We start from the raw sequence: 72,089 nt of genomic DNA, 5'->3' as shown, positions 1-72,089 counted from the left end.
TTGATCCTCCTGTGTCATTTTGATTGTCCCCTCTGATCCTCCTGTGTCATTTTGATTGTCCCCTCTGATCCTCCTGTGTCATTTTGATTGCCCCCTCTGATCCTCCTGTGTCATTTTAAGTGACCCCCCTCCCCCCACCCCTGTGCCACTGAACACCTTCACCAGACATCCCCCCTACCCCTTTATCAGACATTTACCCCCTGGGGCCTGCCTGGGGACTGTCACTGGGCTTGCTGGGGCCTGGATCTGGGCTGGAGCAGGGTCTGCCACTGACTGAGAACCTTCAGTCATCATGAAGGCGGCCGTGAGCATCAGGTAGTGTCACCAGAGACAGACCAGCACTCACCACCTTCACCGCGTCCCGTCCGCTCTAGTCCTCCTGTTCTTCTACATGCATCTGCGAAAGTCTCCTCCTCTCTCCCGCCCCATGCTCACGCTCACTCCGACCTCCTCTCCGCCTCCACACAGCAGTGATGTCAGGACTCCGCGTAACGTCACTGGTTGCTAGACGCCAGTCAGGGTAGCCCTAGCGACCAGTTTACGGTAAATTAATTTTCATTCTGAGACAGAGCCTGGGGGCCTTATTTTCGGGGGATGCCTTATATTTCACTCAGAAGGAAACCTGTAAGTAGGTCTTATTTTCAGAGGATGTTTTATTTTCGGGGAAACATGGTATGTGTCTACAGGTCTTTACACCAGTAGAGCTACCCAAGTCAAAGTATTTGACTAATTAGAATTGCAAGAAATAGGTATATTTTAAATAGCCCAAAAGTATATCACAGCACGTGTACATTTTTCTTCTTCCCTGATTCCACATTTCTGTTTGTTATTTGAAACTTCCAGAGGTCTCATCAAGAAGATTTTAGAATTCTCTCATAATTGTTTTACAGCATAGCTCCAATCCATAATAACCAACCTTAGTAATATTTTCCATTCCCAAATCCAGTCAGAACACTGCTTCTTTATTATCTTTAAGAAATTAATCATAAAAGATGCTTTATGTCTGGATGGTTCTTTGTTCTCTCATCTTTCCCTTCAAAGGAAGTTTTTTCTCTTTCTCTCTTAATTTATTCCATTTACCTGTACTATAGAAATTATTTCTCCCCACTTTCTGTGCTAATTTAATCCCACAGGCCTCCTCCTAGTTTCTTCAATTAACCTCTTCATATTGGCTCTTACGCTTTTGTTTTCAAAAAATATCAGGTAATTCTAGTTTTAAATAAATTTCTAGCAATTATGTTTTGTTAATTTAGCAATAACACTCTTTAGTAATTCAAAATTACATTTTCTGACAGATCTTAGCCTATTCTTTTCTGTAGATTCTTTTCTGCATTGATTTCAGTGATGATAAACAAACAAGTTTTTTTCCTATTGTTCTCTTTTTGATTGAATTTTTATCTCTTATATGCCTCAGTTTGTTTCTTAGGACTCTGCCCTCAGTTCTTTGTTCTTCTTCTGAGTTTTTCAGGGATTTAAATTACTATTTTCAACCAGCCTTTCTATATGAATAATTCCTGTGTTATTCACGGAAAGCCAACCCCTAAATTTTTGTCTTGTTCATGCAATGATCCCACCAGGTATTTCTAGTCAGCTGCCTCTCTGAGCCAGCTCTCCTACAATTGGCTCATTCCATCCATGAAGACCTCAGAATCCTTCACTAGATCCTTCATGTTCTGGCTAATAAATAAGGGGGTGGGAAGAGAGACAGTATAAAGCATTAAACAGCAATTTTGCATTTCTGTTTGGTTGTTTGGTTATTGTTTCTGTAGTTTTAGACCTGGATTGGAATTTGCACCTATCATTTTTTCTTCATTACATTGGCCCAAACTCAGGTGTTATTGTTGCCCCCAACTGGAAGGAAGGCTGAGTGTGGAGTCAAGATCTATCATGGAGAAAAGGGAAAAGCATTCTAATAAATACATGACCATCTCTGCCATGACTATCAACAATGTCTCCAGCTCTACTTTTTACCTGATCAAGCTCTCTATTCACTGATGCTGCAGGATAGCCAAGCATAGTTTTTCATCTTCAGCCCTCTAAGTTCAAAATTGACTTAATCATATATTTATAAGCTTCATCCAACCCAAGTTTCATTGTTTTTATGATCTTTAATAAATATTTCTTCAGTGCCTAAAACCATGCTTTGCTCATAGGAATTCCTGAGTGCTTATAAAAAAGGTAAGTACTAAAGGAAACAATAAAGCATGAAAGGAGAGATGTATATCAGGCCACCAGAGAATACCTCACTGGGAAGATGACATATGGATAGAGTTGAAGGAAGTCAAGATGCAAATTATTTTGATATCTAGGGAAGAACATGCAAGGCAGAGAAAACCTCAGGTACAAAAGTGTTGAAACAGGAGTTTGCCTAGTGTGCTGAAGGAACTAAGGAAGTCATTGTGGCTAGGTAAAAGCACATGAGAAGTGAGAGTCATATTAGTCAAAACTAAAGGGGGAATAAGAGAGATAAATAAAGTGATATTTGAGGCTTTGGGGACAGTAATAAGTTTTTTATTGTCATTTACACAGATTTGTCTGGCTGTGATACTGAAAATAGTTTGAAATGAATGAGGCAAGAAACCATTTATGCAGCCAATGCAACATATCAGAAAGAAGATACTTGTAGCTTTGGCCAGAAAAGGAGTAGGGGGATGGTAAAAAGTGGTCAGATTTGAGGTTCATTGAAATTAGAGTCAATAGATTTTGCTGTCAGATTAGATGTGGGTTGTGAGGGGAAAAAATGAGTCAAGGATTACTCAAAAACTTTAGCCTAAGGAACTAAAAAATAGAATTACAATGAAATGATATGGGAACTATTAAAAGAAGAGTATGTTGATGAGGAAGATCAGAAATGTAGTTTTGGATATATTAAATGTGAAGGGCCAGTTTTCCCTCCAAGCTGATATATAAAGTACACAGTTGAGTCTAGAGTTAAAAGGGACAGCCAAAATTATATACTTAGGAGTTATCAGTGATAGATAGCAATTGGAGCCACAGCAGTAGATAAGATTTTCAAGGAAGTGAGCTTAGTTTAATCAAAGAGAGAGAGAACATATGCAAGGACTCATCCCTGGCCTGCTCAAAGATTTACAATAGATGCCAGAAACAAATATAGGAGACTGAAAGGAGCAATCAGTGAAGTTGAAGGAAGACCAATGGAATGTGATGTCTTGGAAGTCAAGTGGGAAATGCATTTCAAGAAGGAGGAAGTATTCAATATCTTCAAGTGATCAACTGCTTCAAATGGTCAACTTTGTCAAATAGGTTAATTAAAAAGAGATCCAAGAATTATGAGTTACTCTTAAAGGGCTTTGGTGAACCTGAAAAAATGAGTTTCAATAAAGGCAAGGAGCAAAATCTTGGGATCAGAAAGACAATGTAAAAAGAATTAGTGAATATAATTTTTCAAAGAGTTTTGCTATATAAATAAAGATATGGGGTGATAGATAGAGTTAAGTAAATAAAGAAAAGTTAGATTTTTATAAGAAAACGTATTTTTATGCTAATGGGAAAAGTCCAATAGAGGAAAAAATAATAAAGCTAGAAAGCAGTAACACTTATTTTCAGTTGAATCCTAGAGCCCATTCTTTACCTTTGAATTACACTTCCTATTGTTCCTGTCCATCTATTAATTTACTTAGTCTAATCATGAAAAATCCAAATCATATCTTTCTCTGGCTTTTCTGCCACTGATTTTACTAATACCCTCAGTTGTTTGTCAAGAAATTGGAATTTTTTAAATCTTTTCCTAGAACATTACTTCTACTCACCCTACATGAAGACTGGATTTCCCCTGATGATGCCACTTCTCCAGAACCTTAGGAAAGTGGAGAAGGCTCACTTTAATCAATGTGATCCCTTGGAGAATCACTTTGACTACATCGTTGTCATTATAAGCTTAAATTCTTTTTTCTCTTGTTGTTCTGCCACACTTACCTCCAGCACAACACCTTCTAATTGGCCATATAATGAAGGTTACAATCTCAGGTGAACTTCAGCTTTAGTAAGAAATCATTTAATGTATTCCTGTTTAACAATGTATTGTTGATAGTCTGAGGTGGATGCTCAAATCTCTCAGCTTCCTATTTTCCTGTCTCCCTCCCATCCTAAGATTATTTGGTTCACTCATTATACATTTTCTGAGGACCTGCTGCATGATTAATTTTCTGCTTGGTCCTAGTTATACAAAAGTCCTGAACTTCAAATATTTCTTAATCTCTCAAAAGGAAAAGAATAGCATTAAAAGAATAAATGAAAGAGAAATGATGAAACAGAGGATATAAACAGAGTCAAACAAAAACATCCTCTAATACAATTTGATACATATCTTAACAGAGGTATTAAACAAATTAAGTAAACACAGAAGAATAACTGCAAGAGAGTATCAGAAAAAGTCTGACAGAAGAGGTGGTATTTGAGATGAGAATTAAAGAATAACCAGAAACTTTTCAAGAAGATATTGGACAAAAGTTAATTCTATGGAGAGAGACTTTCTAGAGCAAGATAATGAGGCATAAGATCATGGCTTTCTCATGAAATAACCATTGAATTCACTGTTCCTGGAGTGTAAGGACAAGCTGAAGAGTTTAGACAACTTTTGAATTTGAGAACCATGAAAAGGTTTTACAAAGAATGAGCGGAAACATGGATATATCTGTTTAAGAAATATGACTGGGAGTTACGGGGAACACAGACTAAAAAAAGGAAGAGACATAATAGAATTAAATGGAAACTATGACAATAATCTAAAAAATAAATGATAAAGGTCTCTAGAGCCATATTGTCAATAATAAAACAAAAGGAGTGGGCTTGGTAAATTTTTATGAAAATATAATTGAAAAGATTTACTGATGGAATGGATTTAGAGAGCTTAAAGGGAGGGGCATTAAGCTTGATCCCATACTGTTAGCTGGGCAACTCATTGTTCATTGGTGCTTCAATTAAGATAATGAACACAGAAAGCTTTGAAATAGGAAAAAAAAAAAAAAAAAAAAAAAAAAAAAACCAAAAAAAACAGCAACACAAAGAAACAGGAAAGCAACAAACTGGTTGAGTTTGAGATGCCTATACAAATCAATCTGGGTACATATGTCCAGTGAACATTTGGAAATTCAGTTTTGAAGCTTTGAGAGATAACGGGGCTAGAGATATTTATGTCCTGGAGTGTAAGGACAAGCTGAAGAGTTTAGACAACTTTTGAATTTGAGAACCATGAAAAGGTTTTACAAAGAATGAGCGGAAACATGGATATATCTGTTTAAGAAATATGACTGGGCGTTACGGGGAACACAGACTAAAAAAAGGAAGAGACATAATAGAATTAAATGAAAATGCCATCAGGATGTAGGTGCAAGTTCAAGTTGCAGCAGTGGACTAAATCCTCTGAGAGAGAGTCAAGCAAGCAAAAGAGGACACCATAAAAAAGACATACACTGTGAAGGTTGCTAGGGTTGTATCCAGAATATAGTCTCTTTACCATCTATACTTGCCTTCTATTTCCTCAATCTTATTAACCAATAAAATCTGACAAGGCTTAGCTCCTAAACTTAAATCTTAAAAAGTACTAAACCCCTGCTTTTTTCTCCCAGTTTTCTTTTCCTTCTTTCTTTTTAAAAATTTATATTTTCAAAGAATGGCTGATGATTTCTTCAAGTTTCTCTTCTATCATAGCTGGCAGAAATGTCCAAGTTGTGACATATTAGAGAATTTCTTTTAACACTGTTTAATTCGAAGATTCCGTGATTTGAGTTCATTATCACCCATCTTGTTTTTTCTAATGGATACAAGTACTTTATTCTCAGAAGTTAGCTGTGCCATATGGTGGGTATTGCAGGGCTTACATTTATCAAGTGATTCTTCCATATTCCAGCACACTTAACTTTCATATTGCCTCATGTCTTAAATGTCCAGTACATTGTGTAGGTTTTATACTATAAGTTTTAGGATAAATCCACCTATCTTACAAGATACATCATCACAAAAACAACTCTTTTTAAAAAAAGAAGACATACAAAGGTTACACCCTTGAATAAAGTATACAATGATTACACCAAGATACAGTATAGCTTGAGTTCAATAATAAATTGTGAGTTGAAGCAAAGAGAAAGTACTGCAATCTTGAAGTTGGATATTTTTAGACTTTTATTTGAACATATCCAGGTGAGGAACTATTTTTTATTAATGGATTAGAAAGTATCTGTAATATGTCTGAGAGTGGCCAGAGAAAATGGAAAATAAGAGTACACATTTTGTGCCCCACTCATATATTTAAGCTTCTCTCTATATACTTTTACCTTACACCATCAGCATTTAATAAATAGATAACTCATTTTAAAATTGTAAGGTTATTGGGTTATAATTTTTATAATTTCTCCTCGCGAATGCTTGATATATTACATTTAAAGTGTGTAGTAAAACACATTCCAAGGATTTCTGCACCTAGGAAAATATATAGAAATTTCTTGGCCAGTGACTAAAATTCTGGCCTATTTGATATTGAATATAATACAACTGTGGAGTGAGGTAAGCAATAAAATTATTCTTATGTATATGCACTCTCAAGGATTTTAAAACTCTTTACATATTTTGAGAATTTCCAAAATATTTTTGTATATGGAATTGGGTTCTGAGTTGCTACTAATCCTCAATCGAAATAATTTTGTATCACTAGCAGATTTTACAATTCATCCTTCTCTCTCTCCCTCCATCCTTCTTCCCTCCTCCACCCAGGTCATAAATATACTGAACCACTCTACTCATGGTATGGTTTTCAGGGTATCCATTTACTTTTCCTCTATGAGGCCCATAGATTCTTATTCTTTGTTTTTCCTTCCGTAAGTGGTTTTTAATTCCAACAATATCTTTACTCCCTCATCTCTTATGATTTAATCTTTTAAAGGCTCTAAGAAAACTCTGTTAAAGTTTTCCATCATATCCTATAACTTTTTTTGCAATTAAAATTTTCAAAACCACCTTGCAAGTTAGTGAAACAAAATTATTTTAGAGATCTGTTCTCCCTTACTTGTAAGTGGTTAGGCACAGCCACATTTAATAACCAAATTCTGCTTGTGGCACTGTGATTTTGCCAGCATATCCATGAGGGTTGGGGGTGAATCAATATTGGGTTAACTATTGCAGAACACACTCTGTGAAGACACAAGGCTACTTCTGTACTATTTTCAGGATCAGTAATTTCAGTATTATGTGATCTGAAATTCCTTCCTGCCAGAATCCTGCCTTCCCTTCCAGAAGATAATGTTTCTCTGCCCACACTAAACGACAACATTCTCTTCCTTCACCAACAGCTGTACATCTTTCAATTCTTGTGTTGGATGTCATAGGCCTCTACCTCGTGCCTCCCACTCTTCCTGCCTTTGCCTGGTGAATATGGAGGAGAATGCAATTCTCTTAGTCATTCATAAGGGCTCAAGTGACAAATGAATTTTTCTACCCCTGCTGCTCTCTAAACTTTGGGAAGTATCAAGTGAACCATTAGCCATTTCATGATATTCAACTTGGGTGACCATGCTGGGAACAGTTGCAACTTAATGCCTTTTTAAATGTATGGTTATGGGCTATATCGTATCTAGTTCTATTACAGTTTTCTACCATATTTTCATTTTATTGTGCCGTTAATAATTTATTTTTATTATCACATTATAATAATTGTTATATTTCCATTATTATGTTATTTCTTTTTATAATGGTTGTAAAATTAGTAAAATCTTTGACATCACCTAGGGAGGTCAGCAGGATCCCCTAAGTGCCCTCTGAAAACTAGTCATTATGCATACCTCGTTCAGGTCCTATGTGGGCATCTCCTGCACAAGTAACAGTGGACAATGGGCTACTCAATCAATTCACTATTTTTTTAATCTGAAAATCATACATAATATATACACCTAGTGATCGGATGATGGTGTTTAGAGAATGAAGCCATTCTTTCTTGCAACAAAAAAAGTACATCATTCCTAGGAAACAAAGATATATGTGGAAATGAAATACCTCAAAGATATTATTAAATGACATCTAAATAAGCTTAAAACATATTGTAGTAGGCAGAGAGAAGTTTCACTTTTATAAACAGGAGAAAACCATGTCAATGAAAAATAGAAATGAAATAAAAATACCCTAAAACCTGGTTTTACACTTATTTGAGATTAGTCCTTCTAAACTTAAGAGGCAGTACCCTATTTTGAAAAGGCCTTGATTAACAATAGTTCTTTTATTTTTTTCTATTTCTGTCTTTAAATAGTCCTAATTATTTTGTTATGTAGAAAATTGCTCATATCTACAGCAAATGCTCAATCATTTGTGATGTTCATGAGGACAAAGACCATGTTGAACTCACTAGTGAGTGATATCCAGTACTCAGAATATCAGAGATTCTCCAAAAATATTTTCTGAATAAATAAGATATATATGTGTATGTATGTAATGTCAAGTATGCGCTATGTTAAAATATATCACTGATTAACACAAATATCAGATTACATATGCGGTACTATACTTCGAAAAAATTAGTATTTGGACAACTTTTGTGGAATTTTACCTCAGTTTATTATATTGATGTTATTTGGCATCATACAAGCAAAGATATACAGTTCTTTGTACACTAGATGTCAAATTCTGTTTTAACTTGAATATCAGGCCCACAAATGGTCCAGGTTACAAACCCATTTAGTAACACATTGTTATTCACAACATTATTTTAAAATGTAGTCTTTTTTTTTTTATTTTTAGTTATGTTTTTATTGATTTCAGAGAAGGGAGAGGGAGAGAGAGATAGAACCATCAATGATGAGAGAGAATCATTAATTAGCTTCCTCCTTCATGCCCTGCAATGGGGATCGAGCCCGCACCTGGGCATGTGCCCTTGACCAGAATAGAACCCGGGACCCTTCAGTCTGCAGGTAGACACTCTATCCACTGAGCCAAACTGGCTAGGACTGTGGTCTTGTTTCTTTTACTAAGAACATCTAGAACAATAAGTGCCAACTATTTGTCCCCACAAAAATCTGTTTTAACATTTATATTTCCTAGAGAATACATACAAATCAAAGAAAAACTTTTATAAAACTCTCTATAAAAATGGGAAATATAATAAGTTTAGTTTTTGCTTTTTAACAGTACATGTCAGTCTGTGTCAGATATCTTTCTGATTCACGCCTAATGCCCTATTGGCTACAAATTGATGAACTACCCACACTAATTAGCAAATAAAATACACATCTAATAGGACTCCTGAAAGATATGCTATAGTATAATACAGCACTTTGAATTTTAGCAAAGATAAAAGAAAATAGTATGTCAGTCTCATAATTGATCATTATGTCACCTACCTTTCCTTATACAAAAACCATGCTTGTAAAGTGTTTGCTAAAGGCCATTTCATTTTCCTCAGATGTGAACACCAGATCTAATTAGAGAGAAAGTTTAATTTCTAATAAACTTCCTTTCTTTTTATGTTTTATGTTCTTTAATGCCTTTCTACTTAGGTATTGAATTCAGATCTTTGGAATTTTAAGTAATAAAAAAGTAAAGCAATAGTAACTTTCATTTAGAACTTACTAAAATAACCTATCCTTTATCTAATGTGTGGTTTAGTGATATACATGTCTAGTTAAATAAATACATACTGTGCATGAAACTTTACTATAATTCTATCCTGGAGATGCATGCCTGAGAGCATCTTATTTATAATGTCTATTGACAATCAGTTACTACTTTCTAAACAAGAGATCTGGAAAGAAAATAACTTTTTGTCAAATTCCAAAATAGATATTATATTGTTAGCCATGTTCCAGTTTATATATTAAGACATAAAAATAAGTGCATTTACAGATTGGAATCCCACCCACTCAGGCACCTAATAATTAGACCAGTGAAACTTGGAAACCAGAGTGTTCTCTACTGAGATATGTATTATTTAAATGTGCTTTGATTTTGTTATAAATTGGAAACTTTCTAGATGAAAGATAGGATCTCATATTAATATAGAGAAATAAGATCAAGAGCATAGAATCCAAGTGAAGAGGCAGTGTATCCCTCCACGCACCCTACCTAGAGACAGCATGTTCAAATCGGTAATTAGAGAAGAGTTTAAAAGGGAGATATTTATAAAGATCTTGGGCTAGTAACAGTGGGCAGCGACTCCTAGGTCTGATGGGAAGTGGGAAGGAGGCATTCAGCTGAATGAGGTGACAGAACTATGTGGAGAGGACCACCTTACCTGATGCAGCCAGCTCTTGGTGACCATATAAATGCTGTAAATTCTTCATACTCACTGTTTTCCCTTTCTCCATTGCTCAAACACATCCAGAAGCCAGTAAGCACGGACCATGGATGCAGTCCATTATTAAAGAAGAGAAAAGTAGAGAAGGGGGAAATGAATCTAGAGGTGCCAAGAGAAGATAGTGAGCACAGCAGGGAACTGAAGAGAGAATCTAGCATAGCTGGTTTGGCTCAAAGGCTGAGAGTCAATGCATGAACCAGGAGGTCACAGTTTGACTCCTGATCAGGGTACATGCTCCGGTTGTGGGCTTGATCCCCAGTAGGGGGCATGCAGGAGGCAGGCAACCAATGATTCTCTTTCATCATTGGTGTTTTTAGCTCTCTCTCCCTCTCCCTTTCTCTCTCTGAAATCAATGAAAAAATATTAAAAAAACTTAAATAAAAGAAAAAAGAATCTATTAGAGGACCAAGAAAAAAGACAAAGGAAATATTCCATGTTCAAGAAAAAGCAGTATCTTATCAACTAAGTAGACAAGAAAAATAAATAAATTATCATGCTGTCAATTGGATGTCACATCCAAAGGAATAGAGGAAGAAACAGGTGAATAGAGGGAATTAATGATTACAGCACAACTACTATGTACTAAACACTGTTTTAGGTAGTGTTTTTGTGTGTGATATATTTTAATTCTTATAACCTGCCAGTGAGGAAGTTATGATTTTAGCAATTTTGAAGATGTAGAAACTGTGACTCATAAGGAAACATGCTCACCTAGTACCATTACAAGTGCATCGGTATATTAGCACTCCATCTCTGCCAAACAGTTCAACCATCAAAGCAAAAGGATCCAACACTCACTTTAGGGTAATCTAGTCTTGTAATGAATCATGGCCTCATGATTTTTCTGGCCAGGAAAAATCAATAGAAACATGTGCCCCTTTCCAACAACTTCCACAGCTCCTTTTCTCACCAGGATCTCTGGAGTCAATGCATATAACACTGTGCTGCTCTGTCTGCCAAGTCACCTTCTACTAAGTCTCTCATTCTCCCCTTCCAAAGAGAGCCAGAGAAAGTAAGTCAGGCATATGGTCTTACATTGCATATGAAATTCATTAGGCAATCATATTTGAACCTAAAAAGTAATAACTCGACTTTTCTTCTAACTTAAAGTCAGTTGTTACAATCTCATATTCACTCAAAGCTATTTCCAGCAAATTTACACTGTAGCCATGGTAGCATATATTTGTCTTATCAAATCCCTTTTATTGACAAAATTAATTTTATATTCTTTTGCTCTGGCTTTACAGTTTTCATTAGAGCCCCCCCCCCGCCCCCCAATGTGACCACAACACACTCTTCAGATTACATAGCAGCTTACATTTAGAGAGGGGCGTGCCTGGACTAAGCATCAGGACATGGTCTATCTCATGGAATCGTTCCAACGGATCTTGGAGGTAGGTACTATTATTAGTCCCATTTCAGAGCTAAGCAACTGAGACGGAGATTAAGCAGTTTGCCATCGTCCCACAGCAGGAAGTGCTCAAGATAAACTTTAAGCTCAGGAATTCTGCTTCCATGACCTGCATGCTGCTTCTCTGTTTCCAATAAAGCTCTGTTTCTCACTCCCTTCCCTGTCTCCCAAACAGCTGACGGAGACATGTTCTAGTTGCCTTCTGCGCCCTTTCTCAGATAGTCACATTTTCTTATTCTTCCTAATTTATTTATTTATTACTTTCCCTTGTCATCTTTTCTGGTTAGACACAGCACTTATTCCCCCTATGCTTTGGACAATATAAAGCATCTTCCAACACAACCAAATTGTCTACAACTTTCCCAACCAGGCCAATTAGGCAATGGATGTTATCAGTCCATCAATTTGTGTTTAGATTTGTCAGTGTAGCAACACCACATTCAGCAAAATTGCACATGCAGACAAATAGCTGATGACTACTTCATGAAGTATTTCATCATTTCTGGTCAGGTAATCACCACTCAGGGAAATAATGAATAGCAAAATGTACCAACTCTAATGACTACGCTAGTGACATAAAATTAAAACCAAAAATATTTGAGGTCTAGAAGTACTAAAGAGACTTGTTTTAATATGAAAAAAAAATGCAAAACTTCCTTACTAATAATTAAAGAATCCTGTGTGAAATATAATAGCTAACAGCAAAACCATTTTATTTGAATTTTCTGTATAGTAATGTTTTCAATATACTAATGTTCGAAATAGTGACTGACCAAACTCAGATGTGAGGAAAGATAGCATCAGAAATACCAGACTAGCCCTGGCCACATAGCTAAGTCGGTTGGAGCATCCTCCCTGTACCAGGGTTACGAGTTAGATCCCTGGTCAAGGTGTATACAGGACCTTTTCAAGCAGTAAATGTGTGGGTTGGTGGAACAGGTGATCTCTCTCTCTCTCTCTTTCTCTCTCTCTCTCTCTCTCTCTCTCTCTCTCTATATATATATATATATATATAGAGAGAGAGAGAGAGAGAGAGAGAGGGAGGAAGGAGGAATATATATATATTCCTCCTTCCTCTCTATCTGGACTCAATCAATAAAAGTCTTTTTAAATGCCAAACAAAAGAAAAGGAAAGTTTTTTCAGCATTCTCTAGGTAAGACATTAAAATGTTAATAGTTTCACTTTGGTATATATAATACATAAAGCTTCTATATGTTGTATTTTCTTTACATCTATGATAATATACCAAAGCTTTTTCTCTCTATGACACTGATTAGAATTATTGTTTTGGGTTCTGTAGTTTTGATTCTGCATTGTCATCTCTTTTCTCTAACATAGCATAAAATCATTGTTTTTGCTCATTTCCTATGTTTTAGCATATGTAATTGGATAGGTACTCACAGAACTGTAGGACAGCTGGAGTTACTATGAAGTTGGCGACAAAAATTTTGCAGCCAGCCTGACATTGATTTAAAACGCATTTCACACTGATGAAAGCTGGTGGATTGGCAGTCCCTGAGACTGAAGTTCTCTGGTTCTCCACTGAACAAAGAGCACCTGGGACCTGCAGTGCCCCATAAACTTGCTTCAGCTGTGAGGTGACATTCACCATAAAGAGGCATGTTGGAGAGGTGCAGCTGAAAGAAGTGGATTATTGGAAAGCCACACTTGACTTAGATGCGAAAAGAGTAATTGGATTGTTCCTGTTGTTATGATATAATAGGCAGTTAGACAGACCTGAGCAGACCAGAAACAATAAGCTAGGTATGGAAAGACACCAAGGTGGAAAGTCACAGGTGCCTAGCAATAGACAATCAATTGTAAGGTGGGACCTGCCCCCGGCCCCAGGTGACCTTTCCTTCTGTAGCATATCCCTAGTTATTCAGTTTGGACCCCTCAATCTTTCATATTACTGATAATACAGTTTGGACCCTCCCCTGACCTGTCTTCCCCTGGCATGTTGCTAATCATGCAGTAGACCCTCTTAGAGGAGAAACAAAGCGGCCAGAGAACAGCCTCATGTGACTCCCTTGTACAAAACTTCCTTAAGCATTAAGGGCTAGAGATATCATCTAGGCCTCAGTTGTACTTCAGCTCCAGGCCCAGAAAAGCAACAAGGCCAGGCAGGGAGATGCCAAGACTGACATCAGGACCAAATCAGGACCAACTGCAATGACTAACGACCCCCTGCTCAGGCACCAAACAATCTTTGGAGACCATGACCCTGAAAGGACACACCTGGAAAGCTGATGAATATTCTTTTGAGATCCTTCCCTGAGACCTGCAGATAAAAAGGATTTGCTCGCTCTCTCTCTCTCTCTCTCTCTCTCTCTCTTCTATGCCTTTCCTCCCCTTTTCTTTCCTTCAAGGTGCACACCTTTGTTTTCTTTCTCCTAAGCAGAGACACATTTCAAAATATGATGTTTGTTTGAGCCCATTTACATAGTGAATGTGCATTCTAGCCATTTCCTGACTCTTTCCTACACAACTTCAATTAAAAAAAAAGAGCAAGAAGAAGACAACTAGCCCTTGTTTTCTTGGAAAAATACATGTTTTAATACTAAACTATAAAGAATCAATTCAGGCAAAAGGCTTTTGAAATATGCTATAACAAATCTGATTATCATTCAGAAATATTCTCACGCTGTGGTCATGCTATTGGCCTACAAACAGATTTTTCCAGTTACATAGACCTCATATGAAAATAAAACTGGAGATAAAAAATATAGCTCCCTAAAGTTGTCATATTACCCAACAGATTTAAACCAGATCTAATGGAATGGATGGTGAATGATAAGCATAGGGAAAAAAAAAGAGAGAGACATAAAGTGTGTGCTCCTTTGGATTCTGACCAAAATCAAGACTTTGGAGCATTTGGATTTGTGTGCCATTTTATCTTTCTTTTCTTCTTTCTCCCACTCTTAATTCCCTCTGATTCTAACTTAACTAATTCACAAACATACATGCATAAAAGACTCAAATACACACATTTAATGCAGTCTACCTGCTTATTCCCTACATCCTTATGTTATTAGAACCAGTCATGAACCATCAGCATGTTATGTGATCCAAGACAGCATACTCAGATTGCAAGGAACTTCAGCCATTATCTTGTGTCACTTAAAGATAATGCTAGCTCTTTTTAAGCATATAAATACTACAGAAGAAAAGCTCTGTAATAAAGCCACCTACAATCCCTTTAATTTAATCCAACACTAAGTATATATGTATATATGTTTCCTTCAATGAATGCTGGTTAATTTCTATATCAAGGAACAAAAGTTCAAATGATGTATTTTAGTAATATTGCATCTAAATACCTACTGATGGCTAATTTTAATAGTGAGATGGAGAAAAATCATTTCTACTTTCACTCTCAAGGCTTATCATTTGACATTTTTAGAGACACTAGGATGAACAAAAAGAGGAAATAATGCATTTATCTATTAGAGAAGTCAGGCTCAACTGCTGATCTTTCAATAAAAATTTGTTCAATGATGAAAAAAAGAAACAGGAAAAATAATGGGCAAGGAGAGGTAATTATCTTGTCCTAAAAACCAGTGAGAAGGAAACCAAGTTCTTCCTATGTTAGAGAATATATATTACTAGAGACTCAGCACACAGTTAAATCGTGTGTGTGTAGGGTCCCTTAGGCCTAGCCTGACATCAGGGCCATGTCTGCTGCCCTGAGATGCCTGGCATACTCGGTGGCGTGGATGCTGCCAGTGCCCCGCGAAGCTCCCAAGCTTGCACCCTTCCCCGTGCGCCACCTCCTCCCACTGCATGCACCCCCGATCCTTCCCCTGCAGCGGGAGCACCTCTGCTCACCACCTGGGGACCCGCACTGCGCTCCCCACCCACCCCGCACCCATTCTCCATGCCCTCTCTGCCATGCAGCCCCACCCGTGGGCCACCTGCCTTGCTGCACCCTCTTTGCTGCGCATTCCCCCCACCAGCCCTGCAGTAGCCCTGCCTCAAGAGTCGTGAGTTCCTGCCCGCGAGAGGTGCTCCATGCAACCTCCTGGTGACCAGTTGTTTGATCGTGATGCCGTTATGGTGTCACGACCACAGGCCTTTTATGATATAGACAGCCAACATTATATTCATGGTGACTTAATACCATGATTACGCTTTTCAGACAACTGTCTGAGCCAAGAAGGACCAGGAACCAAGTAGAACAGACCTTATGTCTACTGAACAAGGAGCACATATAGGGATTGTGCTTCTCTGTTTCCTCCAGCATTCTTAGCAGTATGCTGTACACATGACAGGTGACTGCATATCTTTAAATCAAGAAGATACTCTAAATGATGTCTCCTTCATGTCTAGATGGGCAACTGCATGACTGAGAAGTAGCACTGAGTGGTGGAAGTCATCAAGAACAATCCAGCAAATACAAGAAAGCCTCCAACTAATTCTAAGTCTCATTTTCTTAATAATAATAATAATAATAATAATAATAATAATAATAATAATAATGCTTTCCTTGTCTATTTCACATGTTTGCTATGAGCTTCACATAAAATAAGTACTATGATGGCAATAATAGAATCTTCATTTATTGAGCACTTAGATAATAAGCATGTACAAATTTTCGCAAGTATTATTGCATTTGGCCTTTAAACAAACCAGTGAATTGAGTAATATTGATCTAAGTTTGCAGTTGCAAATAGCTAGACTCAGAGAGTTAAAATTTTACAGAGTATAAATGGACAAGCAGAGAGATTTCGATCCCAAGGATTTTAGGTGACATCTTGTGAAAGTGACACCAATGAGACTTTATTCATTAACTACCAACAAGAAGAGGGTCTGTTCTCCTGGCCTTTTTGATTTCAAATGATAATGATGTTTAGTGATAATAATTGCACTTCTGTTGATAAAAAGATATTTCCACAGTCAGGTTCTAAATTAATAGGATACTAAATTGGCAACATTACAATTAAATAGAAAACATGAAAATTTACAGAAAAGAAGTTTCTCCTTTCATAGGCAATGCTCTTCTCTCCCCTGCCTCCCCTCCTTCTCTCCCCTCCCCAACACACACTTCTTTTACCTTTAATTAAAAAGCTGGGGGGAATATCTTGATACTTTTCTTTTTCTTATTGCCCTCAAATGTTGCTAATAATTGCATTCTGCTCATTTACATAAAAAATGGAACATTGTAAAATTAAAATCTGCAGTGAAAAGGGTGATATTAGACCATCTAAGGTCCCCTCTGACTTCAAAATCCAGTTAAGGGCATTTAGTCTCTCATTCAGGAAAACTTGCAAATAACCCCTTTGACCTAAGTGCTATCTAATTAGACCAAGAGCATGAAAAAGTCACTTGCTCTCCAGTTATTCAATCCAGCTCTGAAAGATACAAAGGTCTGTCTGTTTTGGATGGTTTCTCCCTTAGGTAAATAATTGAAATGATTCTAGTTTGGCGGCTCCAGCACTAAAGTGTCATAGTGATGAAGTGTCATAGATAAATACAGGAATAGCTTCTTTCAGTTTTTTTTTTTCTATCTGGTGTTGCATATGGATGCCTAGAATAGGTATTGTAAATGGTCTCTTCTAATTTACATTTGAACAGGGGCTTAAAAAGTATCAGGGAGCACCACTCTGACTTGAAAAGCTACAGCCTCACAAGGATTGTCATCTGTATTAAAATTATTACCAAGTTCCAAAAAAATAGACCCTTGTTAGGAATGGATCTGCCTCTGCAGGGGATATCCAAGCCTGTGGAGCTTGGATAAAATATGAATCAAGAACCAATGCCAAAAATCCAAATTATATTTTTAGAAAAGGATGTTACAGTAAAATGGTGATAATCTGGGTAATTATAGAGAATTTATATATCTTACCATAATTAATGACATGAAACACTGAAGTTTGAAATTTAAACTCCATCTAGTTTAAATGTTTCTGAATTTACAAATATTATTAGAATGAAAATAAGCTTAGAGTGTTTAGATTAATAAGTATAAACTAAACATGGATTAGATTTTTGTTCATTGTGAATATTACTAAAGGAAGCAAGAATTGCTTCTCATATTAAGTAGATTCTAGTTAACTGTAGGGTATTTACTAAAACTAATATTAATATTATCTTAGTTAACTTTTCATATATAACAAGTGCTGGGTAAATAAACCCTGTATGAAATGTGGCATGTAATTTATAATGAATTTGTGCTAATGATATTTAATGTGCTTAGTTAAAATGGAAACTATATTGAGAATAAATGTTGCTCATTTACTTCAAAGTGAGTTACCAAACATGTGTAATTTGATAGTAATTTAAGAAATAAAACAATGTTAGCTAATATAAGTATAATTTACAAATTTCCTTATGAAAATGCAGTACATGAGTTATTTTTTTTTTCTGAATTGTTTACCAGTAAAAAAAGTTCTCAGACTCTGGGATCTCCCAAAATTCAAATATGTAACTATTTGAGAATATATGTTTGCTGTAGGCAGAATAATGGCTCCTCAAAATTGTCTATACTTTAACCCCTGGAGCCTATAAAAATGCAACATTGTTACATGGCAAAAGGGACTTTGCAGGTGAAATTAAGGTTACAGACTTAAAATAGGAAGATTATTAGTATACTAGTGGCCCGGTGCACAGATTCATGCACATTGAAAGGAAATTAATTAGAAGGTGGCCGGTGGGGAAGAACTGGGTGAGATGGGCCGGACACTCCCTAGAGCCAACCTCTGATGGTCCCTCCTCAGCCCGCTGCACCTGGGGCAGCACTGCGGCTTGAAGGGTGTCTGTAGTCACTGCAGCTCAGCAGCAAACCAGATTCGGGGCCAACAGTGCCTCAGCAACAATATAACCCACTGCTGAAAGTGAAATCACACAGCCCCGTGAGGAATCGGGCTTTCTCCTCTCTGGTTCCGGGATGCATCACCCGTGAACCGCAGCTGCCAAGTCACTGCAACTTGGGAGCTCCTGCGTTGAGCATCTGCCCCCTAGTGGTCAGTGCATGTCATACCTACCAGATGGTTGACCGGTCAGCCGGTTGCTTAACCTTTTATATATATAGACTAGAAGCCCAGTGCACAAAATTCATGCACGGGAGGGGGTCCCTCAGCCTGGCCTGCACCCTCTCCAATCTGGGACCCCTCAGGGGATGTCCAACTGCCTCTCGCAATTGGAACTGCTGGCTCCTAACCTCTTGCCTGCCTGCCTGCCTGATCACCCCTAACCCCTCTGCCTGCCTGACTGATCGCTCCAAACTGCCTCTGCCTCGCCCCCTAACTGCCTCTGCCTCGCCCCACACCCGGGACCCAGGATTCCCTCTAGCCAGTCGCAGGCACCCAGGACCCGGGCCAGCTTCACTTGGGCTGGCCACAGCTGCAGCTGCAGCTACAGGGGCCTTGGGGGGGGCAGCTTTGCCTGGGCTACAGCCGCAAGCTCCCAGGACTGCATGGCGGGCAGCTTATCCCTCTCCCAGGTCACAGCTGCAGGTGCTGGCACCTGGGACTGCGGGGTGGGCAGCTTGTCCCTATTCAGGCTGCAGGCACAGGTGCTGGTACCCGAGACCACAGGCCGGGAGGCTTATCCCTCTCCCGGGCCACAGCCCCAGCTGCTGGTGTCCGGGACCGCAGACCGTGCAGCTTATCCCTCTCCCGGGCCAGGCCGCAGGCGCAGGCACAGCTGTTGGCACCTGGGACTGCGGGGCAAGTGGCTTGTCCCTCTCCCGGGCCGCAGCCTGGCTGGTCCCCAGTCCTCTCTCACAAGCTCATTTGTGCCTGGCTGGTCTCCATTCCTCTCTCCCCAGTGTTGAGTGTCTGAACCATTACAGTGTGTTGTCATGAGGGTGTGATGACCATTTGCATATTAGCTCTTTATTATATAGGATTATTATTCAGAGGTTTTCAATCACAAGAGCCTTTAAAAGCAAAGAATGTTCTCCAGATGAAGTCAAAGAACTGAAGAAGAAGAAGCTGAAGGAGTAAGGCTGAGGGAGAGGTCAATGAGAAGTATTCAAAGGACTTGAGCCCAGGTTCCATAACTGGGTTGGTTGGAGTATTGTCCCATACACTAAAAGGTTGTGAGTTTGATCCTGGTTGGGGCAGGTATAGGAGACAATCAATCAATATTTCTTTCACATAGATGTTTCTCTCTCTCTCTCTCTCTCTCTCTCTCTCTCTCTCTCTCTCTCTCTCTCTTTGTCAAAATCAATGCAAACATATCTCTGCTGGCTTTGAAGGAGAAGGTAATTGGGAGGCCTCCAGAACCTGAGAAGGGCTCCTGGACAAAAGCCAGCAGGGAAATGGCAACTGCAGTCCTACAACTGCATGGAACCGAAATCATCCCTTACAACTTTCTTGCTACTCCTGATACTTTTTTCGGATTTACATTCATTTCCAATTTATCTCTAAGTCCTATAGATTTCACTTTCCAAGCACTCTAAAATCTGTCCCCTCCACTGTCACCACACCCACATCAAGGCTTCTATCTCCTAGTACTTGCCTCCCTACATATTCTTGTTTCTGTGAATTTCTTTTCTATTGTAAAGATTTGGAAATCTTTCCAACATGGAAATCAGATCAACTGTCATGCTCTCGGTTACCTCTCAGCCTCTTCTTGCATCACTCTTACCAACTAAGATGATAAATATACCTTGAAATCTTAGTGGGTACTAAACGCATTATGCTAAGTACTTTACATGTATTATTTCACCTAGTCCTCACTGACCACTCTGAGGTTGCTACATAATTTGTGTCATCCCCTTAAGCATTTGATAAAGTTGTTGCAGAATACAGTTAAATAATTTGCCCAAAGAGCCACCATTCCATCATTTAGCTTTCTTTTAGTTTCTTAAATGCTGCCAGTTCCTCTACATTCTTGACACATCTTTTCTTTTCCCCACCTGAGCCACCTTCTTCTTTATCTTTGCCTGGATCGCCACTTCTGATCTAGATCAGCTCAAGTGTGACTTACTTACAAAAGCCGTTTCTGGCTCTAATCAGTGCTGTCATTGGGCCTTTATCCCTTCCTCCTCAGCGTGTAGTGTGCAGTCACTCGTGGTTGTGTTTGTCCCATCAAGGGCATGTCTGTAGCACTAGACATTTCATTAGCTGATGCGCTCCAAGAAGTGGGAGCCTTGTCTGCTTCTACTCACCATTGTGTCCTTTGTGCTCATCACTATCTAGCAAGTAGGTGCTCAACAAACATAGGGTAAAAACCTAGAATGTTTCTTGCTGCTTTTAACCATAGTCTCTCTAATTAACAACCTGACCCCTTCATGTGGTACTGTACAAGCTGACAGTAGTTTTTGAGTTGACATCTTTTAGCTCCACCCTCAGAGATAGATTCAATAAAGTCCTTTCTCCTGTTTTGGTTTGAAAACTTCTAGGGAGGGATTGAATTAGGTCCTGTCCCTAGTCCAATTTACTCTCAACAAAGAGGCCATATCATGATGCACTTCTGAATATGTGGACCATTCTCGTAAAGGGGGGTTCTATACTGTGCTAAGAAGACACTCTAATTGGTGTCCACCACAACATGCAAGTGGATATAAATGACTAGGTCTCAAAAACTAGTCCAACTAAACTTAATTAAAATAATAGTGATATAATCTCCAATTATTATAGGTAAAACGTGTTGCTAAACATTTTACCTATGCTATTTCATTTCATATTTATGATAATCCTATGAGTATCCTACACATATTATTATTTCATTTCACACATGAGAAGTTGAGGCTTAGAGAGCTTAAATGATTTACTCAGAATCGCATAACTAGAAAATGGAAGAATGAACTCAAATTGTCTAACTCCAAAGTTGGTGCTCAGAACTGCTATAAATCCTGCCTTCTTAATAGCAAAGCTATTTGAGTATATAGAATAACCCAAAATTTACTACATAATTAGCCTTATACAGATGCAAAGGAAATTATCTACTTAGTAATTATGCACAGAGCCTATAATACATAGGTGGCACATCGGGAGAAGGAACAAAAAGATGTATACAAAATACAGCAGGGGTTGTCTCTGTCTAATGATAGAGAAGTAGTAAATGTAAATAAGTTCGATTATGTGAAGTTGTGTTAAACACAGGCATGCACACACAAACATACACAAACAAACACATAACCAATCAGCAAGGAATTCAGGCCATTCCCATGCTGTGTTTGTTGTGCAGACCTATCCTGGGGGGTGAATGAAGTCCCTCTCCCAAGAGGGCAAAATAGGATAAATGCATAAATTGATGAGAAAAACCATGATTAATGGCACACATTTTAATTTTCAAAGTTGAAAATTGTATTATATCCCCAAAAGTATTATATGCAAAATCTTTAAAAGAGAAAATACAAATTGAATACCATGTCCTGATATCCTTTATTTTAAAGATTCAGAAAAGTAAAAAAAAAAACTACTTTTCTGTAAATCCTGGTACATTAAATTATTTAACAATTTAACACAATTTAACATTTAAAATATTTCTTTAAATGATTATGAAGCATTTAATGTAATTGAATAAAACTATGTAAAATGCATTACTATATGAAGTCAATCTGATCAATTTCACGATACTACATATTATGATGTAGAATACTATTTAAAATGTATTCATATAGTTCCCTTTAAACCATTTTTTCCTCTGATATTGGACACACGACCGAATGCTTCCATTTATTCTCTAAACATTATCTTGACATTATTGATTTCTTAAATTGTTTTTTGGATTATTTAACTATAAAACATTTCAAGATTACAGTTTTATAAACTATGTATGCACAATTAATTGTACTGCCTGACTCTGTTAGATATTTTAGAATGTTCCTGTAATTAAATGAGAAAAGTACGTATGAATTGGATTCTGTTCTAATTGTCATTTATTCTAATTCTTATCTGTTTAAAAAGTGAGCTGAAAGTAGATTTAAAAATCTGAGAACCTTAAAGGATATGGTGTGTTTTTAACCAATACATCTATAATGGAACATTCAGAGCCATTTCTTTTAAAATACAATAATAATAAAGTCATAGATGTTTTAACATAACAGGTCTGATAATGACATCTTTGTACTTTTAATTGTTCAATCAATTATCATATATACATATTTCTATGTATCAGAAATATTTTATATATAATAAAAGTTGGAGGAATATTCAGTTTTGTTTTTGTTCAATTGATATGGCCCCAATAAATTATATGGATTTTTAAAAATAATCATAATAAGCATTGAGGAAATGAAGTACAGAGCAGCTGTCAGATCAGTGCACCCACTCAGTACCACTGTGCCCTCAGTCCAAAATTTGGGCACAGTTCATGAGCCCCAGCAGTGCACAAACTTCTATGTTTGTGTCTTCCATGTTAAAGATCCCTTTGCCTCCCTATTCCTGAATATCTCTCCTGTCCCCTTCTTTAATTATTCAGTCCCCTGTGAACATCTTACAACCAACAAACATCACAATGAGGTTCATTCAACATTCAATTCGTGTTGTATGTGCCTGTGATGTAAACTCATATCACCAAGCCTCAAATTTTCCTTTAATTTCCAGAACTTATGTACTTAAATTCTGGCTGAATGACAGTCCACTTGGATATTCTATAGGTACTTTTTACTTAACATCTTAAAAATAAATTATGCCATCTCTACTCTCTAATCCACAGCTATGTCTCCACCTGTATCCCCTGATTCAGTGGCGCCAATACCTACCCTTTGTGCAAGGCAAGAAATCAGGAGCTATTCTAGGTGGTTTCCTTATGTCATGTAACATTCCTCATTGCCCAGCATGTAGTTGATCATTACGTATTGACTAGCTTCATTTTAGATTCATGGTCACTAAATTTGCCAGTCAGTTCACTCTTTCTCCTAATTAGTATTTCATAATTTTTCCTTCTCAAACTACCAATACCTATATTTGGTCTTCATTCTCAGCTAATGATTTTGCCTTTTATTTCACAGCTAAACAGACACAATCCAGATAACCTTCTATACCTCTTTCCTCCACATATCACTCCTCTGCATTAGGACCCACCTACATGGAGTCTCCTGGAGTCAGTCATTCTACACTCATCCAGTCTCCATTCCTTTCTCAAGAGGAAGGCTCAGTCACCTAAATACCTCATCAGTTTCTCTCTCTCTCTCTCTCTCTCTCTCTCTCTCTCATTATTCCAATATACATATATGTATAACATAATAAATGTAAAACATTTGCTATTTAAAAAAAATCACTTCTCTCTACATACCTTTCCAGTTACTGCTATTTCTCTGTTCCCTTTTTAAAAGTGCTCTCCAAAACGACTGTCTACCTTACTGTCTGTAATGCCTCTCCTTTATTCTCTTCCTCTCTGCTTTTTCTATTTATTTCTCATCACAGTTGTACATGATAAGTAAAACATTGTAAAGAAAACAACAGTTTGCCCTATTTTTCTTCTCAGTGGAAAGACATTTTATATTATTTAGATAGGTTGTTTGATATTTATTGTGGGCTGAATTGTGTGGTTCCCACCCCCCTGCCCCCAATTCATACGTTAAAGTCCTAACCCCCACTACCTCAGACTGTGACTATATTAGGGGATAGGGCCTTTAAAGAGGTAACTAGGTTAAAATGAGGTTACTAGCATGAGCCCTAATCCAATATGACTACTGTCCTTATTAGAAGAGGAAATTTGAATATAGACAGACATAGAGGGAAGACCACGTGAACTGATGGGGGAAGACAGCCACATACAAACCAAGGAGAGAGGCCTCAGGAGAAACCAACCCTGCCAAGGCCTTCATCTTGGACTTCTAGCCTCCAGAATTATGAGAAAAAAAGAAAAGAAATTTCTATTGTTTAAGCCACCCAGTCTGTGGTACTTTATTATGGCAAACCTAAAAAACTAATAAAGTAAACTTATCTCCAAATAACACACTATTTGCATTGTTGTTTTCTGGTTTTTCAGATCTAGGCAATACATATTGATTTCCTCTTAAAGAAGACGAGAATTTACATCATTTTCACCACTCCCCAATCCATACACACATACATGGTCAGCCATGCTACCCAATCTCCAAATACAGTTACAGTATTTTATAGATCTAAGGAGCCATTGATTTTAAGATGCACTATCATTTTATGTACCACTATGAAAGGAAAATACTTCCAGTTAAACCATGACACAGAAATTCTTATCATTTAGATATTTTACTAAAAGAAATCTTTTAGAATTAACCAGATATAGGTTTTATTATGTTTCATTTTACTTGAAAGTACAAGTAAAATAAATTATTTAAGGTATACCTAAATTTTTCCAAATTCAGAATCTGTTGCAAATCACTTATTTGACTCAGAGTCTTGCTATCCATTTTTTTCCACACTGTCATTCTTCATACTATTAATGATGTTGATGGTATCATTTTCATAAAAGGATCCTTAAAACACTAAAAGACTTTGATGTTGGCCTCTTAATCTAGTTTTGCATTATGTGCAGCTAGCCAGATTTATTATTCCCTTTTGGGGAATATTACTAACTATATCTACTTCACCACCTATTTTCATTCCCACAGCATTGGTTGGGGAATATTACTAACTATATCTACTTCACCACCTTTTTTCATTCCCACAGCATTGGCTCTTTACATATGTACTATCTACTCATGTAGCCACTGCCAAACCTATTACAGAACACCTCCAGTGCACCTTGAAGCTGGCCCTGGTTTGATGCACATGCTTGCATGGGTAATGACAACCTTATTCTAAATTGTTGCCTGGCCAACAGCATTTGTAAGACATCACTTAATATAAGACAATTCTAGTTTCTGGGTATATTAAAAAGTTCAGGATAAAATGAATACAATTCAAAATGCCATCATTTTGGTTAGAACAATAGTCAGTGATTATTTATTGGGATCATATAGATGTTAACCATTGCAGAGGTGGATTTACTGTTAAATTAATGAAGGGCTTCTCACTGGGATAGGCATCTTTAAAGTCCTTGGGAGGCACCTAGCAATGTGTTCGCACGATCATAATTTTTGTAAAAATTATAAAAATAAGATATTTTAATTCAAACCAGTCAAGTTCACCAGCCCTTTCCATTCTGACTTTGTATACATGGTCTGTCACAGTGCCCCTCATGAATGATTAGCCATAATCATAGTTGCAGGGGACGCTGATAGGAGGATACACTGAGTTGGGTTTAGAGGGCTTCCTTTATGTAGTGTGCAGTCACTTCCATGTACTCCTAGGCCGCTGTTAGCCATCCTTTTAAGTTATTATTGTTACTACTCACTGTGCTAGCTCACCAGGTATCATGAAAACTTACTACAGTAACAGCAGGTGTAGGGTTGCTGAGCACCGGGAACATGGAAGAAAAAGGAAGATTGAAATGTATGAAGCCTGAAGCTAATCTGTGTAAAAAAATGCATGTAGGATTCAGTTCTCATCAAAATATATCCCATAAGGCAGTGCAATACTGACATCAACAAAAGTAATATAACATATGGAATATGCTACTACAATGAGGACGTCGTCAGCAAATTGCTGGTGAGTTGTTGATTCAAGAAGTATTAAAGATCAGTCTCTGCCTCATAAAATTTGAAATGTCCTTAAGTCTTACTGCTAATATTTGAAAACATTATGACAGAGATTTTTCCTAAATCTGACAAAAATCTAAACTTTCATTTGACATCAGCATTAACAAACTGAAAGAAAATTTTCTCAGTTATTGATAATAAAGCACAAATTTTCCTCAACCATGCTAAAGACTAAATTATCTTTCCTCTCTCTATAGAAACGGACATCACGATATTATTTTCATAAGAAGAGAAGATCAGAATATGCACAGCTCAAAATGTAGGGAAAATATATTACAGAGGGGTGTGTCAGGTAGTCAGTTAATAAAAGTAATGCTGTATTTCTCTGGATTTTGCAATATTTGCAGTACTTTGTATATTTTAAATGTTGTGATTTTCTGTAAATTGTTTTATCATTCTAAATTGATTTTTACTCAGACCAAAGTTTTACAACTTGATGTTTGTTTGTTTTTTGAAAGCGAGTCCCCATAATCACGTTTGCTTCAGTCCCAGGAAACCTGGAGTTTTCGCTGACTGTGATTCCTGTTCCTCTCCTGCACACTGGCCTCCTGAAAGCTTTGGAGCACTTCATGCTCCTGGTTCTGGCCTTTGCCCTTGCTGTTCCCTCGTCAGCATGGTGTTTCCAGACATAGCAACCTGGCTTTCTCTGCACTTTCTTCTGGGCAATACTCAAAGATCATGTATTAGGGGGGCTTCGCTCACCATCATCGCTAAATAACACCTCCAACCACAATAGGATTGCTAGATCAAATACAGGACACCTGGTTATGGTTGGAATTTCAGATAAACAGGAGTAATATTTTTGTGAAAGTATATTCCCCAAAATGCATATGATATATTAATAGTAAAAAAAAAATTACACATTGTTCAGCTGAAATTCAAATGTAACCTGGTGTCCTGTTTGTTTATTTTTGGGGGGAGATGGGGGGCGGGCTAAATCTGGTGATCCTACCGCCACACTTTTTATTTCCCTACTCCAAGCCATAGCACTGCTATTAGTACACGACGCATTTACTTTTTTGTTATTGCCCATCTTTCCCACTAAACATCAGCTTCATGGTGGCAGAGATGTTTGTGTTGTTTACTGATGTATGAAAGCACCTACCAGCCGTGGGCAAACTACGGCCCGCGGGCCAGATCTGGCTGTTCTATCCGGTTCTCTTGCTCTCCCCTCTGCTCCTTTACTTTGAATTTATATTAGTTCACACAAACACTCCATCCATGCTTTTGTTCCAGCCCTCTGGTCCAGTTTAAGAACCCATTGTGGCCCTCGAGTCAAAAAGTTTGCCCACCCCTGACTAGACTGATGCCTGGCACAAAGCAGGCACTCAGTGAATATTAATTTTAAGGGATTAATGAATACACTTACACAACTTTACCTCTTAGCATTTCTCAAATCCTCTCTTTTTCTATTCTAATAACTCCTGCTTGAATCAAGGCCCCAGACTACTACTACTGTGTTCTAACTGGTCTCCTTGCCTCCAGCACTGCTGATCTGAAATCCATTCACTAAAAATAGCCATCCTGATTGATCTAAAACACAAATCTAAGGAAACCACTGCCCTGCAGGAACTCCTTAACAGGAAACCATCAACTAGAGGGGAAAAATCCAAGCACTTTGGCATAGTACTTGCGGCCTTCTTCATGGTACCCCCACCTACCCTTCCATCTCACCTACCATGGCTTTCCATACATCCTCATCCATAGCCTACCCTTCACACCACCATGCTAATGTTGATCAGATTACTCCTGCCTATAACACACTCCCACTTCTATCCTTAAGGACTCATTTCAAGTATCATTCTTCTCCATAAATCTCCTCCAGCCCTTACATGCATGAGCTGAACTAAACCTGTTTTTATCTGTGTTTCCATAGCACCCTGTGCATAATTCTGTCACAGAATACTGTATATTGTATTAAAACCACCTATATGTTTATCCAAGTAGAAATTAAATACTCAGATACAATGACAGTGCGGTATTTATCTTGGATTCGTGACATATAGTATAATGTATTACACAAATAGCCTTCCATAGGTATTTGTTGAACTAAATAAATTCAACTAAGATATTCAAACTTAAGACACTCAACTATATCAGATGGAGCCCTCTAACCTGGGGTTATTGAAAGATCTGTATATAATGCCAGAGGGCCCTAATAAAGAAGAAGACACATAGTGTTTTTTGCAAAATCAAGGGAAACAGTTTGTGAACAGGCTATGTCTTTGACAGTAGAAGGTTCCATATTGGTGCAATGATGAAGTCCAGAATCATGGGAACCAAAGAGAAGACAGTAGAGTCTCTGAAGGAGCCAATCATGAGGACAGTGTCCAGTCCACCAGCAATGGTAAATTGCTGAGATCAACAGTAGAAGATAGTATGAGGAAGAAAGGGGTGAGGCAAGTGCTAACATCATCAAGCTCAATGCCAGTGGATCCATGAAAGCAGTAGACATTCACACTTAGGACTTGGAAGGTCCAGATTTGCTGGGCTTCAAGTGAAGAGAGGCAGTGACAGGAGCTGGCTAGTGATATACAATCAGTCAACTGCATAAAAGGGACAGACTCACCCTACCCTACCCAGGCTCAAGAAGAAGGATATGGGCAGACTAGACTGTTGTGGGATAAATTCATTAAGGAAACATAGTAATCATCTCACAAAAATACATTTTGATTTTTAAAAATAAGTACAATAATACATTTTCTGCCCAAATTTCACTGCAAATATAGCTAAGATTTAGTTAGGGAAGAAATGAATGAGAAGAGGAAGAGAGCCCAGCCAGTGTAGCTCAGTGGTTAAGCATCAACCCCCCAGGAACCAGGAGGTCATGGTTCAATTACTGGTCAGGGCACATGCCCAGGTTGCCACTCGATGGCATGCGGGAGGCAGTAATCAATGATTCTCTCTCATCATTGATGTTTCTAGCTCTCTCTCCCTCTCCTTTCTTTCTCTCTCTGAAATCAGTAAAAACATATATATTTTTTAAATAGGTAGAGAAATCAACAAAGAAACAGCAATAGGAATGAGTGGTAACCTATCTTTGTCAGAGCCTGGAGGAGCGCTCATCTGCAAGGTGGCCTGTTTCTTTGCTTGCAGAGGTTTGCTGAGTGAGGAAAAGAGAAGCTTCCCTAATGACTGATGACAGTTCAGTCCTCTACTTGGTAATTCCAAAACCCACTTTGCATCTGAATTTGCAGAAAAGCTTTTAAAAATTGCATGGATTTTTATGCCTCCCCACCTACTTTCCTATTGAGTCTGAATTCTTGCATGAAAATCTCAGGGCTTTGTAGAAATCTCTGAGATCACTGTGTTACTAGGTGTTGCCTTTGGGAACTACCACTCTACTTTATGTCAGAGCTAGACAACTAACTGTAAGTTCTGATGACATGCTCATTCTAAATCCTGAACCCTCTTCCCCTGATGGGACTCCCTAAGAGTGAAAGAGAGAAAGAAGTTATCTTGCAGGCATTCCAGGAAACTGTAGTTTCTTGAAGAACTTTTTTAGTTCGCAACTCTGCAAGAACTTGTTAAAGAAAAAATGGAAATGTACCACTATAACACACAGTCTTCCTCTTATCTACTTTCCTCTTTTCTTCCATTAGAATCAATCCATTAATAAGAATTGATTAAATAAATTCACACACACAGAAAAAAGATTCACACAGTATTGTACCCATCAGAATCTTTGTGGGGTTTTTTTTTCCCTTTAAAATGAGGCTCAGTGCATAATCATCTCTACACAACTTTTTTCATCCTGTTAGACAGTCTTGAAAGTGAAAAACCTATTTCCATTCAAGGGGGGAAAAAGCTCCTGAGTTAAAATAACTTCATGGAAAAATATAACCCAAAAGAGGTGTATCAAATGAAGGATGTTGAGCAGAAAAAGAAAACTATAGTGTCTCTAAGGAGTCTGAGAATAAGGTCTGAGCACTACAAGATGGAACCTTCCATCGGGTTGCTGTTCAACCTAATTATGGCTTAAGATGTGCACATGTGAAATTAATATTCAGGAACTTGGTGATTCAAAAAGCAGCAATCCACCACCATTTGAATTCATAGTCTTATAATCCATCTTTTCCCATGAAACAGCTAGTACAATATGATATCAGTGCTCAAATTTCTGAAGAGAGAAAGCAGTGACCCTATATTTTTTTTTAAAAAAAGAATAATGCATATGTAACTTGAATGCAAAAGGGGGAAATTATGCTATTACTAAGGGGGGAAACTGCAAAGTTTCCATCTTTTTACTCGCAAACCCAGTAGAAATCCCCACTTAGCTGTTTAGGTCTACTAGGAATGTGATTGCACACAGACCAATGTCATACTCTTAAAACATTCTCTGAGCCTTGGGCTATGCTCATGTCTATCATAGCTTTTCTGGGTAAGAAGTGGAAAGAGTAAATTAAGGATGAGGCTTAGACTAGTCTGATGGGAAGTAGACTGATAATAACCCTTTTCTACCTGCCACTCCTTCCCATGGTTGCTAATAAACACTGTCCAGAGACATATGCACTAGGAAAATAAGACAAATGATTGTTCTCTCCAAGCCTCCACTCTGGTACAAAGAAGCTCTGACTCCTGCTTTCCACGTCTCAGTATCTGCTTTCCACAAATGCCTAATACAGGTCATGCCTCCCCAGCTTCCAACAAATTTTTGTTAGGCAGTCACCACATCCTTCTAGAACTTCCTGGCTGCTCTCTATTGGACACTTTTATGTGGGATCACTCAATTTCATCCTCCACATCCTGACTTGTCACTGTCAGAAGGGACTAGCTGGACATAGCAGAAACACTTCAAGCTTTAGAGTAAGGTCTAGGCTCCATGACGCATGCATGGCCATGTGACCTTGGGTCGGTTACTTAACTACTCTGAACACTTTCTGTTTGTCTATTTACCTAGGGAAATAGAGATGCATTTTAATAATAGGACTGTAAATATCAAATGAGAAAACAAATATGTAAAATACCTATTACTGGGACTATCATATATTTACTGAACAGGTAAATATATTTACCTATTCAGTAAATTTTAGTTCCTGTCACTGCCATGGAATGCACTTCACCAAGAACAAAGTTAACACTATTGAATTTTTGTTGTGCTGATGAACTCCACCAGGTCAGTTGACAGAATGGCAAGTCAAACTTCCCCTGTGAACATGGCAAGATCTGGCTGCTTTGCCCTCTTGATGTATAGAGCCCAGGCTCACTACCATGCTCAAGCCACACTGGCTTTCCCTAAATTGGAACATTCTGGGCTCTTGTTTTCACCAGATTCTTGCTGATACTTTCTTCCTGGCTCTTCCTAGGACTTCTCTTTCTCCTTAGATCTCACTTGAAGTTATTTCCTCAGAGAAGTTTTTCTGACTATCTCTAGCTAAAAAAAAACTTTCTATGTATTTTATATTCCAGCATCTACTCTGTTTCTGAAGATACACCACAATCTGTAATGACTTTGCTTATTTGGTTGTGTCATCCTATATAATAAAAGGCTAATATGCAAATAGACTGAACAGCAGAACAACCAAACAACTGAACAACCGGTCGCTATGACGTGTGCTGACCACCAGGGGGCGTGTGTGGAACATGGTGGGTGTGGGCAGCAGGCGGCAGAGTACGGAATATGGCAGAGTGAGTGGGGGACATCAGACCAAGGCGGGGCGCCGGTCACTATCATTGGGGCAAGCCTCTGGTGGTTACTAAAAATTCTTTGCTCCCACATACTGTAGTCCTGCCCAGTGCTCGCCCCTGCTGTGGGCACTGGCCCCGCTTGCACCCACTGTTGGTGCCTGGTGCCGGCCCCGATTGCTTGGCGCCATCAGTGAGTGCAAGTGGCAGCTGCCGGCCCCAATTGCCCCTCAGGACTTCTCCACCTCCTCCTGCTCCTGAAGGGCGATAGGGGCTGGCAGCTGCCTCTGGCACCCAATGCTGGCAACAGCCCCACTCACATCCTCAGCCAGCACCAGAGTCACTGCTCACACCTAGCACTGTTGCTGATCACTCGGTGCCATCAGTGGGTGCGAGGGGCAGCTGCTGCCCCAATTGCCCCCATTGATGGTGCCGGCCCTGCTCGCACCCACTGCTGGTGCCAGCCCCAATTGCTCTGTGCAGTCAGTGGATGTGAGCAACGGCAGTGGGAGTGGGGCTGCTGGCAGACAGGGGACCAGGGGCCCGCAGCAGGAGGGGCCAGGTGGGGCGCAGAGGATGGGCCGAAACTTACCCTTGTTCCCACTGCAGCCTTGTGGCCCACAGTTCTTTTCAAGGTGCACAAATTCATGCACTGGACCCCTAGTATAATATAATCTCCCTTAGGACCTTTGTATTCTTTGTATCCCTCATGTCCAGAAAAGTGCTTGGTGCATAGCAGATGCACAATACAGTATTGAGAAATGAATGAACAAATTATTGTCACTTCACTATTGCCTAAGTTGTTTTGTTTTTTTTAAAAAAAAGCTCTTTTGGCTGCATTTTGATTTACTAGTGGATAAAGCACTGAGGGGTATTGAATCTTTTCTTAGCTTTGAAAAAAAGACATTGTGAACAAGTAAAGGAAATGTTGGAGCTATGATAGCCTCTTAATAAATGCTAAATATCTAATAATTATTTGTGGTGATAGTTTGTTAATTAAAGAACAGTAGCCTCAATGTTATGAGAGAGCATAGTCTTTTAATTTCCCTTTGCCTTGGTTACCTCAACTATAAAATGAGGAAGCTAATCAAATATACATCATGTGTGCTATGAAAATTAAGTTAGTTTATAAACGTAAAGTGCTTGAACTGGTACCTGGAACACACTCAGTGACAAAAATGGCATTGCTAGAGTCTATGGCAAAGACAATTTTAACTTAACTGATTAATTCATCTCACTGAGGCCACAGATATGGGAAAAGGCAGAGTCCATACAGTGTTGGTCAACAGAGCCCTGGTGTCATACACAGGGTTAAAGAAAAATACATAGTTCTGGCTGGTGCACTCAATGGTTAGAGCATTGGCCTGGGCATGGAAGGAAGGGTCAAGCCTTTGATTCCTGGTGAAGGGGCACACACTAGATTGAGGGTTCTCTCCCGAGCTCCCTCATGTCAGGGAGCATGTAGGAGGCAACCAATCAATGTGTCTCTCTCATATCGATGTTTCTCTGTCACTCTCTTTTCCCCTCTGTCCCTTCCTTCCACTCTCTCTCTGAAAAGCAATGAGGAAAAAAATATCCTCAGGTGAGGATTAAGAAACAAAAAAAGTATATAATACCTATTCATTGAGCATTAGTATACATTAACACTGATATCACATGACAAGATGAAAATGTTCCACTAAAATCCCTGGAGATTATATCCTCAAAAAATTTTGGAGGAAACTGTATTTTCACTAGCAACTTATAACTATGAAAAATTTATTTTAAATCCATGCCAACCAAACTGATCAGAGATGACAAAATATTTAAGAATCTTCTGGTCAAATGCACACAAAGCTTTTTGGATAGAATCCATGCTAGTCAGATGTATAGTAATACATAAATCAGCTAGTCCCTGGATTTATCTGTTACACTTTCTGCTGTGTATTATCATGACCCTTGCATAAAGATTCATTTCAGTACAATAGCTAGTAAGATTTTTTTGTATGATCCCAACACAAATACAGAGTTTTGAACTTACAATAAACTCAATGTGTCTGTTTATAAAGATAAAAAGTGTTTTTTTTAATCCACATTAGTAGAAAACTAAAAATAGCAAATGGCCCCATATTTATATCTCAGTAGTCAGAATACAAATAAACATCCTTGGTGAAAACACATCAGTGCTTCCAATTAAGGCAATATAATTGCATGCTTTGAAGTGGAACAATGGAAAAACCTGACAATTCATTGTATTAATATGAGACACAGACTTTGGAGACATATAAAAAATAACATTTAATCTTTGTAAAGCATCTGCTTCTATATACATTTTGCATAACATTTATGTATTGTGCATAAACATACACATTATATAGATAAAGAGATAGCTGGGTAGATAAACATATGTTAAAGAGCTAGATGAAATCTGGTACAGGCCACTAATTCACTTTAGTAAGCCATTACATTGCTACCGCTGCAAGTTCTATTGTATTCTACAGTTTCATTGTTTTCAAGAGGAGGTAGAGCTTTACACATTTAAACTCAGTCAATTAATTTACTGACCTGGCACAGATCTTTAACAACCTATGTGAAGGTTAAGGACAAAATCTCAAATAAACTAGAAAGTGGTATAGAAGCTGAGAGCAATGCTTTCTATCCTACGCGTATCTTCAAGTGTCTTATTTTATTTATAAGGCAGATTGCAATGTATAACCATTGAAGAAAAAATAATAGGTCAAATAATAATCTCTTTTTTAAGTAATAATCTTTTGGAAACATCTATTTGTAGCACCCAGTTGTTTTCCTTTTTTGGAGATTGCACAAGACAATCATTTAGTGATCAGTTCTCAAGCATCACTGTTCCCTTTCTTTGCTCTCCAAAACAACCAAAACAAACTAAGTTTTATTTGAAAAATTATCCTATATAATAAAAGCCTAATATGCTAAGTGTCAACTGTTTGACCAGTCACTATGATGCACACTGACCACCAGGGGGCAGACACTCCTACCTGTAGGTTAGCTTGCTTCTGGGGTCTGGTTGATCGGGACTGGGTGAGATGGCTGGACACACCCTGGAGCCAACCCGTCATCACTCCCCGGCCCTGATCATGCACCGGTGGGGTCCCTCAGCCTGGCCTGCACCCTCTCACAATCCAGGACCCCTCAGGTGATGTCAGAGAGTCAGTTTTGGCCGGATCCCCGCAGGCCAGGCCAAGGGACCCCACCAGTGCACGAATCCGTGTACCAGGCCTCTAGTTTGTTAAGAATCTTGGTTTCTGGGCCACTCACTCTCCCTACAGCAGTATTTAATTGCATAAGACTTAAGTAAAATTACCACTTAGATTTCCTTATCAAGACAGATCCAGGTGATACTTTCAATAAAGGGTTAATATTAAAAACACTTTTAAAACTCAATAACAACAACAACAAATTCAATGTAAAAAAAATGGACAGAGGATCTGAATAAACCTTTTTCCAAGGAATACATATAAATGGCCAACAGACATATAGAAAGGTGTGCAACATCATGTAAATCAAAACCACAATAAGATATTGCCTCACACATGTTAGTATGGCTACCATCAAAAGGACAATAAACAAATGTTGGAAAGAATGAGGAGAAAAGAGAACCCTTGTACACTATTGGTGAGAATATATATTGGTGCTACCACTATGAAAAACAGTATAGAGTTTCCTTTAAAAATTGAGACTATAATTGTCATACAATCCAAATGTTCCCTTTCTGGGTTTTTATCTGAAAATACTATATGCCTTATGCAGCATTATTTACAATAGCCAAGACATGGAAACAACCTAAGTGTCCATCAACAGATGAATGAAAGACGTGAGACTATATATATATATATATATATATATATATACACACACACACACACACACACACACATATATATACACATAGATACATATATACATATGTACATATATATAATGAATATTACTCAGCCATAAAAAAGATAAAATATTGTCATTTGTGTCAACATGGATGGATCTTGAGGGTATCATGTGAAGTGAAATTAGTCAGATGGAAAGAGATGAAAAATGTATGATTTCACTCAAATGTGGAATATGAAACAAAAAAAGTAACAAATTCATAGATATAGACAACAGAATGGTGGTCACCAGAGGGGAAGGAGGGTAGAGAGTGGATGAATTGGGTAAAGGGAGTGAAATATATGACAATGGAAGGAAATTTTACTTTGAGTGGTGAATACTCAATAGAGTATACAGATATCAATTTATAATGTGCACATGAAATTTAGTAATGTTATTAAACAATGTTATTTCAATAAAATTAATTTTTTAATTAATTAACTTTTTTTAAAAAAGAAAGATCTAGATGTAGAGTTAAATAAAACTAAAATTTAGGTGAAAAAATAATATTTTAATATCAATGTTTGTAACTTATAGTCTTTTAGAAACTCCTTTACAAATAAGATAGTGGTTATCCTAATATATAAAAAGCCAGGGGCCATCATGACTGAAACAACCGGACGGACAACCGAACACAGGCTGCATGGGGGGACAAGGCAGGCAGGGGGGTTAGTGAGAGACGACCAAATGACTGAACAGCAGGCTGCGTGGGGCAATGAGGCTGGCAGGGGTTTAGTGAAGGACAACCAAACAACCGAACAGCAGGCTATGTGGGGTGACCAGGCCGGCAGAGGGGGGGCAGTTGGGGGCAACCAGGCCAGCAGGCAGAGGCGGTTAGGGGTGATCAGGCTGGCAGGCAGGTGAGCAGTTAGGAGCCAGTGGTCCCGGATTGTGAGAGGATGTCCTGGATTGGAGAGGGTGTAGGCTGGGCTGAAGGGACCCCCCTCCTGTGCACGAATTTCATGCACCGGGCCTCTAGTATAATATAAAAAGAAGCTTCATTAGAACATTTTGGTCTAGATTTGGAAATCAAGTAGGAGGAAAGCAGCCAGTTCTAGAGGACACCAAGGGATTTGTCACAGTTGCCTTTAACCTAAAAATAAAAAGTCAAAGTGAGAGGCAAGTGTTTATTTGAGATTTTTTTAAAATAAACAAGTGGTAATTTTACTTTAATTGCAATTTAGAGGCATAGACTCAGGCAGAAACCCAAAGGGGTTTTTATGAGAAAGAGAAGGGAAATTATTATATGAATAAAAGAAAAAAAATATTTTTTGGTATGAACAAGCTAAGTTATTCTTTAGTGATACTTGGCTGGTTACTGATTTTTAAAAATGTCCTTAACTACCAGTCCTTGTGATCAGGAGATCTGCTTGCCTGTTAGCTTTACAAACAATTGCTTATAAGACAATGTTGGTTTGGCCCAGTTCAAAGGGTTTTTTTTGCCCAGGTTCAAGGCGTAAGACATGTAATGCAATTCCTTTGGAATGGCTGCCTTGACTCCATTTTAAAATGGTTCCATTTCTGCCAACTTTTTATACTTTGCACACATCACAAATAGATAAGTTACAGTTAGGACAGTTTTGTTTTAATTCCAACCTCTCAGCCTATGCCACAATCACAACAAATTCTCTTCTAACATTTTTCTCTTTGTTTTTAACATGAAAAAATCTTAAGCTATTTTATAGTACATAAAATTAATTATTTATAATATTTGAACCATCTTCCATTAGAATTGAAAGCCTTACAATACGAGCTTGCTACAGTATTCCAGGTTGGAGTAAGTTTTTGTAATGTAAAATGTTATGACATAAAATTGATTTATTCATAATCTGCACTGCTTTTGTTGTGAAATATTTAATGTTGTGGATGTAGCTTCTTTAGTAAAATGCACTGCATTGAACCCAGAGATGTGCTTTATGCAACAGTTACTAAGGATTTTACAAAGTACCTCTGAAACTCTTCCTGGTACTCATGATTAAAGTTTCAGCCTGACAGTCCAAACAATAAAATCAAAATATCCATCTCACATGCAAAAGGTGCGCTTCAGGGTATGGCCACGCACATAGTTCCTGCCTTGCCAAGACCATTGTGGCAACTGAGCACTCCGGGTTTCATTGTTCCTACTGTCAATCTATAACATAACAGGATACATCTATCAACAGAATTTTGAGCACAAATTTTAAAAATTGAGACTAAGATGTAATTGATCAGTAATAGGTATTCACCATACAAGAAACTGAGTCAAGATGTAGCATGGTTAAAGGCATTAATTTAACTTTTAAATATTTTTTAATAAATGAATAATTTAGGGTTGAGCTATACTGTTTCTGCTCTGACTGCCTCTCTTTTTATCATGCTTTGCTTTATCACACACTTCACAGATGGTGTATTGTTTACAAATTGAAGGGAAGACCTTTCACCAGCAAAAAGATTACGACTTACCTTACTGCCATGGTCTGGAATCAAACCCATAGTATCTCCAAAGTATGCCTGTACCTAGAGTCCTATCATACTGTACTGAGTTTAGATCTCTCTCTCTCTAACTCTCTCTCTCTCTTTTTCTTTTTGCAATTGTATATCTTTATTCAACCATCAGCATTAGTTCTCGTCCACATAAATGGTCTGTAGATTTTTGAAAGTGGTGACAGGCACATAGGTGACCAATGTATACAGCTTGTTTAGTGAATCTTCATCCTCTTTACGTTTTCTGACAAACATACACGGATATGATATAGGACATTCCTTATTCCTTTGGCCCAGAGAGCTTTGTTGAGCTTGGTGTCAATGCGCACGTCTGGAGTCCCCATCTCCTTCATGGCAAATTTCCAGGTGTCCTTGAGTGTCCGAGGGGTACGCTTCTTGAAACCCACGCCGTGGATGCACTTGTGAATGTTGATGGTGTGCTCTCTGGTCACCACCTCGTTGATGGCGGAGTGGCCCTTCTTCTTCTCACCACCCTTCTTTGCGGGAGCCATCGTGCCCGGCAAGTTGGAAAAAGTAGATGTCTCTTTAACACAGATGGTTTGGCTACTACATATATCCTGGAGGGAAAGTAATCATTGTTTTTTTAAAAAAAAATTTAATTGGTTATTCTTCAGTGTCACACGTAGCTGGAGATAAATATTTTAAAAAGAACATTTATTCCTTTTTAAGAAAGATAAAGAAGTTAAAGTTTACTAAGATAAAAAAAAAATATGAGGGGGTATGCAAGTGAACTAGGAGCAGCCATCAGTAGTCAAATGGCCCAGAAAGTTCAACAATTACCATCTGCCTATGAATCCCCTAGACAACTTTTCAGGGGTTAAAACTTTGTGTTTCAAACTCTGTAATAGTAGAAAAAATCATTCTGCTGGCTTATTCAGGAGTCTTTGTACAGTCTGAGAGATATTTGAAGTGTTGTGGCAGGATCAGAGTCAGAAGTTTGAAAGCTTTGGCATTTCTGGGCTAAGTCATCTCATAAACTAAGATGGAATTACAGCAAGCCACAAATAATAATGCATTAACTTTTAATTTGCCATTGTCTTAAAAGTCTGAAGGACTCTGAGAAGTTGAACAAAAGGCCACTAAGAATAAGCTGCTAGAAATACACTCCAAAGAAGAAAGTAAACAATGAACCTCAAATAGTTCAAGGCAAGGCACACTAACAGTGTATGGGACCAAAAATAAAAATGTGAAGAGAAACTAAAAAGCTTTGAGACTGGCCTTTAGGATGGTGCATATGAGAGGGGGAAGAATTTCTGGTTAAAGCCTTTCAAGATCCAACACATTACACTTTTTGATGGCCAATAGCATCATTCTGACCTTGACTGCTGCTGCAGAAAATAGAGGGGCATTCAAATGTGGCCATGCATTTGCTCCACGTCAGTCAGACAGTGAAGATAATGATGGCCCAAGAATAGAGGTCCTTTTGTAAAATTCTTTGTTCTCTGTGGGAGAAAAATCTGAGAAATATTCTCTATTATAACCCAAAGAGCACTCTTTCTTACAGTTCATAATAGTGGAGAAAGGGAAGAGTATTATTAAATAAGGGGAAAAAGTTTACTGAGGGAAATAAAGAAACTTCAGTTTATTGCATGCCATTATAGCCTAGGATTCCATAAGATACTTTAACTATGTGAATTTATTTAAATATAAAAACACTCAGAGGTAGTAATTATTATTTCTATTCTGCAGACATGAAAACAGAGATGGAGAAGAGTAAACCATTTGCCAAGGGCCATTTGGTGACTGAGGGATAGAATCAAGATTTGTACCACAATCTGTTGAGTCCAAACCCCCAGTTTTTAACCATTATATATTTCTACCCATTATTAAACCTCAAGAGTTGTGGGATCATCTCTAGTAAGTCCTATCTTTCCATCCAATGACTGTAGGCAAATGTTATCTAGAACATCCTTAATTTCACTGCATGCTTTAGAGAAATAGCTGACTTCTAGATGGTTCTTAAGAATTACCTATGAAGGACATTCACTATCAAGCTTCACCCAGCCCTTCTACCAATTAAGTTCTAAAGGACCTGAGAGATGAACTCATCCTACTCAAATGACAAAGGTCCTGGTGAAGAGAATCAGACCACAGCAACTCATCTAGTATCTGAAAGGCTTCACCCTCATTAAACCAATAGCCATGACAGAAAAGCTCCAGAAAAGAGCTTTCTCTTGACAGAAAAGTCCTCTGAGAGGAATAACCCACCAATGGAAATTCATCTCCCTGAAAGGTCAAAACCTTTGCAGAGGTTATTTTAATACCAAATAATTAACCAAAACAAGTAAGGAAGACCCTCACCTACAATGATCAAGTAAAGTGGAATATTCAATTTCTCTTATTTGGGCATTATTTCAAGGGTTTGTAATGAAATAATTCTGTTCTCAAAATGGATTCACTCATCTGGTGGAGAGCCCTCATGTAAAATCATGTTAACAGATTTTTTAATTTTTCTGCAAAATGAACAAAGACTGTTTTATACAAATACCTCCTTCGATAATAGTATAAAAAAGTATAATTTTGTGTTAAGTCTCCGTTTGACCTCACTAAGATTAACTATTCACAATAGAAAGCCATTTTAAATGCAGCATTTGGGAGGGATCATCCATTACAGAGACTAACACATTCTCCATGCTAGACTGAAGCTTAGAACTTAATGGCAAGTTATTGACAGCTTTCGTCTTCACAGCTGCCCCTGGAATCTGTTAACAAGTCTGTTCTTCTGACAGGCAGATACTAGAAGAAACTCACAGTAATCCAATGAACACATTAAAAGAAATTCAACACTCTAAAAAACTATGCCTTCATTCTGTTGAACTAAGTAAATATATCTTTTAGTGGTCATCGACCAAGTATATTTAACAAATCTAGCTGTATAGTTTTTTATTACCTTTAATAAACTATTTCTGGCAAACAAATAGTGAAAAGAACTCAATGTGTCAGAATTTCCAAATTCTTTTTCTTTTTTAAATTGCAATTCTCATATTGCAGTTCTACCATCATTTATGTCAGCAGCTGCCTATTAAAATGTATGTAGTTTAATAACATACTTTCTTGATTAATTCTCAAAACAATCTTCTATGATAGGTACTATTAATCCTTTTTCTTTTTTGCAGATAAGTAAACTGAAGCTTTGAGAAGTTAAGGAACATGCCTGGCTTATACTGTTAGGTATTGGTAGAATAACCAATTCTTCCCCCACTTAAATAAAACTCTACTTTTCCACAATATAGAGAACCATTCTTACAATTGAAGTGAAAATAAATATTTTTTCTATGTTAACATGAATTAACAACAGTATCTTTTAAAAATTATATGTACTGAAGTAAAAGTAAGTTGAAATCAAATTTTTGTACAGACATTTTAGCATAAGTCCTACATAATTTACATATGTATGTAATTCTGATAAAGTTCAAAAATAAATATGTACATATTAAATAAATCATTGCTAAATAGATAAAAGTAGGCAGTCTCCATTGAAAAAAAAAAAAAAAAAATGAAAGACTGAAATAAACCCTCTGTAAAATTTCTGGCCACACTGCCATCATCACTACAGTCATCACCAGCATTTCACAAGTCTTTAAATTTCCACTCTAAGTCATGTTCTTGAGTTGAGGCATCAAAGACTCTCATTAAAACTACTAGGTTATTGGGTGAGATTGGGGGTGAATCACATTAAATCATTATAAACCACTAATATTCTATAATACTGTTTAACTAATTGTAATCACCTAGTAGATCCCAGAACAAAAACAGGTAAGTTCAATACTAGAAGATGGAGAAAGGAAAGGTTAAGAGAGTTCATAAGTTTGTTATTCCTAAAATAAACATCTGAATTTATTCTGCTAGGTTTGTCTCAGGATGATGGGATTGGCTATTGAATGTATTAATGCACACAGCATTGTAATCATCCACATATTTCCACATCCTACAGCATATAGAACAGCTCGTCCTCAGTAGAGCCCCGCCTCCCCATAATGACCCTAGACTTTGCAGATTGTGGGGGCTATTTCTCATGATGGCATCTATACATGGCTCTTCAGAGAACATTTTCTGTCACCTTTTCTTCTTTCAAGTTCTAGTCTCTGTTACTTTTTTTTCTGTCAGGGGGTAAATGTAGTGGAAGTGGCAGCTAAGGGTACATTTTTCATTTATAAACAATAATTGCATATTTGTGAGTAAACAATCACCTAAATATCAAAGGCAGGTCCCAGGCTGGTGCCAGGCATAATAGCAGAGCTTATACTGAAACAGCTCCTGGAATCACAAACCACCTATCACAGGCTCTCCTCTGAATACTCCTCTTTGTCTACCCTATACTTAAATAGAGTATGAAAAACTAGAGGATAGTTATTTGGGATATGCATTATTTTAAAATGTGTTTTAATAACAATTCCATGTTTAGGGGGATTAACTTTTCCAATAGTTCCATAGTTTTCTCTATGTTTGTCCAGATAGTCATATATCTCTGCATTCTAGTGTCAAAAAATAACAAGTTTAGCAATGATCCTGGGCTATTCCCTCTAACAACATTGCCTAGGCCATGAAATCATTCACAGTGTTCACCCAGGTCTGTTCAACCAATAACAAGTCAAATGTCTACAAATTTAAAATGTCTTAACATTAGCTTTTCACTTTAAAAAAGTGTAGAGTTTCAGCCCTTAAAAATTACTTCTCTCAAATAGTTAATATCCTTATTATCTAGAGATCGCATATTAAAACCTTGAAAAATACTGAAAACTCAAAAAATAAAGGGCAAGGACAGGTCACAAAATGAGGAAGCACAACTACAATAAAAACTGTTCAAAATTGTTTAGGGTATTTTTAATAAAAGAAAAATCATGTAACACCCCCAAAAAACATATTTAACCTGCAACTTTTAAATTATGCAAAATAAAATTATGGTTGAGGGTATAAATTGGTCAAGGCTTTTGGAAATTAGTTTAGCTATAATATGTGTCAAATGTATGAAAACAGCCTTTGAACCCAAAGAAATAAACCTATATATGAGGGACAAAACACGTAAACATTGATTCATCACAGAATTTGTCCTAATATTTGAAAACTATAAATAATCGAATATCCAACAATAAGGGAAGAGCTATGTAAATAGAGTTACAGCTACTCTGTTGTAATACAAAGTTAAAAATGAGATGAGAAAAGACTTGTCAAATGGGGGATAACTGTTGAAGTGGAGTGGTAGTTACATAAGTTTATTATGCTTTCTTTTATAAAAAGGAAATTTCTTAAACTATAACTTTATAAGGAAAAGAAAATGCATGTGTGTTGGGAGAAAAAAAATATTGAAGGATAGGAAGAAATACAACAAAATGTTAGTAGTAAATAAGTTTTCCTTTACAGTAGTAAATAAGTTTTCTTTTAATTTTTAGAGCAGTTTTAGGTTACAATAAAATGGAAAGTAGAGTACAGAGATTCCTCTATATCCCCTGCCTCTACACATGTAGCCTCCCCCCATGCTCAACATCATTCACCAGAATGATATATTTTTTACCAAAGATGAACTGACATCATAATCGCCCAAAGTCCACTGTTTACTTAAGGGTTCCCTTTTGTTGATGCACATTTAATGGGTTTGGACAAATGTACATTGACATATATCCATCATTACAATATCAGACAGAGTATTTTTATTGCCCTAAAAATCTTCTATGCTCTAGCTATTCATCTCTCTTCCTCCTCCTTTACCCCTGGCAACCACTGAGCTTTTCATTGTCCCCATAGTGTTGCCTTTTCCAGAATGTCATACAGTTGGAATCATATAGCATGAACAAGCTTTTTAAAATTTTTTTAGAATCTGTATTTATAATCATTTGCAAATCAGCATTATCCTCTTCACAAAACCCATGGAAACCCTGAGAATTCCTCCATGAAAGTAAAGAAGGTATTGATAAAATAAAGCCTTCGGGAAAATAAAGAAAGCTGATACATTAATAATAATAGTTCAGCAACAGAACACTAGGAGAAAAAACTAATTTGAAAGAAATATTATAAGTCAGTGGTTCTCAACCTTTCTAATGCCGCGACCCTTTAATATAGTTCCTCATGGCTCTACAGCAGTGGCTCTACAGCCGCGACCCTTTAATACAGTTCCTCATGGCTCTACAGCAGCAGCTCTCAACCTGTGGGTCATGACCCACAGGTTGAGAACTGCTAGCAGGGTCGCCTAAGACCATCAGAAAACACAGATATTTACATTACGATTCATAACAGTAGTAAAATTACAGTTATGAAGTAGCAACGAAAATAATTTTATGGTTGGGGGTCACCACAACATGAGGAACTGTATTAAAGGGTTGCGACATTAGAAAGGTTGAGAACCACTGTATAAGTGAAAGAATGGTTTCTTTTCATAAACAAAATTCTTGGGAACATATCTGCCCTTGGCAATGAAACTCTTTGGCAGACTCAGAACCAAGACTGGATTGTAGACAAGGAAGAGATAGAGAACAAAGAAGAGGAAGAGCCAGATAGCTACTCAATAACTGAATATTTCAGGGGGAAAATAAGAATGCTTTATGCACAAAATTGTTGCTTTTTAAAGAAAGAACAGACAAATATGGTCTATAAGACATTGCTGAGCTGATTTTATAATATTTCCGACCTGGGGAATCTGAAAGGACTCCTATTGTTTTCCAGCCTTTCAGTATACTTTGGAAAGGAACCATGACCTGAGGTATTGTTGTCTTTGGAGACCAAGAGAAATGCAGTTCTCTGCTATCATTCCTCTGATCCTCTCCAATTATAACCCATTGCAGGCAGTTATGTGTGGCCTTTGCAGCCTGGTGACTACTAAATAATTGGAGTTGAGATGTCAAATATTTCCCTAATGAGCTCAAGGTCCAAAGTAAATCCTGTACTGTAACCACAATAGTGAGGCATTTCAATGTGTCTGCTCATGATGGGTTAGAGCTGTTATGCCTCCAAAAACATGTATGTGATTCCTTAGGGGTAGGGGTAGGGGCCAAAGAAAGAAAACCAGGATAAAGAAGAAAGGAATCTCTTTCTATAATAATTAAGAGGACTATCATTTTTAAATTATTGCTTCTATCACTTAGGTTTAGAGACTCAGCCCTAGAATGATTGGTTCTGAATGTTTCTAATCTAATTCTTTTCTAATCTGACTAAATTTAGAAAGCTGGAGAAAAAAAAAAGACTCTTTGGAAAACAAAACATACCATAAGCCCTCTTCAGAAATGACTAGCATATTGGTGGAAGCTTTGCTATTTTTGACAAACGGGTACCTGGCACCTGTAAGCACAGATAAACACAGGTGCTACTTCTAAACACAGCCCAGCCTCATCCACCAATGAATGCTCCAGGTTGCTGCCTGTTCTGTCACGCTGAGGTGAAGGTGAACCAGAGAGAGCTGTCACTCCCAGCCTGGATGACTCTGACTGCAGTAGACTTCTTTTCTAAATGAACAGTTAGACCTGAACAAAGATATTGATGGTGCTTGCTACCCTAACATTTAAAGGAACAATATGGTGATTAAGGTCTATCATTATCATAAATAAAGAAGCCAGAGTCTCACAGCTTTGGTTAAAGGTCATTTCTGAGACTCCACTAGAGCTGGTTGATATGGTCTTCAAATCATGACACCATTATAGCAAGAATGTGGAAGTTTTAAATTAGCAGATTGCATTAGAAAATAATTTTATGTAGTTCCTCCTCCTCATTTAAACAATCATTATAAGCAACCCCTGGTATTAGGAACACAGCTATTTGAACTATGTTTTATTACACACAAGCTTTCCAATCCTTTGAATCAGCATGCTGGCTTGGGAGCAGGCTTTGCCTCACTATTTGGAACGTGGACACGTTTGTGCTTGTCTCTTTTTATTGCTTTGGGGATTTTCCCAATGTAAATCCTCCTGGAACTCCGCTCTCCAGCTTCGTACAGATGTGCTGTAACTGACTCTTTGTTTATAATCCTGTATCCAGTATTTTTTTAAATGGGAGTAGACAGATTAGACACACTTCTAAGGGACCTATTGTGCATTGTGAGTACTGAGTGCTTAATTGCAAAAAGAAAAAAAAAACAGCTGCTTAATTTATGGATATCAGCAATAGGGCCAGCAATTTCGACATGGAAAGTAGAACTCTCATCATTCATAAAGTTGGCAAGAGTTTCTTCTGAATTTCAGGCTGAACAAGAATCTCTTTGTTTTTCTCCAATTACTTTTTCAAACAACTAAATTGAGTGCTCATGGAAGGTGCTTGTTTTTCTAAGTGAAGTCCTCTATTTCACCAGTGAACAGGTGCAACAGAGGGAGTGGCATTTAAAGCATTACAAATGCTTCCAAATTCCACGTGCATGCCTTAAACTTAATCTAGATGTTTCTAGGGATCGATAAAGTTGAGCCTCTGGGACCTTTGTCTATTCTTTGACATTATCTATAAAACCACCAATTACAATGATAATTTTTCAGAATCAGCTAGGCTTGGAAAAAACACATTACTTCTCTAATGTATTACATCACACAATTTTGACTCCTTTCCTTCTGTACTTGGCCCAGAGGTATCAATATTGTAGGGACCTCTCAAGGCCCTCCAACTAAAACAGAGATGGTATGTGGAAGATGGCAAGGGCAAGGCCAATGCCAAAGACTCTTTTCCTGGCCTTGCCTTGTTTTTTTCCTGATTCTCTTTCTGGCCTTTTCCTGGGCTAAATGCACCATTTATCTTCCAAACAGTAAATATTTGGGGGAATGGTCTGGTGGTATGAGGGAGCTCAAAATGATCTATATCTTGATGTATCAGCTACAGTTTCTCCAGACATTATGAGAACTCAATTTTACTTTCTTGTGACACTGTCTTTGGAATCCCAAGACTTGGAACCTTGTTGAAATAAGACTATGTGGAACAATAAGTAATTACTGTCTCAAAAAATCAAATTCTGTTGGGTGGGATTCAGAAAGGATTTGCTTTAATTATGAAAATATTTTCAGAGGCAAATAGTCCTAAAGTGGAGTTTCAATGTATTGTGAACAGATGATCTTTAGCATGAAACAATGTCAGAAAAGTAAGTCATGAGAAGTACCTGTTCAACAATAAGTAAAAGGAATCAGAAAAGCAAACACACACACAGGGAAAATGTTGTTTCTAAAAATAAAAATGTCAGTTCATTAAACAGAGACATTTCATCCTAACTTATTCCTCCAGTGCTTCTAAAATTCCCAAATGCAACAGATTTGAGGTTACTAATAATTGAGTCTGGATTCATGCCCACAATTTGAAGATAACATGTTCCCATATCCCATTACTAATTCCTTTAACAAGTCTTCCTCTGAATATTTTTTCACTTTTTAAAGTTCACTTTTGGCTACTGAACTTGCACTTACCAGAGCAGTTTCATAGGAAGCACCTCAACTTATTTCTGCCCAAGTATTTGGGAGGCCGCTGTTTAATAAGATGTCTCAGTCTGGCCTGCATGACTCAGTAGTTGAGCATGGACCTATGAACGAGGAGGTCACAGTCCGATTCCCGGTCAGGGCACATGCCCAGGTTGCAGGCTCGATCCCCAGTGTGTAGTGTGCAGGAGGCAGCCAATCAATTATTTCAATTATTTTTTCTCATTGTTGATGTTTCTATCTCTCCATCTCCTTTCCTCTCTGAAATAAATAAAAATATATTTGAAAAATATAAGATTTCCCAATTGATATGGTCACATGCTTTAGCATAAAGCCAGTGTTACTGGTACATAGCCACATTTGGATTTGTAATGTGAGGATAATATACTTCTGGATACATAAAGATGCATATAAATGACAATTCAGCTATATATCCAGAAACCTTCTGGAGGAGTAGGCGTTTTTTCACTCAATTTGATAAGCCAGAACCTACAGTGAAAACATGAGTCAATGGTAGTAACTTCAGTTTGAATGTATTATGTGTTTGGTTTCCTGAACTGCTCATAGACTAGGCTCCAACTTAGGATACCCTTACATATGTAATTTTTAAAACAATTACCACTGTGCTAGTTCTTGTTCCAATTCTGTTACTAATTAGCTTTACAAGCTAAAGCAAGATACAGCTTCTCAGCCGATTTATTCATTTCCTCATGCACAAGATAATAATGATAACTGACTTACATTCCTCACAGGGTTAATGTGAAGATCAAATGCTAACATACAAGGGAAAAGCACTTTAATAAAAACACCATCTAAATACATAGAGCCATTATTTATGCCCCCCCCCAAAAAAAATCTGATTGTTGGACTGTAAATCCAATGTTCATGAAATTTAAACTGAAAACATATACTAGCATATTAGAAATGTAACCTTTTTTATTTGACCTTAAAGAGAAGCCAATGGGAAGCCTCATCTGGTTATGAGATTTACTCATTCCATAAATACGTATTTAACTCCCATCATTCCTCAACTCTTTTGTTAGTTGCTAGTTACAAAATGATATATAAACTTGCCTGCATGGAGCTTAGAGTCTAATGGAGGGGAGGGGCCTGAATATTAAGCAGATAATCATACTAATTACATAACTGAAATCATGACAAAGAGTTCTAAAGGAGAAGTACATTTTGAGAGTACACTATAGTTCAGGCTTTGATGAAATTTTCTAAACCAATGACTGAGCTGAGACAGGTAGGAGTTATCCAAATAAACACAAAGGGCAAGACTGCAGGCAGAGAAAGCATATAGATGAGATCTTGACACAGAAAAAATAAGGGGCAGGATGGAGCTGGAAGACAGTAGAAATGTGGGGAGAGGTAAGGTCACACCAAAACCTAGAAGTCAGGGATTTGGAATAGATGGGAAATTTTTTAACATGGACAGAAAGAAATCTAGGATTGTAAATAAAAACTCATAATTTCCTTTTTTGAATACACAATTTAAAATGCATTACTGCAGCCTTTTAATTCTTTTGTCCTGCATCAGTGATGGTCTCATTGTGTTCTCTGAAATCCTAGAGTTCTCCAGCACTGCCTTAGCAAGGGCTTGAAGTAGGCTAGGTGCAGGAAGGATGGCAGGGAGGGCCCAGGCCAGCAGCATCACATGGCTCCATAACCACCCTGCCCCCTGCTACCACCCAACACTGTTGGTATATATATTGGACTTCTATATAAGAATCATTAAAAGGATTCCAAAGTCAAGGAAGGCAGGATAGTAGTAGAGGGTGAGAGGCAAGGGAGAGAGAGAGAGAGAGAGAGAGAGAGAGAGAGAGAGAGAGAGAGAGAGGTCTTTCATGAACAATAAGGTTATTTATAGATGACCACCATCCACATTTTCTTCTTTTTCACCTAGAGGAATTGGTGTTTTGTTTTCCAAGAGCTTATCATCATTTTCTCTGCTGACTGCTTGCCCATGGATCATCATATTATATCAGATCATTTGTCTTAAAATGGGGTCTAACTCGCTAGTCCACAAAGCCCCAGGAAATCTGGGATGCCTCAGGAGGCAGGCTTCTGCGTAGAGTCTCTTATGGATGCGAGATCCTTCTTTTTTCACTGGGTGATACTAATTTGCCTTGACTGTGGTGGTACTTCCTCGGGCTTTCCTTTTTGAGGTTTTAAAACCTTTTTATTGCAGTTTTCAAGGCTTTGTTCTGGATGGCTGATGGTGTTCTGAGACCTAGGGAGAGAGGAACAGCAACCATGGTACATACTGTAAAGAAAATTGGATGCTGAGCTTCATCTCCAGACTGAAAAAATCAGTGCCAGAGACCTCTGGCTGACTCACAGGAAGTAGGAGGGACACAGCCATTCCTTCCCCTACCCGCTCTTGCTCTGTCCCTCAGGTTAGCTGAATGAAGGCTGACATTGACACAAAATGGACACAAGCTTGGCAAACCTGCAAAGATAATAAAGAAAGTATAAGGCTTCAATCCCAGAGGTTTTGATCCCAGAATCTCCTCAGGGAGCCAGTATTGCTGATCCATTTATTATTTTCTATATTTCTCATCCGTGATGTAATGCTACCTTTTAGCCTCTCTCTACCCAGGTCAGCAAACTGGCAAGCCCATGCCAAATCATGCATCTGTGAAGCTGTCAAATGTTACCATACATTTTATGGCTCAAAGTCTTCCAAAATGACCATGTCTAGTCTTACTAGTAATTTGTCAAAGGAAGAAAGGCATTATTATAGCACAGAGAGAGATGGTGGTATTAGCACCTAACTTGGAGAAACTTTCTCATTCCTGGATCACCAGTTCAAACTAAAACAGTCCAAGACAAGTTGTAAAGTCCAACCTGTATGCTTTGGTTTTAAGATCTCAGTAGACAATATGATCTGCTTCACTGATGTGGCAGAGAAAAGCATACTTACCCAATATTGCACATGCTGACCGAAAATTTCTAGACTCCCTTGAAGATAGGTTAGGGCCACTGACCCTTGCGTCCAATAGGCTGGGAGCTGAAGAGGTACTCTGGTCTGACTCTCTTAGGAGTGGCTGAGTCCACACAATCTTTCATCTGCTTCCTGAGCAATCAGAAGCCAGCTGGCAAGCCGAGAGGCTACATAAATGAAGGCTGCTCTGAGGTCAATACTCTGCAGTGTCGGCTTGAAAAAGTCATTTTTTTTTTAGTCCCACTGGGATTTCACTTATCTGCATCAACTAATACAAACCACAAGACTAATTTAAGGCAAGTCTTCTCTTACACCTCCTGATGCTTCCAGTTCTCCATCCATTCACCACCATTTCTCCCTGTTGTGATTCTCTTGTGTCTTAGGACTGATTTCAGGCCTCTTCATTCTCTCGAGCCTACTTTCTCAAGGATTACCACTGAGAGAGCTGGAAATACCAAACATTTCTTCTTGGTCTTTATCTTCTTTTACTTCCCTAGGATATTTGGCACTCCACATTGAAAACTACTTTGTTTTTCTTTAAATTTTCTTTTCCCTGTGTGTATTTTTTAAGGCTAATATTCAGGCTACTCTCCAGCCTTGTAAATCACATCCTCTGAATGTGGGGCCCAGGCATCAGCATCTTTTTAAAATATGTTTTTATTGATTTCAGAGAGGAAAGGAGAGAGAGAGAAACATCAATGATGAGAGAGAATCGCTGACCTGCCGCCTCCTGCACATCCCATACTGGGGATCGAGCTTACAATCTGGACATGTGACCTGACCTCTTGGTTCATAGTTTGAGCCACATCAGCTGGTCTTCCCTGTGTTTTTATGACTCTATTAAATGAATCAACCAAAAAATATTTGTTGAGCAACTACACACATTAAAACTATTTCCTTTACTCTGTTCCACTTATACTTCCGCACTGAGAAATCACATAGCTTTATCCAAAGATCCCCTAAGTTTTAGTTTCCTAAAATATGACATAGTGTTTATAAAGGAACCTATGATCAAACATGAAATTTAGAAGTTGCTGAGTCCTATGTCATTGCATCATCTTAGTAGACAATGACCTGATGTGGCAGAGAAAAGCATATTTATCCAATATTGCACATGCTGCCCGAAAATTTGATTGAGGCTAGCGAGATAATGACAGAAGCTCCAAGAACTGGATATTAATGGTATAGAAGAGAAATTTTTGGTGGTGTAAGAAACAGAAGGAACTGGGGGGCTCATAGATTGCTGTGTTGTTGTCAGGGGATGGGATTATAAGGTAGAAGAGTCCTGAGTACTGACAAAGACCAGTTATAACCATGGGAGAGGGATGTTAAAAGGAGAAAAGTTTAAAAAATAACATTGAGGTTACTTATCAGGTGCCTTATCCACAAAGGTGTCCCTGGTGATGGCAGGAGTCATGATAGAGAAGAGGACTGTGAGATGATGTCAAGTTTCTCAAGAAGGAGATGTGGTGACTGGAACATAGTGGATGGTAATATCGAAAGCTCATCCAGATGTCATGAGGTTCAGGGCATTTTGTGTAAAGGTGCATAGTTCTAAAGAGGCAATGGGAGAGCTATGAGAATGTCCTCTGTGGAAGAGTTCCTGACCCTCTTCACCTTTTTGTAATGGCTGCTACCCTGGAGCCTTGCCATCCACTGCACTAAAGTAGAATAGAATTAAAAATTGGATAAATCCTTTCAAGTGGGTTAGTTGCTAAAGTAATTGAAACACCTCATTTTGAGAGTTTCTCATATGGAAAGAGGATTTTAAAGTCACATTAGAGAGATTTCTAGTAAATTTATGAGCTATTAAAATTACTTATCTTAAATAAGTCTCTAGAGTCTTCTTCATGGCTTCTAACTTACACAGGTCACTAACCAAGACTAACAGAGACCACCCACAAAGAAAACTAAAAAATTCATTGGCTCCTTCTCATTCATTGTGTGGATAGTATCCAAAGATTTTCAGCCCCCCAGATTTCATAGGATTGAGAATTTATGTAAACCACCAACATTCTGAGGTTAGTGGTGCAAGGAATAAACAGAGAAAGCTGAACATATCATTCAAGCTGTGTAGCAATTTTGGGGGAAAAAAGAGTAGTTCTATCTCAGATTAATAGAATGGAAATTGTGCTTCTACAACTATGTTGTTTCTTGTTCCTGCCAAATCTCTTTTGCATTTGTATGATCAAAAGCTCATAATCCTATTGAATGAACACCAAATTGGATAATAAAGTTCTCTGAGTGTTATTGTTAGTATCTGCTCACCAATACAGAGAAAAAGCTGTATGCATATATATTACAATGTTATAAACTTCTGAATATTTTCATATTTTCTTCTCACTGTTCAAAATATATGTCCAAATTAAGAATTGAAAGGTCATTCCTGTCAGACAGAATAGGCATATCTATCACATAAAACGCTAACGTGATTAGCTATTGCCTGATGGGAAAATAGAATTGTTACATTTGCATTCTTTGCATCAGGAACTGAAGAAAAGTTTGGCTGCAAATGAATAGTTGTTCTGAAATGGCATTTTTTCCTTTTTCTTCTGCAACATTATGCTTGAGCTATGAAGAAACATATTATCATATACTACTGCCATAGAAGGAGAAGGTTGTGTGTGTGGATGAGAATGTGTTAGGGGGAGGGACAGAAGGCTGATGGTGATCAACAGAATTACAATATTGATTCTTATCCTCAAAATGCCATAAGACAGACCACAAAGAAAATCCCACAAGACAGCAAAAGTTATGAACAGAAACTCTTTCATTGAATCCAAAAGCAGCATATTAGAAGAATCTCAAGGGCAAAGGTTTCCTTTGGAACATTAAGTTGATACAATAGCTGGTGTATTTTTTATGAACCCTTAAAATAATATAACTCATAGAAATTCTATTTATAGGATGTAAGAGAGACAGAAATCCATTCCAAATTCAGCTTTATCTAAATTTCAAAATCATTCAATTAGAAGTGGGGGCAAACTTGCCTTTTAAAGGGGGAATATAGTACTTCAAAAATGAGGTCGTGAGTTTTGTTTCATTTTGCTTTATTTTGTATATCTGGAGTTAGAATAGACCTGGAGAAGTTCTATAGATTTCAAATTGAGTACAGCAAGTGGAAAGGGGGAAAAGCAAGGTGGGATTTGTGGAACAGTGTTCTGTAATGTATCCCCTGTTCAACATTACTGAATTATTTATGTGCCAGTTGCTAGCCACATGTTTATCATATAGATTATGCATATAGCTTTTAGACAATGAAGAAAAACAGATATAATTTCTTTTTCATCTCACTCTGGAGATGAAAGAAGATTTGCAAACATTAAAGACATGTAACTGTGTCCTAAAAGAGCTTAGGTAATGTTAAACCAAAGAAATCTGCATGTCTGATGCTGGTACCAACACTCTTTGGTGTCTCTATTCATTTAATTCTAACCAAAAGTCACTGTCATTTTACTTTATTATGAACACAGTATTCAGCACCCAGGTTAATGGTTTCTCTAATTCCAACATAAAGAAAGGAAAGCTATATATTTAACAAAATTTAGCCTATCAAAATATTTCATTTACAAAGAAAAAGATAAAATTTTTCATTAAAATGATTTTAAAGCACAAGATTTTTCACTGAAGACAGAATAGAAAAGATAAACTAAGTAGACAATATGAGAAAGTGAGAAGGAATAGAGAGAGGCCTAGAATAATATAATACCCTAAAGTATTAAATGTTTAATCTTTTACCAGGGCAGCCAATTCCTCTCTGTCGGACAGTGACATCCTAATGCAACCTCCCAATATCCTGATGACTTACAGTGACCCACGGAGATTTTCTTTGTTATGCACAGTTTTCTAGAAATCTGAGTCCATGTTGAGAAATCACTACATCAAGTTTTTTTTTGTTGTCAAACTAGGGCTAGGTCATCAATTTCTTGTTTCCTTCCCTAGAGGATTATGATCTGTCCCTTTTCCCTTTCTTCAAAAATATAGCTTCTAAAATATGTGCTAGTTTCTAGTACATATTAATTCATCAATAAAATGTGTCTTATGAAGGAAGACTGATAATATCTATCATTTTTATTTTAGATAAGGTAAAAGAAAAGCCTCAACTATGAAATTAGTTTAACATTTATTCTAAAAGTTTCCAAAATTTTCCATGTAGGAAATTGGGGGGAGGAGGATGCTAAAGATTAACAAGAGATAGACTTCAAACAATATTTAAAGAACTAGAGTTATAAAAACTCTCCATTACTATTCGGAAACCCCACTGATTTTAAGTGAGTTTCCAATAGAACTGGAGCTCTAGAGCGAATACACAAGGGCCCAGGAGAAAGTGATTATATAATTCTGCATTTGCTCTAATGCACATACGAACATTTGGCGAAGGATATGTATGCTTTTCTGACATCAGAGTGTGATATTCCATAGACCTACCATACGGCTCCATTATGTAGAAAGATCCACTAGAGAACTCCTGTTACACAGCAAAGCTGAAATATCTGCCTCTTTTATGCAGGCAATATCCCATTTTAAAATGTTTTCCAATCTGGCTCAAAATAACCCCCTCTGTGAACCAAATGTGTTCGTTACCAAATATTCTTCATGGTTTTTCTCCAAGGACTGAGACAGCCTCCAGGTGTTAGTAACGACCTAGTCAGACAAAAGCCAGCATATTTATCGACTCTTACCCGTTCCCCCCAAATATGGGATAGGCTTCCTTCTTAGTCTACTTTGCCGCAACAGCCTTCATACATCTGCTGATTACATATTTGTAAATCTCTCCTTTTATCTCCCCAACAGATGCGTGCAGCGATGAGAAATGCCAAAGCACACATTAGAAGCAATGATGGTTATCTGCCTGGCAGAGGCTGATGGGCTTCCTCGGATCCCACCATGGAACCAACAGAATGCCAGGAAGTGATTGACTGGGGAGCTCTTCCACATTGTCAGGAGCATTGGGAAAAGGCTGCAAGAGAATGATGAGACAAGACCTGGAGAATGGCAAATGTTTCACTCAAGCAATCTGTTACATTCCTCCTTGCAGAGGGGGACGCCTGGCCGGAGATGAGAGGAGAAGTAATAGGACTGGGAGGAAGCGAAGGAAATAGAAGCCGAGGAGAGCCGGACAGAAAGCAAAGATTTATAGCATGTATTGTAACCACTCTAATATTCTGGGCTTCTCTTGAACTTAATCCAGCTTTCAGGTTACTGAAAATTTATTATTTGCCTCATATATTTGTGGAAAACAGAAAGAAAATGTGTAAGAAAAATGAAAAGAGAGAAGAAAAAAAAAAACAACACGAGAGAGAGAGAGAAAGAAAAAAAAACAACAACAGGGAAGATGGGGAGTCTGTTTCTCCTTCTTGGTCTGACCAAGCAAAACATTTAAAATCAACATCAGGTATTGGCTGATCCTCATCACTTTGAAAGTGGCTATTCGAACCTTTTAGAGGAGGACCTGGTCCTTGCACCAATTATTGGCCAAGGTATGACATGTAAGAGTAGCACTTCAGGGACAATGCCTTTTGATGACCATCCGGCTTCTAAATTGGCCACTTTTGTGTGTCAGGAGACCAGAGGACATACAATCACATGAGAAAAACACTTTAATCCAGTCATTAGAAGGAAGGAGCAGGACGGAGAGGCTGAGATGTTTATGGGTATAGCTGTAATTTCAGCATAGGTTCATTCAGTCAAGAAGGTTGTTTCCAGTCTTGTAGAAAATACTTCCAATAAGCTTGAATTACAACCTCAATATCTTTCTTTCTTTCTTTTCAGGTTAACGTGTGAAATAAATAAATTTCCTCAATGTTATACATACTTTTACTGCCTAAAAACCAATGAATATCTTCCCTTCCAGAAACAAATAGTTTGTTTCATTTTAATCTATTTGAAAACTGGTAGTAACACAACTGGTTTTACATTTTCCCTTTTCATTTACTTTTCGGCAATGAATCACTGATCTTAAAAAGATGAGAAGTTAGCCATCAGCTGCTATCTTCCACAGTGGTTTTCATTCATTAGAGTTCTTTCTCTCATCCTCTAATATCTTCCTGTTTTGTTACATCAGCTACATCTCTGGCCACAACCTCATATTCTAAGTGTACCGGTTAATAATGCGGATTTTTTTCAATAGGTGGAGTTACACATATGTTGATACATACGCGATTTGATATGTATGCTATTTTGTTGTATTGACAACAAGCTTCAAAACTTCATATGTCAAATTTTCTGAAGGTGTTAACATCATAGATATTTTTACACTTAAAAAATGTTGAATTTCATGCCAAAAAAAAGCATTTGTGGGAAGCTTTAATTCATTACTTTATTTTGAAGAAAAGTGCTGCTGAATACTTCGGGAAGCTTATGGTGAACATGCTCCATCTCAAGATACTTGTGAACGCTGGGTTAAACGCTTTAAAAGTGAATATTTCGATGTGAAAGACAAAGAACGTCCAGGTCAACCGAAAAAGTTTGAAGACCAACAATTACAAGCATTATTGGATGAAGATGCGTGTCAAACTCAAAAACAACTTGCAGAAAGATTAAACGTTGCTCAGCAAACAATTTCTGATCGTTTACAAACAATGGGAAAGATTTTAAAGGAAGGAAAATGGGTACCATATCAACTGAACCAAAGACAAATGGAAAACCGAAAAGTCATCAGTAAAATGTTGCTTCAACAGCACAGAAGAAAGTCTTTTTTTGCATCAAATTGTGACTGGCGATGAAAAGTGGGTTTATTTTGAGAATCCCAAAGCACAAAATCTTGGGTTGATCCAGGTCAACCATCAACATCGACTGCAAGGCCAAATCACTTCGGAAATAAGACAAGGCTCTGCATTTGGTGGGATCAGGAAGGTGTGGTGAATTATGAGCTTCTAAAACCAGGTGAAACCGTTAATACTGATTGCTTCCAACAATAAATAATCAATTTGAACCACATTTTGATTGTGAAATGACCAGAATGTACCAGAAGACACAGCAAAGTAATTTTGTTTCATGATGATGCACCATCACACACTTCAAAATCAATTAAAGACACGCTAAAAGATCTTGCCTAGGAAGTATTAACTCACCCACTGTATTCACCAGACCTTGCTCCTTCAGATTACCACTTGTTCTGATCGATCGATAGATGGCACACACACTTTCTGAGCAGCACTTCAAAACATACGAAGAAGTGGAAAATTGGGTCTCTGAATGGTTTGCCTCAAAACAAGAAAAGTTCTATTGGGATGGTATCCACAAATTACCTGAAAGATGGGAAAAATGGGTAGCTAGCAATGGACATTACTTTGAATAAAGCAAGTTTGATGTTTCTCTTGAAATTATCGTGTTTTCTTTGATTACAAAATCCTCATTATTAACTGATACACCTAGTAATTTCTATCTTGTGACTTTACATCATCTAAGTTATTATGATGTATTATTCATGCAAATGTAATTGCAGAGGAGGAGTTAAGCAGAATAACATGTTAAAGAGGCATGGTTATTTTTTACTCTGTCACTCCCAGAAAACAGCATAAAGAGATCTGGGACAACTAGATGTCGTGATGAAAACATTAGAATATCCAGATATCAAATTAAACAGAACTGTCCTATTGAACCTGCATCATATGTCATAGGCAATAAAAGCCCCAAACAGAAGAACACTATATGAAGTTGAGGTAATCACTTGTCATAAAATCTGCCTTTAATTTTTACATTGTGAAAAATGAAATGAAAGCAGTACTTTTAGCACAATACTTTTGGGTGGGAAATGTGTAAACCTCCTTTGTCACACTATATAATTAGTTATTTTCAAACCACTTAGTTTGTGAAAAGTCATATTAACAAAAATAATAACCTGGAAGCTCACTGAATAAATCTTAATGGCACTAACCACAATCTTAAAAATTAAGAAGTTTTACTTTGATCCTATGTCTAAAAAAGCAAACAATGACACAGAAAATAACTTACCCTTTAAAAATCAAGTATTGTAGAACACGACATTAAAAGGTTGCTAAGAGGATTTATTTCTTAAACTACAGTGCTAGAATAATCATCTCAGAATTATTAGTTTAAATCCCTAGTAGGTACTCTAACATTGTGATCCCAAATAAAATCATTTTGTACAGAATAAGTTTTAGACAGTGAATTTTTACTTAAAATAATTTCATTGACCTGGTGTTTACATGGTAAAAAGTGAAATGGAGCCTTATCTAATTGGCTCTTGATCTAGAGCACCTTCCCTTCCAAACCAGAACTTCCTTTCCCCTTTTCAGCCATCACATTGTGCTCATTATTTCTGGAGACCTAAAGAGGTTTGGAACTTATTCACAGGAAGGGGTTGTACATATGGAGGAAGTCTATAGTTGTGTATTAACTTCTCTACTTAAGTAAGAACTAGGAAATGGACTGAATCGACAACAAATATTGGGTGCTAAAGCACAAACCCAGACCTAGACCTGAGGCTGGGCAGAATTCAGAGGAGCTGGGATTCAGGCTGGAAATTTGGTTTCTTCCTTTATTTATTTATTTCCTTTAAAATTTTTATTTATATTTTAGGGCAAGAAGTCAATATTGTTGTTATTATCAGCCTTGAAGCCAGACTGGCACAACATCTTTTTATTTGTGAAAATGCAAATCTTGGGGAAGATCCGGATGGCCTTGACATTGTACTACTGCTTCTTACTCTTCATGTCCCTGTTTCACCAGAGAGAGAACCTCCTGCTTACACTCTCCTGGGACACACATGAATACAAGATGAAAGCCAACTAACACAGTGTCCTATGCTTTCAACATTTCTGCTCCCCCTCCTTTGTTACATAAGCTCTCAGAAATGCATGTTCAACATTCTTATTCTTTTTTTATAAAAACTTAAATCTTTATTGTTTAAAGTATTACATATATCTCCTTTTCCCCCCACTGACCTACCCCCAGCCACTCCCACCCACCAGCACATGCCCTCACCCCCCTAGTTTTGGCATTCTGTTCGATGCTTCTCTGTTTCTGGATCTATTTTAATTCATCAGTTTATGTTGTTCATTATATTCCACAAATGAGTGAAATCATGTGATACTTATCTTTCTCTGACTGGCTTATTTCACTTAGCATAATGCTCTCCAGGTCCATCCATGATGTTGTGAATGGTAAGAGTTCTTTCTTTCTTTCTCTTTTTTTTTTTTTTTTTTTTTTTTACAGCAGGGTAGTATTCCATTGTGTAGATGTACCACAGGTTTTTGTAATCCACTCATATGCTGATGGGCTCTTAGGCTGCAATGTTCTTATTCTTAGCAATAGAATAAATGCTATCCTAATACACCATATCATTAAGGGAGCTTGACTTTGCAACTCAAGACGATTTCCAATAATGTTGAAACTTTCTGTGTAGCTCAGATTAGCTTCAAAGAAAGGCAGTTCAGAGAGATCACTGCTATTGTGACCCTTGTCAGTATATTAAAGCAGCAATGCAATGTGCCCAGTTGAGCATCGACTTATGAACCAGGAGGTCACGGTTCAATTCCAGGTCAGGGCACATGCCCTGGTTGTGGCCCAATCCCCAGTGTGGGGCATACAGGAGGCAGCCACCTGGATTGAGAGAGGGTCGAAGGAGATATCCTTTCTTGAATGGCTTGAGATTTAAAACATTGGTCATTGCCTTGCATGACAATAGAACTCTGCCAGCAAGTTTTCTGGTTGTCTAACAACTTTGCCTCCTAAATTCAAATCAATCTTTGAGCTGAATTAAAGTGGGTATTTATATCAAAATCTAAACTAGAAACCTGTCTGTTTAAACTTTAGAGATGATGACTGTTCTGGGCAACAAGATGATTCATCAGAATCTACCACAAGAAGAAAACAATCGCTGGGCTGGGTTATCACAGTGTCTTTTCCTCCTGGGTTCCTGTCTAGAAGGTCTACCACTCTGGTTTCAGCTCTGTGCATAGCCGCTCCTATAGCCCTTCTGAGCCTCCTGCTAGTGAATTTCTGCATTACTCTCATGGAAAGAATGAACATCCAGGAAGATTAAGATTCACTAACATGCTGATGGTAATATCCAAAAGCTTCTCCTTTGTGACAGAAGTCCCTCCAAGTCCTGACCTATGCCAAGACCTCCAAGCTTATTTCCAGTTGTTTGTGCTTCCTCCTCTCAACTTCAGTGATGGCAAACTGCTAACCACTGAGTGGACTATGCTATTTAACTGCTTCACAACTTTGCTTATGCTGTTTCCTCTGGGGAACACCACCACCCCTTCATGCCCATCTCCTTCCTTTTGGTCAAGTCACTTCCACACTACTCACCCTGACTCTCCAATAGTAATTAATGAGCTCATAAGTGATGTGCTGCACATAATTCCATCACAGCCCCTGCCACATTACCTTGAGACTGCTTACGTGTTCCTCCTCTACTCAGACAACTCTCAGGAACCCAGGGTTCACTCTGTTATCCCACTTTTTTTTTTTTAATTCCAAATCATGAGCCCAGGATTAAGGTAGAGGGATAAGAATGAAAAGTAGGACGTTTTAAAACAAGTCAAGCTACATCTGCTTGTGGACATGGAGAAAGGTAAAGGTAAAAAGTAGCTTTAAAATACCTGTCATGTCAGTGCACAGATAAGTGATTTAAAAGTCACTATTTCAAATCACACTGTCTAATGTGAAGTATAAAGACATCTATAAGAGCATTGATGGTGCCTGATATTTAACACCTATTTTAGTTAGAATGATTCTGCCACTGATATCAGTAGGGGAAAGAGTTCTTTCTTTTAGTAAAAGGTAGTTGGACATCCATTTGAACAGTGTAGACCACCAGTAACCTTTAAGAATACTCATTATGTGTGCCTTGTCAGACTTAGATACCATTCTATGCTGGAAGGCAAATTCTGTGCCTTCTCTACATCCTTTTTAGCCCTCAGATTTTAGTTCTTTGATTTTCTATTTATGATGTAGGCCAGAGGAGTAGAGTTGATTTATTCACATTAAATCCATTGATATATTTCAAATAATGTAGAGAAGAGGGTTTTGAGTGACTCCTCACTCATCTAAAGGTCTGTGGTCTGGGAACTGCCTCAAGGCTCTCTCTTCAACCTCTCTTTGGGGTATTCCCAACCTATTCAAGATTTTTCTTAAGCTCTCCACTTTTTGGATGATTTCCTTTTTAGCATTTATGGAATGATTCTATCTGTTACCAACCATGTGTCCACTTCTCTAATCAACAGTGGTCTCCAATAAATAAGCAAACAAAGCAGTGAGGGCAGAACTTCATCAAGAATATCTTAATGTGCATTGAACTTCTGTGATCTCAGTGTGTAAAGTACATAGACCCCAGGTGACACTACCCTCTGAACTGAGTTAGCTGGCATTTTTCTGAGTCCATCTGTACTTACCAGGGGCTCCATTCAACAATGTGATACACAGGAAAACCTATTCTATATCTTGCAGTGGCCATTTCACATCTGCCATTCTAAACTCTATAGACTTCCAACTACCAGCATGTATTGCTTTTTTATTCCTTAAAGAAATAGCAATTCTGCTAGGATTGTAGTAATTTCTCTGGAAAGGCTATTTCCTACAATTTGAGAAGAGAGTCCTCTTTTCCTCCTCTAGGGTCCATGTTGATTTAAGAGCCTGTGGTTATGCAAGGTGGAGTGACTCTCTAGTGGAGGTGGTATTGTAGCTACCAAATTGACCCAGAAAGGAATGCTATGTGGTCGCCTTTTTAACAATTATCCATTAGCTGGACTGTAGAACCAAATGGCTATATTACTTCTGCACTTATGTAGTGACATTTGTTTTAGTAATCCTTATAAAGAAATAGGGCTACTTAATAGTTTCTTTAGAAATAACACCCACAAATTGAAATGAAATAGTGCTATTCATGAAAAAAAATTATTTTACAAGATGATTATCCACTAAAGAAAAGTATTTTGTTTTGTAATTTGTTTTTGGAAACATAATTTGGAATTGCATAATGGAATTTTGGTCAAAAGTGTGAATAAGTTTTCTGCAAGAAACTACAAATTCATATATGCATTCTATTTCAAGAGTAATTATTTATTTCAATCAAAATGTTATATGATTTTTATTCTTAGAAAGAATAGAGAAAGCAACTGTATAGACAAAACTAAAACTTATTAATTTTGTCATAAAGAAATGCTAATTAAAACAAATAAATGTATATTCTCTTTTTGTTGTTGCTGTATACCAAAAATAAAAGGGAAAAAACACAAGTCAAGAAAGTTAAAAAGTATGTATTAAATATCTATTGTGAATCTGGCACCAGAGTAACATGTATAAAAACAGATTAAAAAAAAGTAATTATCTGTGGGAAGACATTGTTATCTTAAGGGTCACCTTTCTTACTTCCATTACTGCAGGTAAAAATTAGCAATGAATGTTAGTTATTATAATACTAGTGGCCTGGAGCATGAAATTCGTGCATGGGGGAGGTGTCCCTCAGCCCGGCCTGCACCCTCTTGCAATCTGGGACCACTGGCTCCTAAATGCTCACCTGCCTGCCTGCCTGATTGCCTCCAACTGCCCCCCCAACCAGCCTTCTTGCCCCCAACTGCCCCCCCTTGCTGGCCTGATCACCCCAACTGCCCCCCCCCCGCCAGCCTCCTCACTCCCAACTGACCCCCCTGTCAGCCTGCTTACCCTCAACTGCCCCCACCGCTGGCCTGATTGCCCTCAACTGCCCTCCCCTCCTGGCCTAATCGCCCCTAACCGCCTCTGCCTCAGCCCTGCCACCATGGCTTTGTCCAGAAGGATGTCCGGAAGGTCTCCTGGAAGGTCTCCTGGTCTAATTAGCATATTACCCTTTTATTAGTATAGATAGAGGCCTGGTGCATGAGTGGGGCTGGCTGGTCTGCCCTGGGGGGGTGGGGTCCTGGATCAGGGTGGAGGTTCCCTTGGGGGGCAGGGCTGGCCTGGGTGAGGGGCCTGGGGCAGTTTGCAGGCCAGACACGCCCCCATTGGGGTTGGAAGGGGTCCCCACTGGGGGGCATCACCAACTTGGGCAAGGGGCTGAGGGCTGTTTTCAGGCTGGTCACACACCCTTCAGGGTGGGGTGTCTCCTCTAGGGGACATGGCTATTCTGGGCGAGGGGCTGAGGGCCATTTGGGGGTGGTTTGCAGGCCAGCCAAGCCCCTGGCTTTGTCCAAAAGGATGCCTGGAAGGTCTACAGAAGGTCTCCTGGTCTAATTAGCATATTACTCTTTTATTAGTATAGATCAGTGTTGTAGCAAACAACCACCGAATTTCACGGTTTAACCCAACAAAATTTAATTTATGACTCACTAACAGTCTAATTCCACTATTCCTGGTTAAGCATTCAGTTTTCCACATTTTAATTTTCAAAGACTATCTTATATTGTGGGCTCTGCCTTCTTCTAAGGTCTTGGAAGGGTCTTCTTTTAGCCACACAATGGGGAAAGAGAAGTAAGTCATGTACAAGACATATTTAAGGGTGAAGTTGAAAGTCACACCTACTGAGGGGAGACAAAATGACAGACGTGTCCCTAGCCTTGTCCCGGAGCAGATAGAAAGAACAACTGAAATGAATAACATCCAACCCGAATTGGCAAAGGAGACTCAGCGGGAGCAGCAGCTATATAAGTGGCCCACTCCCCCATCTGAGGAGCAGCAATGATGCAAGCAGCCCGCCCCATCTGAGGAGCAGCAGCCACAAGAGCAGCCTGCCCACATTTGAGGAGTGGCAGCCCCGCGCAGCCCTCCCCCATTCGAGGAACAGCAGCCGCACAAGCAACCTGCCCCCATCCGAGGATCAGCAGCGGTGTGAGCAGCCCGCACCCAGAGTGAGTAGAAGGAAGGAGATAATAAAGATCAGAGCAGAAATAAATGACAAAGAGACCAAAAAAATAATACAAAAGATCAATGAAACCAAGAGCTGGTTCTTTGAAAGGATAAACAAAATTGATGAACCTCTAGCCAGGCTCACCAAGAAGCAAAGAGAGAGGACCCAAATAAACAAAATCAGAAATGAAAGAGGTGAAATAACAACAGACCCCACCGAAATACAAAGGATTGTTAAAAAATAATATGAACAACTCTATTCTAACAAACTAGATAACCTGGAGGAAATGGACATATTCCTAGAAAAATACAACCTTCCAAAACTCAATCAGGAAGATTCTAAAAATCTTAATAGGCCAATAACCATGGAAGAAATTGAAGCAGTCATCAAAAAGCTTCCAGCAAATAAAAGCCCGGGGCCGGACGGCTTCACAGGGAGTTTTACCAAACATTCAAGGAAGAACTAAAACCTATCCTCCTCAGACTATTCCAAAAAATTCAAGAGGAAGGAACACTTCCAAGCTTATTCTATGAAGCTAGCATCACCCTAATACCAAAACCAGATAAAGACAACACAATGAAAGAGAATTACAGGCCAATATCCCTCATGAACATAGATGCCAAAATCCTCAACAAAATTCTAGCAAATCGGATCCAGCAGTACATCAGAAAGATCATACACCATGACCAAGTAGGATTTATCCCGGGGATGCAAGGATGGTACAATATCCGCAAATCAATAAACGTGATACATCACATAAACAAATTGAGAGATAAAAACCACATAGTCATATCAATTGATGCAGAAAAAGCATTTGACAAAATCCAACACCCTTTCTTGATAAAAAATCTCAACAAGGTGGGAATAGAAGGATCATACCTCAACATCATAAAAGCCATATATGACAAGCCCACAGCCAACATCATACTCAATGGGCAAAAGTTAAAACCATTTCCCCTAAGAACAGGAATAAGACAGGGATGCCCATTCTCACCACTCCTGTTCAACATTGTACTGGAGGTGCTAGCCATTGCAATCAGACAAGAAGAAGAAATAAAAAGCATCCAAATAGGAAAAGAAGAAGTAAAACTGTCCTTATTCGCAGATGACATGATACTGTACATAGAAAACCCTAAAGATTCCATCATAAAATTATTAGACTTAATAAATGAATTCGGCAATGTAGCAGGATACAAAATTAATGCTAAGAAATCTATGGCATTTCTATACACCAATAATGAACTTACAGAAAGAGAGTCTAAAAAAGCAATCCTATTTACCATCCCACCAAAAAAATTAAGATACCTAGTAATAAATTTAACTAAAGAGGTAAAAGACCTATACACGGAAAACTATAGGACACTAAAAAAAGAGATAGAGGAAAAACATAAACAGATGGAAGAACATACCATGTTCATGGATTGGTAGAATCAACATCATTAAAATGTCCATACTACCCAAAGCAATCTATAGATTCAGATAATAAATATCAGAGCAGAAATAAATGACCTAGAGACCAAAAAACAATACACTCCCCATTAAAACACCAATGGCATATTTCGCAGACCTAGAACAAACTTTCCAAAAATTCATCTAGAATAAAAATATACCCCGAATAGCTGCAGCAATCCTGAGAAAGAAGAACAAAGTAGGTGGGATCTCAATACCAGATATCAGACTGTATTAGAAAGCCACTGTTCTCAAAACTGCCTGGTACTGGCACAAGAAGAGACATATAGACCAATGGAATAGAACAGAGAACCCAGAAATCGACCCAAGCCACTATGCTCAATTAATATTCGACAAAGGAGGCATGAACATACAATGGAGTCAAGATATTCTCTTCAATAAATGGTGTTGTGAAAATTGGACTGATACATGCAAAAAAAAAAAAAATGAAACTAAACCACCAACTTACACCATACACAAAAATAAACTCAAAATGTATCAAGGACTTAAACATAAGACGGGAAACCATAAAAATACTAGAGGAATCCATAGGCAGCAAAATCTCAGACATATGCCGAAGCAATTTCTTCACTGATACTGCTCCTAGGGCAATGGAAACTAAAGAGAAAATAAACAAATGTGACTACATCAAAATAAAAAGCTTTTTCACAGCAAAAGAAACCATCAACAAAACAAACAAGAAAGCCCACTGCATGGAAGAACATATTTGCCAATGTTATCACCGATAAAGGCATAATCTCCAACATCTACAGGGAACTTATACAACTCAACAAAAGGAAGATAAACAACTAAATCAAAAAATGGGCAATGGACCTAAATAGATACTTTTCGAAAGAAGACAGAAGGAAGGCCAAGAGGCCTATGAAAACATGCTCGAAGTCACTAATCATCCGAGAGATGCAAATAAACGACAATGAGGTACCATCTCACACCTGTCAAAATGGCTATCATCAACAAATCAACAAACGACAAGTGCTGGTGAAGATGCAGAGAAAAAGGAACCCTAGTGCAGTGCTGGTGGGAATGCAGACTGGTGCAGCCACTGTGGAGAACAGTATGGAGTTTCCTCAAAAAACTAAAAATGGAACTCCCATTTGACCCAGTGATCCCACTTCTAGGAATATATCCCAAGAAATTAGAAACACCAATTAGAAAGGACATATGCACCCCTATGTTCATAGCAGCACAATTTACAATAGCTAAGATTTGGAAACAGCCTAAGTGCCCATCAGCAGATGAGTGGATTAAAAAACTATGGTACATCTATACAATGGAATACTACACTGCAGTAAAAAGAAGGAGTTCTTACCATTTGCAACAGCATGGATGGAACTGGAGAGCATTATGCTAAGTGAAATAAGGCAGGCAGAGAAAGATAAATATCACATGATCTCACTAATTTATGGAATATAATGAACAACATAAACTGATGAACCAAAACAGATCCAGAGACAGAGAAACATCAATCAGACCATTAAATCTCAGAGGGAAGGTAGGGGAGGGTGGGGGTAAGGGGGAGAGGTCAACCAAAGGACTTGTATGTATGCATATAAACCTAACCAATGGACACAGACAACAGGGGGGTGAGGGCATGAGGGGGGGATGGGAGGGTAATGGGGGAATAAGGACACATATGTAATACTGTAATCTATAAAGAAATTTAAAAAAAAAAGAAAGTCACACCTATCACTTCTGTTTATATGCCATTGGCTAGAACTTGACCACATGGCCACATCTAACTGAAAAGAAAGATAGGAAATGTAGTCCAACTGTGTGCAGAAAGGAGAGGAAAAGGATTTGGGGAGTAGCTAGCCACATAATGACTTAATGGTAAGAACATTAGATGCAAATTAAAAGTCAGAATTTCAGATTTTGTGGCAACACTAAGTAGTATATGCTACAGGGTTAATTTTTAATAGTTTTGGGCCATAATTTTTGCATAAGTGAAGTTAGGCATGACATTCTGACTCTTCCCATCATCCCAATTAGTGCCTTGTTCTACTCTAATGGCAGCCCACATCCTACCGTTAGTAATTTGTTAATAGTTAGCTGTATAGTCTTACCAGCTTTTATAACATCCCACAGTATCTGCCCCAGGTAAGCAAATGCTTGGATTCTATTTCTCTCTGCAGCTATCACAAGATTTCCCATTGCAACTTTCTGATAAATTCAAGAAAAGTCATTAATCTGAAGTTTGTCCCACATTTTCCTGATGTAATGTTCTTTCCAGATCTCTCTATCTCCAAGCTGAAACAGAAGCTGACCTGGTTATAAAATTCCTCCTAGGGATCTTTTTCTTCTTTGGAAATGTTGCTCCACTATCTTCTCACTTCCATTGTTTCTGAAGAAAACCTGCTGCTATCCTTATTTTTTGTTTCTCTGTAGATAACGTCTTTTTATCTGGCTGGTTTTAAGATTTTCATTTTATTACTCATTTTGAGTATAATTATTTTGTGCCTTAGTATAGTTTCGTACTTGGGGTTCGTTGAACATCTTTCAACTGTGGGTTTATAGTTTTCATCAAATTTGTAAAATTTTTGCCATTATTTTTAAAATGTTTATTTTCTTCTCTCTCTTGGGACTCTATTTACACATTCATTGAGTTTTGTGAAGTTGTTCCCTGATGATCTGGTTTTGTTGTTTTCTATGAGTCTTTTTCTTTCTGTTTTTCATTTTGAATAGCTTTATTTCTAGATCTTAAAGTTCACTAACCATTTTTTTGGCAATATGTAATCTACCATTAGTCCTATCCAGTGTATTTCTATCTTAGACATTGTAGTTTTCATCTCCAGAAGTTGGATTTTGGTCTTTTTTAATATTGTCCATGTCTTTATGTAATATTTTCAATTCCTTTCTCTTCCTTTTTGAATATATGGAGTATAGTTATAAAATGTCCTTGTCTGCTAATTCTAACATTTGTTTCAGAGCTCAATTGATATCAATTAATTTTTCTCCTCATAATGGATTTTATTTTCCTGCTTTTTTTTTCATGCCTGGTGATTTGTTGATTGCATACCAGAAATTGTGAATCATACCTTGTTAGGTGCTAAATATTTTTATATTCCTCTAAAATTCTTGAGCTTTTTTCCATAATTTAGTTGAGTAACTTAGAAACAGTTTGATCTTTGGGGACTTGCTTTTAAGATTTGTTAGGCTGAAGCAAAAGTAATCTAGATCTAATTTTTCCCCTCTACTGACCCTTCTGAGTATTTACCCAAGTCTCTGTGAATTACATGATTTTCCAGTCCAACTGGGAAATAAGCAATGTTCTTGGCCCAGTGTGAGCTCTGAGTACAGTTGTTTCTAATGCTGTCAGGTAGTTTTTGCTCTTGGCCTCCAGGATTTCCTCATGCATATTTGCTGAGCAGTACTTTGCTAATTCACTCAAGGAGGACTCCCTGCAGATTCCTGGAGGCATTTTGTTTGTTGGTTTGTTGGTTGATTTTTGTGCACATCAGTCTTCCAAGACTCTCAGCTCCTTTCCCTCCAATTCAGGAAGCCTGCCAGGCAGTGCATAGGTTCTCCCTCCTTGCCCCACAGTTTAAATCCATAAGAGTAACATGATGTGCTATATTTAAATGTTCCGTTTAAATTTTTTTTTTCTGTTTTAGGTAAGCATTACCTAAAAGAGGCACAACAAATTTAGGTACCCAGCATTATCACTTGCACTTCTGAAACTACCATCTTGAATGATGAATTTCTTTATTGAATGTTTGATACTTACCAAGCAATATTCTAAAAGTTTTATGAGTGTTATCTCTTGGAATCTTTGACAACACATTATGACCTATTTCCAATGAGTTAACTATGTTAAGTAATTTAATGCAAGGTCAAAACAGAGCTGGTAAGTGGCAAGCACAAGATCTGAACCCAAATGTGTATGGCTCAAGAATCCATGCATTCTGCCAATAAAACCAATTCTGCACTTTAATAAAAATAAGTACATTCACTGTGCCACTCAAAACAAAAGCCTAGTGAGAATGACCAGATACCTAAGAATCGCCTTTGAACCTAGACAATGTCTAAGAAATAGACCATCAAATGACTTCTGAACCACAGGCAGATATCACAGGGCAAATTAAAAAAACAAATGCTCCAATGAAGCAAATTTCAGGGTGGAATTGAAAATATTCTTTAGATCCACTGCAATATTTTACCAAGGATATATTATATTTTCCCTTCAGTTGTGAAGTGGACAAAATGTCAGCTGTGCTTTCATATATTTTTAAGTTCAGCATGGCCAAATATTAAACTTGACATCCTCTCAATTGATCAGTCTTCACTACCCCTTGAATGCCTTTTATAATATTAACAACATGAATTTCTATTGTATGTTGTGTCTTCTAAACTCCTGCCTGTATTTTTGTAACTCTGTTTTTAAATTAGTAATTTTCACTACCGCATGCAATCTTCTAAATTACTTTTTAGAGTGCTGGCTATTAATATGTTAGGTAGCTTTGATGTTTTACTTTATAGTCTTCAATTTTATTTTACATTTCACAGGTTCCTAGTTGCAAATAATCCTACAGGCAATTTTCTCACACTGCAACTATTCCTTGAAAGATATGCTAATGTAGCACGACACTTGAGATACTGGGGGTTAAGTTAATCACCCAAAATGAGTTGTATTACTGTCAGCGGTGTATAAAGACATCCCATAGTGAATTACAAGGAAGGCTAGCTTTAAAGTTGCATTTCAAAAAATTCCCAAAGCTGGAGATGAACAAAAATAAGCATTTATTTCAAAGTCTATCGAGCTAAAGAATCAAACATTTGTTATTTCTGGTGTCAAAGTTACCCAGTATAAATAAAGGGACTCATGTCCTTTTCAAAATTTAATTACCAGGAAAACCCTTAAGATAGCACACTCTGTCTTTCGGCAAGACAAACACTACATAGCAGTTTCTATCTTTATATTTGTCTGCAGAAAAAGGAAGAAATCACTACTTTGCTTTCTGTTTCACTGAACCACAGGCTAGTCCTAAAAACCTGGGGAGCAAATTGCCATCCTCTGTTCCTTCAGTAAAAGTGACACCTGAGGCAACATCACAACCTACCCATGACTTTGGCAGAAATCAGAGAGCCGTACCTTGTACATGTGTCCATCTATTTCTTTCCACTATTTAGCTTTTACTTGTGCTTAAGTATGGATTAGATAGGAGATTTAAGGACCTGCCAATTATGTGACCCTTCAAATCTTTGAAATACAAGTATCAACCCTATAACTGTGAAGGCACACCCAACACCTTAATGTACAGCCTCAGGTATTACTTTGTTCTTGGGAGAAGTTAACAATGCCTGGATCTCACACCCTGAAGTAGAGCCACGTTGCACTTGCATTTTCTACCTTCTCTCATATATGCAAAGCTAAGAGCAGCCATCATGGCCAGCCCTGCTTCTGATTGGCGGCATCATGTGCATTGCTACAGTGCTTTTTCATATAGGCGGCAGATTAAGGACTTTCAGGAAGCCTTAATCCTTTCTGTCAGAGACTGGCTGCTTGGAGGCAAACTGAGGTACAGTTCTGAGCTGCATTTTAAAACAGCAGCAAGTCTGCACTTACAATGATCTAGATTTCTCATTTCTGTCTGGCAAAAAATATTGAAATGAGATTTAGTTACAATGTTGTGATACGCATTTTTATGAGAGAAGAAATACATTGTGAAAAGAGCTTTGCTTCACTTGAAAAGATCAAGGGAGCAGGGAAGGAATAAGGGTTTAGCAGGAACACAGTATTCATTTGCCATGCATATTTGATATGAGTTCATTAAATACGCAATAGAAGTGTCAACATAAAGTGCTGTTTAGATCAAGCTATGAAAACAAACTGCTCTGGCTTAACATTGGAATATACTAAGCTGTGGTTAAATGTAAGCCTTATTTACTATACAATAAAGACATATTTTATTGACTATTGTTAAATAACCATCTACTTAGCCTAATTGAATGTGTCCTTTATTTATCAAAATTGATGGGTTAAATGCTTAGGACAGTGTGCTTGGCACTTTTACATGCCATCTCTTCGGCATTACATGGATTTTTCTCTTCTCACCCATTGACATTCAATAATTAGCAATTATCACCCGTCCGTGCCTAATTTGATAGTATTTTCGCAGTCTCACTGGACCATTGCCAATGCTAGATCTAGTGAGACAACAAAGCACAGAGGCATCTCTTTGAGGAACACTTGCTGTAGAACTGGAGTGCGTCTGACTTCACACAGCACGAAAACCCACTCACTGGCACAAGGAAGTGCTTCATAAGATAGAGTAGACTCATTTGAGTGCCTTC

At 37.9% G+C, this 72,089-nt stretch overlaps 1 pseudogene across 1 annotated transcript; it reads right to left on the bottom strand.

The window, feature by feature from the left end:
* Positions 1 to 38,326: 38,326 nt before the first annotated feature.
* LOC308243148 (large ribosomal subunit protein eL31-like) lies at positions 38,327 to 38,706 on the bottom strand (annotated as a pseudogene). Its single transcript has one exon. The product of its transcript is annotated as a large ribosomal subunit protein eL31-like (transcript).
* Positions 38,707 to 72,089: the final 33,383 nt, after the last annotated feature.

This window comes from Plecotus auritus (assembly GCF_963455305.1).
Source record: "Plecotus auritus genome assembly, chromosome: 2".
Classification (NCBI taxonomy): domain Eukaryota; kingdom Metazoa; phylum Chordata; class Mammalia; order Chiroptera; family Vespertilionidae; genus Plecotus; species Plecotus auritus.
Note: the sequence above shows the minus strand (reverse complement) of the source record. Positions and strands in the feature narration are given on the sequence as shown.